The following is a 72,089-nucleotide window of genomic DNA, read 5'->3' on the forward strand; positions in this document are numbered from 1 at the left end:
TTATTAGTGGACATCATCCAGACAAAGCCGTAAATGGTGCCATAAGTTGTCAAGATTACTTTTAAAACTGTTAACACACAGATTCACTTGTGAATTATCTTCTGGAAGATTATTCCAATCGTTTATGCGGGGATGAGGAAATGACTTCAAGCGCAAGGAATTTTACATCTAACTTTCAGTATTTGTAAAAAAAACGTTCTCTTGTAATGTTATCATTGAAAGTCTGGAATATATCAATATCATCCTTTTCATAATTATTTACTATCTCAAACAATAATTGAGTCCCGCCATGACAAAACCAACAAATTGCCTTTGCGATCAGCATAGATCCAGACCAGCCTGCGCATCCGCGCAGTCTGACCAGGATACATGCTGTTCGCTTACAAACTCTATTACAAGTAGAGAAACTGATAGCGAACAGTATGGAACGCCATAGCTGCCTCATGTTGTTACATTTCGTTTTATTTTTCCCTAAAAGCGTCTTATTATGTATAATAGAAGTGTTGGCTTGCCAACATTTTATGGGAACCTGTCTAAACGAAGTCTTATTAGGTCAAATATTCATTTTATCTTGTCAAAACGTAGTACTGACTTGTCTAAACACTGTCTTATTATTTCAAAATGTCATGTTATCATGTGCAAATCCGGTGTTAACATGCCGAATGGAAGTCTTAATATGTCCAACATGCACGCCATCTTTTCGAATTAAGATTTCATTATGTCTTAACAAAGACTTGTTTAAATGTGGTGTTGAATTGTCTTGAAATTGTCTTATCATGTGAAACAGTAGTGTTATCTTATCGGAAGTTGGTGTCATCTTGTCCAGATGTGATCCTGGTATGTTATGACACTGTTGTATTATGTTATACTGTCGTTTTGTCTTGTCCAAATGTGATATTGACTTGTCTAAACACTGTCACATTTTGTCAGACTTCCATGTCATTGTGTTCAAATTCGGTGTTATCTTACTTAATAATATCTGTCATATGTTGCGGTTCGGACCGGAATATCCGTCCTGAGGGGACCCGCCCATTGGGCGGTAACGAGGCTTGCCGAGTTACCGCCCATGGGCGGGTTCCCTAGGGACGGATATTCCGATCCGAACCGCAAACATATGAAAGATATTTTTTCTTGCATATTCTGCCATATTATTTCATATTTAAAATGGTTTACCTCAATATGATATATGTTCATGGAAATTAAAGTCATTTCATCCATAACTTTTTTCTTACAATAGCGTATGAACTTACAACTTAAATAACAACGGCGAAATGACGTCATCCTAAGCACATATTTCCCTTCTAAACTGACGTCATTTTAACGCGGTTCATTCATAAATGGCGCTAAAATGACGTTGTTGTATGGCACGCGACTCATCTGGCACCCCCCATGCCAGATGAAATTTCCGGCATGGGTAAAACTCACGGAAACGCCAGTCTGCTATGAAAGAATAAAGATTCTTGCATAGCAGACTGACGTTTCCGTGAGTTTTACCCATGCCGGAAATTTCATCTGGCATGGGGGGTGCCAGATGAGTCGCGTGCCAAACAACAACGTCATTTTAGCGCACTTTATGGATGAACCGCGTTAAAATGACGTCGTTTTAGAAGGGAAATATGTGCTTAAGATGACGTCATTTCGCCGTTGTTATTTAAGTTGTAAATTCATACATTATTGTAAGAAAATAGTTACGGATGAAATGACTTTAATTTCCATGAACATATATCATATTGAGGTTAACCATTTTAACTATGAAATAATATGGCAGAATATGCAAGAAAAAATATCTAACATATGTTTGCGGTTCGGATCGGAATATCCGTCCCTCGGGAACCCGCCCATGGGCGGTAACTCGGCAAGCCTCGTTACCGCCCAATGGGCGGGTCCTCTCGGGACGGATATTCCGGTCCGAACCGCAACATATGACAGATATTATTAATGTCTTTTATGTCAAAATAGCATGCTGTCTTGTCCAACTGTGGTGGTAATTTGTCTTGAAATTGTCTTATTATGTGAAACAGTAGTGTTATCATGTCGGAACTTGGTGTCAACTTGTCAAACTCATGTCTTATTATGTCGGCTAGTAGTGATATCGTGTTCAACCGTTATATTGACCTCGCTGAGTGCTGTCCTGTTTTGTCAAACTGTTTTTTTGCTTTGTATGAGGTGGTGTTATTCTGTCTAATTGTGCAAAAACATCATGCTGTCTTGTCTAAAACTGTTGTTGTCCTGTCTAGAATTATACTTATTATGTGAAATACTAATGTTGACTTGCCAATAAATTTTGTTTGTTTGTGTGAACGTTATCTTATTATGTAAAACAGTATTGTTAACTTGTCGAAAGGTGGTATTGACATGTCCAAACACTGCCTTATTTTTATCAGATCGCCACTATATGTTAACCGGCTTAAGCACCGTCTTATTATATGAAATAATGGTGGTATCTTTACAAATTATGGTTATGAACTGTTAAAACGCTATTTTATTTTGTCAAACTGTCATGCTATTATGTCCAAATGCAGATTCAACTTATCTATACTCGTCTTATTATGTCAAATAGTTATATCATCTTGTCGAAACATGGTGATGACTTGTCTAAAATTACTCTCTTTTTGTCAAAGTGTCATTTTATTTTGTCATGGTTCGGTGTTAATATTACTAAACATAGTCCTTTTATGGCGAAGTATCTTTTTTCCTTTTCAAATGTGGTGTTTACTTGTTGAAACACAGTATCAATATGTAAAACAGTGGCGTTGACTTGCCAGTTTATGACGTGAACATGTCTAAATGCCATCTCATTATGTCAGATAATCGTGTTATCCTGTCCAGACGCGATGTTGTCAAAATTTAGTATCACGTGACCAGAGCCCGCGCGGAGCGATAAAAGATAGAGCAAAAAAGATAACGGGACAGTTTAACAAAATCAGACAGCGCTTTCTCAAGACAGAACTAAATTTGAACAAAATTACACAATTATTAGACATAATCAGACTATTTCTGTGTTTTACAAGAAAACATTAAATTTTGACAATATAACACTTCTGTTTTACATTATAAGAAAGAGTTCAGGCAAGTCATTACCACATTTCGACAAGATACCGCAATTTTTTAACTTTATAAGACTGAGTTTTAACCAGTCAAAACTGCTTTTTGACAAAGTAGCATACAGTTTATTATAATAATGCATGATTTAGCCCAATCAACACCCCATTTCGGCAAGATAATTCGAATATTTGATATAAAAAGACAATTCAGTAGTGTACGTTGGCAAATTAACACAGTTGTTTGACACAATAAGACAATGTTTAGGCATTTAAACACCGCACTTTGACAAAATAACATGGCAGTTTGATAAAATAAAGTTGGCTTTTACAAATCAACACCAAATTTCGACAAGAAAACACTACTGTTTCAAATGATCAGACAGTCTTTTGAAAAAAACAGCTCCACAATTTGACCAAATAGTGCGACTACTTGACATAATATGACACATTTCAAACAAGCCAAAACGACATTTTTGACATGATAACACTACTGTTTGAAAAAATTAAACAATGTTAACACAAGTCAGCATCACATTTTAAAGAGATTAGACTACTGTTACGTATAATAAGACAAGTCAACAAATTACAATGGCATTACAACGCTTTTATGACACAATAAGTCGCTTTCTGGGCAAGATAAAAAGAAATATAATAACATGAGGCAGCTATGGCGTTCCATAGAACAGCGTGGCTCCTAATCACACTGCGCGGATGCGCAGGCTGGTCTAGATCCATGATGGTCGCAAACCCATTATGTTGGTTTTGTCATGGTGCAGCTCAGTTGAATCAGACCAAACCTTCTGCGTCTATATATAGTCTAGTGTTGGCAGATTCAAACTTAAGTGATCCTCATTAACATTTAAACCTTGTACAATTTCTGTACTTCTTTGATGGACATTTTCAAGCATATTTTATGTAGAATGGTTCCAAACAGGCCAGCCGTTTTCCAAAACTGATCTTATGGGTTATTTATGTAAGCATAAAAACAGTGTTTTGTCTATGAATGTGAAAGATCTTTTTGTCTTAACATTATATTGCACAAAACACAAACACAGTTTTGCAATGGGCAAGACTTACGATTGTTTTATAATTTGAGAAGTGTGTACAAGTACATGTTATTGTTAAACTTCGTTTTTATACATACAAATATGCATTATTATAAGAAAAAACATATATATATAAGTACAAACGTTGCTGCAATGCAACAATGGAGAAGCTCCCCGCAAAAAATGCGATCATCACAGATACCTTACAAATCATTCCTACGAACAGATCATTTTGTATTAAGATTAAAAAGAAGAAGAAGAAGAATCTTTATTTTGCAAATTAACTCTCAAAAGAGTCATGTACAAGCATTCATAATATATATATATACAATTATATACAATTACATGTATGCATAGGAAAATTACTAATTACATAGCAAGATGACGTGACTGCAAGCATTTCTTTTCTTTCATTATTAATGGTTACCATTGATAAAATATTTAATTTACAAGTTATTTACTTTTTTTAGAGATTCTACATTCACAAATATAATATTAAGAAATAGTTCGTGTATTAATTATACTTGCAATCTCGGGAGAGACATTGTTATAGACATTGTCTATAACATGGTATACTTTAAAACATGAATGAAATTTTCTTCAATACACTGGACTTTGAAGTACATTTACTAATATAAGCTGTATGGTTTTGATAAATTGCAATAGTAATATAGCACAAAATATTGAAATTATACAAACAAAACAAAATAAATTTTACTATTAAACTTTACTTTTGAACGCATAAATTGCTTGAAACTTGATACAAGTAAGACCAATGTATGATTTGAAACTTACAAATGTATAGCCTTTATAATCATCGTATTACTTAACCTGCATATAATACATAAAGAATTGCAATGTATCAATAATACATCTATGTACAATTACATGACAACTAATATTCGTACATTGCACATATAGAAGTACAATACAATGTATCAATAAACTTCTATGTACGTTTACATGGGGCTAGATATTCGCGTAAAACATATATATAGAACTTTAAATTAAACATTTATGTACCTTTACACGAGAATTGTTTGTAACTGTTGTCTAATATGGAAGGCATGGTATATAAATATAGCTAACTTTCTAATATCACGTACATTATCGCTTGTAATCAACTGAACAAATTTAAACATGCTAGGAAACCTCCAGTAATATTTGTTCGGATTTCCTGATAAATAGGACATATTATATCAAAATGGAACTCGTATTCTAATTGATAACATGCTACACAGACTCTGTCAATTAAAGATACACTGTGGGGTTTTCTCCATCTACCCAAATCTATTTCTAAACGATGAACGTGACATAGCTATTCTATACTTTTTAATATCAACAATATCTAAATATTTACTAAACTGAAATCATTGAAAGTGTAGTAAAATAGTGCTCTGGAGGAATAACTGATTCGGGTATTTAAATCCTGCTTTCGTGTATCTCTAACTCTCTGGTTAAATACATTAAGAAAAATTTTAACATGCCAACTCCTTTGTTTTGCCATACATAGTTGAAACCTTATCTAGACAATAATGATCGTATGTTCGAAACCCAATTACTTTCCTACTATTATTTTCACAATCTGTTTTTAATAGTAAGTATGCATGATTAGTATACTTGTTGTGTTCTAACATACACAATTTCTTATTGAACATAATCTGTAAAGTACTAGATTAAATCTGCCAAGTTCACTATATACAAAATCATTTTGAGTAGGTATCTTAACAGCAATTAACGTTTTACAGAAATGCAAAAATGTACGTTCTACCTGTATACCTTTGTAAAAGCCCCAGACTTCTGAGGAATAACACAAAATAGGTAAAATCAACTTATCAAAAAGTTCCAAATGGTGTTTTACAGAAAGATCTGTAAATTTATATGCATATTTATTCATTTTGTATATTGCTTTTAAAGCTTGTTCTGATAACATTACATCGTGTTCTCTAAATAAACCACCCGTGCTAAACAATGTTCCTAAGCATTTAAATTTTGATACAATTTCGATGAGACTGTCTTTGTACAAAAAATCTTAATTTCGAGTCAATCCTTTTTTTCTAAATATCATTACTTTTGTCTTATCAACATTTGCTGTAAGCTTCCATCTATCACAATATTCAGATAAGACGTTCAAGGCATTTTGTAAACATTTTTAGAGAAAATAGATACAGTAATAAACATATCTAAAAAAAATACCAGTATCTATTGACTCGACTCCTTTAGCTAAAAGCAAATCTTCAAGATCATTCATATACATGCTAAATATAAACGGAGACAGGCTCTCATCCTGTCTTACTCCTAAATTACGAGTACATGTAAAAGCTTCACGAATATTATCAAAATGTTTAACTATTGAAGAAATCCCTTTATACATGCTCTGTATAACTTTGAGAATATTACTATAGTCACTCTATATTTTATTAATTTGTACCACAGTACACCTCTAACTACGAAATCAAAAGCTTTTAAAATAAAAAAAGCTACATATAGTTTTTCATTTTTGTTCAAACAATGTGAAATAACAGCATTTAAAATAAAAACATTATCAACAGTACCCATATTTTTTCGAAAACCTGCCATAGGATCCAGCCCGGTTATCTAATCTTGTACATGTATTTAATATTCTGGTAAATAATTTTCCGAGAGAACTTAACAATGTAACACCTCTATAGTTCGATGGTTGATCAACATCACCCTCTTTATGTATTGGTACTATATAACCTTCACTCCATACATTCGAAAAATGTCCTAATTTTAAACAAGCATTGAACAATTTAGGCAAATATGGTAACAGATCCTCAAGTCAATGAATAAATAATTCGTTTACATGCAAATCAGGTCCAGTCGCTTTATTGCCCTTCAATTGTTTAACAGCCCTATATATTTCAACAACAGTTACATCTATGTTCAATTCATCAAAAAATGTCTTGTATATTATCATTCACGAAATAGTCATTGAAACATAAGACAACTTCGTCAGCTTTGTGAAAAACATCTTCAGGATTATTTATAGCTTTAAAATACTCAATAAAAGTATCTTGTATCATAGTTTGGGGACCTTTCTGTTTAAAATGTGAGGTAAATCGTATACATGTACAGTGCGTTAACTGGAGTGAAGGTTTTCCAGAGCATGCCCATTGATTGGCTCATTTTTGCTGGGGTTTACTTATCGTGACGGAGGAGAAAGGGAAAGCGATAGAAATATCATATTCAGATACTCGTCCATTGGTTACTTTTTCCCGGGGTTTCATATTGTGTCAACAGGGAACGTGTTTTTATGTTTGACTATGATACAAAAGAGAAAGAGCATCAAAACACTTGGCAATCTGATTAATACTCGGGGGCTACGCCCCCTCGTACAAATCAGAAAGCCTCGTGTTTCGATGCTCTTTCTATTACTAATTTAGGTTGTTTTGGGTTATTGTTACAAATGGTATCTGTCAATATTGCGAATATAGCCTTGCATTTTTAACTCTTGCATTTGACAGTTTATCAGTGTTTTCTCTTCGAGATGAGTATTTTTGTATCTTTCCAATACAAACAAGACTAACAACATGACAGTAGTGCAACATTGTTCTGTTTGTGTCACTACAGCAGTCAGTAAAATTATATTATAAAAAATATCAAAGCATGCATGTTTTCTTATTCATCTATAATGCTACTCATTTTCTACAAATATCAACAACTAATCAGGGTAAGAAATATCCATATGTAAATAAGCCAAAACAAAAACTTTCATCGGCTTAATTTTTCAAAATGTCCGTTACATGTTTCTCGGTAAATTGTATATCATGATATAACAAGAAAAGCATTGATGCAAATCCAAGCAAGAAATACAGCAAGTGAAGATGAACTGATGACCAGATATTCGTGCTTAATTGATTTTTACCAGAATTGTATATCATTTATGAATGGGTGGACGAAAGACATTATTCATCATACACTTTGGTAGACATTCTAGAGATTAGAATATTAAATGTATTTTCTTTGGAACATACAAAACAGTTGTCAAAACAACTCATGTTAAAACTGCAATTGTTAAAATGTCACAATATTCCCATAAAACCGATTGCGGTCAAACAAAATATAGAACAGAAAAAATCGGGAAATCAGGAAGAGACTGTGCTACAAATAATTAATAATTTCCAGTAGAAAATACAAATGTAAAAAAAATACCGCAATTTGAGTTTATATTTTGTCTTGTCTTTTATACTGCCTTCCCAGCGACGGAGGCGAGAAAATTGTTCCATTCTCATTCATTAAAAGACATGCTGCGAACCACCGAAGAGGAAATCATATATGACTTTTCATAACAGAAATCGGAAGGAATTCTTGGTTTCGAATTTATTAAAACTGTAAATCGAAGGGATTGATTGATGAAAATTGGGTCCATGGACAAAAAAGTAAACACAAATAGCTCCGCACCTGTTGGCGAGGAGGAATAAAAAGATAAACAATTTCACTTGTAAATTAACGTATCGTAAATATCATTACAAACTATGAACCAAGGTTAAGAACAGAGATTAAAAAGTCAGCCTATTGTGACTCTGGAAAATTGTTCCCATCATACCAGGGTTAGTTTCAATCAACCTAAATAGCTTGTTTCAATTATTTTGCCAACATAGGCGACTGTTATTTTTTTATATAAAATCTGTTTTATGTCTTATGTTTTCGATTTATATCACAAATATTTATTGTAAAGCCATAAACAACAACTGGCTGAAATACAATATTCGAATGTGGATAAATTTTTCTGTCACAGTAGAAATCGAGCGTAGAACTGATTTTCTCGAGCATTTTACCGCCCATTCATGATCACGTGATATACGCATCAGTGATCCGCGCACTAATTTATGTGCAAATAACGTTGAGACTTCACTACGTAACACGCAGATCTTAAAAATCATTCCTATATGTATGTACATGTTTATAGAAAGGAAATCTATATTATTTTATCATTTAATTGATCATAATATTATAATATTGCATGACTCTAGTTCAGATGTTTTTTCTCACCCGAGCAATTACCTAGACAAGCATCCTGACCAAGTTTTATGACAGTTGAGTACTAGAGTGTTAACAAGGTTTTTCCATATTTGAGCAGTGTGACCTTGTTTTTGACTCCAGGTAAATCATATTCAAACTTGACCTAGAAATCATCAAAACAAAGTTTCAGACCAATTTCCGGGATATTTGGATCAAAACAGTAGCCACTAATGTGTTAACAAGATTTTTCGATTTTTAGCTTCTGCGACCTAGTTTTTCATCTGAGATGACCCATGTTCGAACTCGTCCGAGCAATTATGTAGACAAGCACCCTGACAAAGTTTCATGACAATTGACTTAAAAATGTGACCACTAGAGGGTTTTCCATATTTGGACAGTGTGACCTTGTTTTTGATCCCAAGTAACTTATATTCAAACTTGACCTAGAAATTATCAAAACAAACTTTCAGACCAATTTCAAAAATTATTTGGATCAAACAGTAGCCACTAGTGTGTGAACAAGATTTTTCTATTTTTAGCTCATGTGACCTAGTTATTCATCTGAGATAACCCATGTTCAAAGTCATACGAGCAATTGCCTAGACAAGCATCCTGACAATCGAGTTAGCTATCTCGTGACCACGACTTAATATCTCGTGGCCACGACATAGTATCTCGTGCGCACGAGATAAATAAAAACACACACATGTCACCTTTGTGCCACCGTCAGAAATGGATCAAGTGAAGATGAATTATAGTAGACATCTGATGACCAGATATTCTTCTAATCTATATTAGAGGTATATACAAATGTTTTGATTGATGATTAGATATCTTGTGTTGTACGTTTTTAATGTTTTGATATAATTGTCTTTGTATTTAATATTATGATTTATTTTTATTCTCTTTAGTACAGAGAATCGTTTCCTGATTACAACAAATAAACGCATTCTCACTAACACAGGCGTCGTGTATATACTCGTGGTACGGGATACTTCGATATTGCGAGATCTTCATGTTACAAATATTGTGCCTCGCTTCAGGTCAGGTGGAATTCCGAGTCTCGCCCGATTCTGTGAGACCCATATTCCATAATTATGGCATAATTCGGATTCTTTTAGAAACTAATGCATGTTGAAAGTGCTTTTTCAATGGCGGATCTGTAAGTTACCATGGCCATCCCCCGCCGAATGTGTTTGCTCTTTGGAAGAATATATATGTAGTAGAGGAGAATAATTCAATTTTAAGGGGTCTTTTGGTAATGAAAACTTATGGCTGGAGTGATAAAAGCTGTTGAAACCTATGTGAATACTGATGGCTGAAAATAACGAAGGGCAATAACTGAAAAATAATGCAGGGTATGCTACCATTCATGTGTGCTGCAATCCTCCTCAATGATATCTATCCACCTATGAAGTTTCAAGTTGATACCTCTTACACTTTTGAGATAAGCTCCGGACAAAAAGTATGAAAAATAACAAAGGGCAATAACTCAAAAATTATGAAGGGAAGAGTTATCATTCTTGCACACAGCATTCCTCCTCAATAAGATCTATCCAGCTATGAAGTTTCATGTTGACATCTCAAAGACATTTTGAGCTATGCTTCACTCAGGTGAAAAATAATCAAGTATGAAAAATAACAAAGGGCAATAACTCAAAAAATATGAAGGGTAGAGTTATCATTCTTCTGCACTGCACACTTTCTGAGTGAGATCTATCCACCTATGAAGTTTTATATTGATATCTCAAAGGCTTTTTGAGTTATGCTCTGGACAAATATTATGTTTGAAAAATAACAATAAGAGATTAATACACGGCAGAGTAGGGCCGGAAGGTGATAATCGGCCCGCAAAATGAATAATGGCCCCGAGGGCTTCAGCCCGAGGGCATTATTCATTTCAGGGCCGATTATCACCTTCCAGTCCTACTCTGACGTGTATTAATGTCTTTAAACGCTTAAGCTCTCACAATAAAAATAAAGCGATTCGTGCTGACAAACTACTTTCACTTTTACAGTTAACTGTTTGATGACGTAAAATATGACGTCATTGTTTCAGTTTGTGCACGTGCACATATTCTGCGGGCTGATACCCCGGGCCGCATAATAGGTCACGTGACACTCATAATCAGTTGAAATCATATTAGGCAATTTTGTTACTATATATAGTAACAAGTGTATTAAAGGACAATAACTCAAAAATTATGCAGAACGGAGTTATCATTCTTCTGCACTGCAGTACTGCACTCCTCCTCAATATGATCTATCCATTTATGAAGTTTCAAGTTGATACCTCAAATACTTTTCGAGATATTCTCCGGACAAAAGTGTCGGACGGAAGGACGGAAGGTCGGACGGAGACTATTTCTATATCCCCCGCCGCCTTTTGGCAGGGGATAATAATTAAATGTTAGATGACCTTCTCATTTTCTTCCTTAGATCATTAACGGTGATCTTTTTAACTTAATATAGTACATATTGCTTATTGTTGAAAGTAGTCAAAGTTGCTTATATAACTGAACATTTTGTTGATTAAACCACGCTTGTTATGAGTCGCTTTTTTACGGAATGCCGTTAGGGCCATCGCCTATGAATGTGTTGATCTAAAACGCGATAGTCGATAGTACGATGGTGAAAACGCGAAATCACGAAACTACGATGGTGAAAACGCGAAAGCACGATGATGAAAACGCGATAGTACGATGATGAAAACGCGACAGTACGATACTACGATGATGAAAACGCGATAAACTATCGTGTTTTCACCATCGCACTGTCGCGTTTTCACCATCGTAGTTTCGTGATTTCGCGTTTTCATCATCGCACTGTCGAGTATCGCGTTTCAGATCAAACCATTCATAGGCGATGGCCCTAACGGCATTCCGGAATGCCGTTAGGGCCATCGCCTATGAATGTGTTAATCTGAAACGCGATAGTCGATAGTACGATGGTGAAAACACGAAATCACGAAACTACGATGGTGAAAACGCGATAGTTCGATGATGAAAACGCGATAGTACGATGATGAAAACGCGATAGTACGATGATGAAAACACGACAGTACGATGGTGAAAACGCGATACTACGATGATGAAAACCCGACAGTACGATGATGAAAACGCGATAGTACGATGGTGAAAACGCAATAGTACGATGGTGAAAACGCGATAGTACGATGATGAAAACACGACAGTACGATGATGAAAACGCGAAATCACGAAACTACGATGGTGAAAACGCGACAGTACGATGGTGAAAACACGATAGTTTATCGCGTTTTCATCATCGTAGTATCGTACTGTCGCGTTTTCATCATCGTACTTTCGCGTTTTCATCATCGTGCTTTCGCGTTTTCACCATCGTAGTTTCGTGATTTCGCGTTTTCACCATCGTAGTAACGACTATCGCGTTTCAGATCAACACATTCATAGGCAATGGCCCTAACGGCATTCCGTACTTTTTGGACCTGTCTGTTCCCCTACATTCATGTAATTACATTAAGTAACTACCAAAATAGGCTTGAATTAGGTCACTGTTGTATTTACACAGTACTTGTGATGATGGTTTAAAACTTTGTTTTTATCTCAAGATGCCTCAAATCAGAACACTGTGTGATACAGCTCACGATAAACTGGTCACGCGATACGACCGGATGTTATCACATTTTATCATGATAACGAATCCCAGCAGATATAAAATACGAACAATCTATCCAACACTATCATAAGGGAATACCATTTCACCAGCAATGGGTATACCTAAAGGGCAGCTTGTGGCTGCCTCCCTTTTGGGCTTTCTGGCCTTGGCCAGTGCCAAGAGGGTTACATGTGACAGTATAGCTCCACAGTTAAAGACTGTGTACGACTATAAGGCTATGAATATTTACGAGAATGAAACAATTGAGTTTACTAGGTACAGAGGCAGTGTGCTTGCTATCATAAACGTAGCAACATACTGAGGATTGAACCGCCCACATTACGTGGGTATGAACGCACTTACTACGGAGTTCTCGAGCATGCCTTTCCAGGTGCTCGGATTCCCTTGTAACAACTTCAATTTGGTAAGTAATCATTTATCTATTTTATTTGTTTCATCTCAATTAACTGTTTTTATTTTGCAAATTCCTATGTAACGACTCTGAAAAAAATAGTTTGTATACACCCGATGTACACACCATATTTCAGGAAAAATTTATCGTCCGGTCAATTTTTGAGTCCGTACCAATAGTATCAGTCGATGCGTGGGTCCGTATCAATAGCTTCAGCTTATGTATGGATCTTAATAAAAGTTCCAGTTAATTTGTGGGACCGTTTCAATACTTACAGTTAATTTGTGGGTCCATATCAATATTTTCAGTCAATTTGTGGGTCCATATCAATATTTTCAGTTAATTTGTGGGGCCCTACAATACTTTCAGTTGATTTGTGTGTCCATATCAATATTTACAGTTAATATATGGGTTCATATCAATATTTTCAGTTCATGCATGGGTCACAATCAAGTGTTAGACAATTTGTGGATACTACGAATAGTTTCAGTTAATGTTTGCGTCCGTACTTATAGTTTCAGTTAATTTATGCGTCCGTTTCAATATTTCTATTTGATCAATTTGCAGTTGATGAGTGGGTCCGTATCAACATTTTTCAGTCTTTTTTTTATTTGTCGAACATGTGATTTGTACAGAATATATATTATCAAAACAACCGAGTCACATTTGACGTGTTAATAATGCCCTTATACAACACACAATAAATTACATGTTGCAGCAGCTTGCTGTCATAAAATAAAGCTGCTAATTAGACTAATACTGTTGTATAAAATTGGCGGATAAAATTGCCTTTGGTGCCGTATAAACGTGGCATGTGACTTTTAACCGTTCATGTTTTATATGCTAATAAAACACGATTATTCTATGAAAATCACATTCCATTGTAAATGAGTGTCGGTAAAGGATACATTTTGTTGGAGACCCTTTTAGGGTTTCTGGCGTGTGTTGATGGATTTAGGATCAAATGTGATGTAAAATCCGGGCACAGCACCACACCGAATGTTTACAATCATGAAGCAATAAATATATATGAAAATGAGACAATTCCACTGTCTAGATTCAGTGGTGATCTGATGTTAATAGTAAATGTAGCGACTTTCTGAAGGTTAACATTTAAATATTTGGATTTGAACGCACTAAGCACGAAATTCTCGAGCGCTGGGGTAAAAGTGCTCGGATTTCCGTGCAACAACTTTGGAATGGTGAGTTATTATAGACTATAAGAAACCTTTAAAGGTCCATTATGCCTCAAAATGCTATCATTTTTATTTCTCAAAAACGGTTTATTTTTGGTTTCTTGTTAGTTTCAAAAATATACTCATTTGATATCTTTTTATCTTTAGTTCAGTTGGCAAGTGATATAATTATAGTGAATTAGTATCTAGTATTGAACTCAAAATACTATTTCGTTTACATTTTGCTACCTTAACGACACATCACTGCATGTCCAGTGCTACTTTTTCAGTTGTAAAACGTCTAGCATGCTCTTAATCTATTATTTAAACATTATCAAACACATGTTTGACATTTATAAAGAAGTAAACAAATATAGATTTTGAAGGCATACTATGTCCTTAAAAAAAGAGAGATAAAATTATGCACAAATATCAACTCAAAAGCACTGAGAATAACTGAATGAATTAACTAAAATATCATATGATGCTGGTTACTATGGTAACGGATAATAGCAATATATTTATTATTTCAGCAAGAGCCGGCCGACAACTACACTGAACTCCTAAATGGAATCAAGTATGTGAGGCCAGGTGGGGGATTTGTTCCTAACTTCCAAATGTTTAAGAAAATAGATGTCAATGGGAAGAACGAGCTTCCATTATATACATACCTTAAGGTGCTACTTTTCTAAAATATTACTATTTTCATTGATAAATTTTACACTGATTTAATTAATTGATATTTGCGGTGCTCGCTCTGCCACATTACGGAACACATCTGCGTGCATGTTCATTATGGTGTATGCTGTTTTAACATAAAGTCGGTGTTCTAGAAGTTAAGGTAACTGTCTCTTCATTTGAGCTATACTAGAGTCACATTCATTTCTTCATAAGTGCTGGTTAGTTCCAGGAAGCCGACTGGGTAGTGGTCAATATAATTTGCAAGAATTATTGTTTCAAAAATCGAACTTAAATAATATGTTCAAACTATTCATTGCAGTGCTCTAGTGTCGTTTCTCTAGTGTAGATATCAATTCAGTGTACTGCAGTATGATATTTTTTTTTAATGAGAATCATATATACATGTACAATAAAGTGAGATAGCCGTTAATTTCAATTACAAAAAACGAAATATTTTAAACTTTCATCAACAGATATCAACCGTTTCAACACATACACTAACCGAACTTACAATGCATTTCTAGTTTTAGGCCGGTGCAACCATTCCACAAAGATTTAGTATAACAACAATGTACTTCAACAGGTTACTTACAGATATTTGATGAATAATTAACAAATGTGACCCTATCGAATGTACAATAAAATTTATATTTCAGTCTATGTGTGGACCAACCAGTGAAACATTTGAGGATACCTCAATGCTTTACTATGACCCTAAAACAGTGAGTGATGTCCGCTGGAACTTCGAGGTGTTCCTAATTAGCAAGACTGGCCGGCCATTATACCGGTACAGTCCCGACACTCCAGTCTCAGATATAGAGACCGACATTAAAGTTCTTCTAAGACAAAGTGTTGAAAGACCAATCGTAGAAAGGTATTTATAGTTTTGACCTTCTTTATATTTAACTTCGATCGTAGTAGATGGTTTTCCGCTTGTACATCCATCTGTTTGGTCATGCAAATAATATATATTAGGTCCGCTATCCTTAAACTAACCATGGCCAGTAAATGACCCCTTCTGATTTTGAGTTCAGTATGTCAAAAGTCCAGTTCAAAGTGACAGCAGAAAATCCTTGTCTGCTCAATAACCTGTCCGAGGTTTGTAGAACTTGTTATGCACATTACCCATGAACAGCAGATTACCCCTATTGAGTTTAAGGTCAATAGGTCAAAGCCTCAAAAGTCAATGTCACATTGACACTTAGTGGAAAATATTTTGTCCGCTCTATACCTTGAAAAGACCGCCTCCGTGGTCGAAGGGTTAGAGTCGATGACTTCTAATCCAGTTACCTCTTTGGCGTGGGTTCGATCCCCGTGAGATGCTTTGGTAGTTTAGCACGGAGGAAGGTGGTCTAGTCCTGGCGTAACTCTCCAGGAATAATGGTTAGGAAACTACCCGCCAATATGACTGAAATACTGTTGGGAATGGGCGTAACATGAAACAAACAAAAAAACAAACATACCTTGAAAAGGTATAAACCTAGGGTTGTGAAACTTAAGATTTGGGACATTGCAGATTGTTAGTTGATAACCAGTATTGATTTTCGATATCATTAGGTCAGAAATCAAAGTCACATACTATCAATGTCTGATCACTAACTTGCCAATTCTTTAACTTTAAAGGGATCAACCTATATTTGTACATTGCATTTGGCCAACATCGTGTCATATTTTTGGTGGCAAAACAACATGGACGCTCACAATTCAGCATTATTTCAGGTACTATTTGGAATCTAGGTTTCCGAACGCCAATCAGATAGCATCCACACGTTCCTCGCGGATTTGGAGCCGCAGCCGTAGTTGACTTAGCAAAGAGTTCTGTGGCCTATAGATATTTGTTCTGTATTTTTTATTGTGAAACATTAAACATGTATCTAAAATTATTAGAACTTGATGATGAAATAATTAGATGAAGTTTTATTTGTAAAAAATAGTTTAGCGGAAGCCACTAAGATTCCGGTATAGGATTTATTTTACATGAAATTGAAATATAAACATTTATCCAAAACTATTTAAACATTAGAGTTGATTATCGTAGAGAAATTTGAGTAATGCTATATACATGAAATATTTTATTACAGTAATGAAATTCCAACTGAAACAGAATATGTAGCAGAGCCTGAAAATAACCAGGAAGAGACTGAAGAAGACAACGGTGAATACAAACTACCTAATGACATCACAGTCTAGACAGCTATTGATCAAATTATGACTGTTTTTTTATTATATTGACAAACTTGAATTATTTTTTGTATAATATATTACGGGTATGCTAATAAAATGATATTTTTCTTGAAACACCTGCCTTCCTAATAGATTTCCATGAACCAGTGTATGAAGAGCTTGTCATAAACAACTTTGTTGTAGACAAACTCCGATTTCGTTGAAACTATGGCAACTTGTGCGTTCGTTGTCATAGAGATAAACGAATCTGGTAACATGTAAATACATAATATGAAGGCATGTGTTTCAACTTAGAATGTTATTTTGAAGAAAAATAATAATGGAAAAGGAAATAATAAAAGTATAAAAGGTTTACGCACATACAATTATTTCTGAGAACGTTTTTTTTTATTATTATTTACCGATTGTCTTGTGTCAACTTCCTATATAAGGCTGACATTAATATATAGGCCCCCTATCAGAATTGAATATTGATTACATCGGCAGGTACATGTACATGTATAATATATTATGATACGAAATCAAAGTCAGATACATGTATATCTAAACTCAGTGTCAGTGATATCATGTTTATTTTTAATCTTAAACACTTCTCAAAATGTCCCAAATCAAATCAACATTATCCGTGTCACATCAGCAAGAATATATATATACATATACATTGTATATATAGTGTATAACGTCCGTCACATCACCAGTAATCTGATTCTTAGTCTTTCTTTCTGGCAAATGAGTAGAACAGAAGAAGTTCAATTTTACGAAGCAATTTATCTTATTTTGTTGTTTCATGTACTTTTCAATCAAATTATCAATACATGGCTAGTTTGGATTAACAAGATGCCTTAATTAGATATTTAGCATTTTAATGAATAAAGCACAGACTAAAATGCCAACAAACTGATTGTGGAATTCTCTAAACGAATACCCGCTTGACGGAACTCTTTCTTGTTCTTTAACATCTGAAAATAAAGATGGTTTTATTAACATTCATCTTAGTTAACATAGATACATAGTTTAACTTGCGGTGAAGTCACCATTATGAAATAATTTAATATATTACACCTGATAAAAATGATAATGCTATAACATCTATATTCAATGTTCACGCTTCTATTTTATAAAACCGAACAATACGCATTTGAAGCTTTTAGTGGTGGAGAAAGACCTTAGGTTCCCCTCTAATGTATATAGCATGCACAACCTAGCACCAGAGTAGAACCATTGACCTCCCATAAGCTAGCTTTAATATAGACAGCTTCATCACATGAAATAATTTGCACAAACGGTGGTTCTGTGGAAAGAGGCTAGTGACTGAATGAATCAGGGAACATAACCCAATCTGCCACAGGGACTTAATCTTTGTGATTTATCTTCTGACACGGCTTCATAATCTCGTAATCCATGCTCCAAAAATATGTGCTGTGGTTATTCTATTTGGTTAAAAATATCTTTACCATTAAAGGTGATAATTCCGGTTTGCTTAGTGCCATAATAAATGAAATGAAATGTACATATTTGTTTACAAACAAATTGAAACGTGGCAATTGCAGTCAGATATATAAGATATCGTAAAACTTAGTCACATACTTATATGTACTGTAGCCATTAGATACCATATTTGATATACAAACGACCGATAGTTCACTGTAAAATCTGAAGATTAAATTTGGTTGCATCATCAGATGTGATAACAGAGGTAATATATATACAAATGTATATAAATATAAATACAATGTACATGTATATTTATGAAAGATGTATACATGCATCCATTTACTCCGAACAAGTATCCTAAATATGAAATTGTAACAGGAATGTAATATACTGTTTGATAGTATTCATATGATTTCAAAAAAGGGAAAATGGAGGATGAACGATAAAGGAGAAAAGGAGTAGAGAATCGTACTCCGGAGGTCATGAATTTGGATCCCTCTAGCGGTGAGATTTTCTTTTCAACTTCCAGGATCGGTGGTGCGATGCTGGTTACAACACCCACGAAGCAATCATTTTGTTTGACTTGAAGCGCGTGACTACACAGGAGCCTAAAAATGGGTTGCCATTTGCTGGATTTATGCAAAACAAAAAAGATACCTTTAATTTTGTTGTGTAGTAAAGCATCTTTTATTCCTGCATCCCTAGATGATCTGACTTTGTTAACATCGTTCACAGACACTGTCCTTATGGCCGGTATGGTCACTAAGTGAGACGTTTGAAGCATATGAGAGTTATGTAACAATTCACTGCTACCTTGTCCATTGTTCGTTTCATTTTCCCTCTGCACGTATGCTACCGTTGGCTTTATTTTAAGCACAGTTGATGTTATTTGAAGTGTTGATGGCATTATTTCGAGTCCACTTTGTTCAATTTTGAGCAAATCTGGTTTCATTTCAACAGCAGTCGGTTTTATTTTGAGCTCATTTGATATTATTTCAAACGAATGTGGTTTTATTTCAAGTGATGTCGGCTTAATTTGAAGATATCGAGTCGTTATATCTTTTCTTGCCGACGAAATCACACAAGGCACAGTAAATGCTATTGATTTCCTTTTTTGAACATTACTGGGCGTTGGTGATATAAATGGTGCTGTCGTAGGATAAAATTTGCTTCCATTTAAATCGGTCGTAGAGGAATATGAAAAAAGCACGGAATTAGAAGAGTCTAGTGAAGATATACCGTGGTTTTGGCCAGTTGGTAGTTCAAATGAAAAGTCCGTAAGACTATCTGAAACAATCCTGGATTGTGCTGTCGATGAACTTGTGTAAGATTGGGATCTGTCTGAATAATTTAATGACGAAATATATGACGACGCTTTAGTTGACTTGATTTGTTGACCTTGATCTAAAGTTTGTTCTGCCATAGCCATCTTCAAAGAAACAGTGGACGTCATCGATGCTGATCTCTGGGTAAAACAAGACGATGCCTCTGTTGGTAAAATATCAGATATCCCAGATAATATTAATTCCTTATTGTTACAATTAGGCCTACTGTCAATTTCTACAGTTGAAAATAGAGTTTTATTTAACAATGACACATGATGATTGCTGGATCTTGAATATGTTCCATTGTTATCAACAGATCTCGAAACCGTTACCGACACCGTTTTAGGAAAATATGTGAAACTATCCGAGCTTATCAATGGTGTGTATGATTTCTCTAAACTCTTGGTAGTTCCTGACGTTTTCTCTCGTGTTTGAACCTTAAAAAACACATTTCTGCATATTATTTTGACTTGTTTTTCGTTCTAGATCTATTATGATTAAAACTACAGCCTGGCAAAAACATACTTTTTTCATATTTTGTAACATGAGAGTAATAGATAAAATTACACCGAGGGTTTTGGTTACAAGTACAAACATCTAATAAGGCCTACATGTTAAAATGACAATCAAGTAACTTCATTGGTTCAAGGGGTAAACTATCTTAAACCGTCGATACAATTAAATAATAGGCACCTATAAACAGTAAACTTTATATGAATAATGAATATTTACGTAAAATTAGCATGTAACGCTGTAATAAGGTATAAATCTACCTCCTTAGATGACATCAATAACGATGACGCCAAAAGAGTTCCCAAGTATGACGTCATTAATAGTGGCGTTGACGAGTAAATAGCTTCGGAAAAACTTGGCATACTGCTAGATGTGTCTGATTCTGTAAGGTTATCTGAAATAAATGTTTCCATTAATTGTCATTAAATAACATCCATTTTTTCCAAGAAATGTAGATCTAAATCGTATCATTTCAAAATGGACCTTACAGTACTGATCTCCAAGAACCATCAGTTTTTTCTAATGCTTTACAAGAAGAAACGACGAGATTTTAAATGGTGATTAATAACATTCCGAATACCAGATAAAACAAGTAATGTCCTTGTATAACAGTTTCTTTGAATTTTGAAACATTTCTTAAAAACATCTTAGATCTTTATTAATTCTTCATCTCCTCGTACAGCCCACCGTCACAAATTATTGTTAAAAATACTTTATATCTTATCTAATAAGTTACACATTATTCAACCCGTGGAAATCATATGAGAGACAACTTACTTGTTACTGGCCCCACTTTGAGAAGGAAGTATACTCCAACACCTGACGGCCCCGTGTGGAACTCCAGAACTACTGGCGATGTACCATTCAAAACTACACAATTGCCTTCTATGAAGTTTCAAGTTGATACCTCAAATACTTTTTGAGATAAGCTCCGGACAAAAAGTATGAACAATAACAAAGGGCAATAACTCAAAAATAATAAAGGGAAGAGTTATCATTCTTGCACACAGCATTCCTCCTCAATAAGATCTATCAACTTATGAAGTTTCATGTTGACATCTCAAAGACTTTTTGCGTTATGCTCCACTTAGGTAAAAATAATCAAGTATGAAAAATAACAAAGGGCAATAACTCAAAAATTATGAAGGGTAGAGTTATCATTCTTGTGCACTGCACACTTTCTTAGTGAGATCTATCCACCTATGAAGTTTCATATTGATATCTCAAAGGCTTTTTGAGTTATGCTCTGGACAAAAATTAAGTTTGAAAAATAGCAAAGGACAATAACTACAAAATTATGCAGAATGGAGTTATCATTCTTCTGCACTGCACTCCTCCTCAATATGATCTATCCATTTATGAAGTTTCAAGTTGATACCTCAAATACTTTTCGTGATATACTCCGGACAAAAATGTCGGACGGAAGGTCGGACGGAGACTATTTCTATATCCCCCGCCGCCTTTTGGCAGGGGATAATAATTAAATGTTAGATGACCTTCTCATTTTCTTCCTTAGATCATTAACGGTGATCTTTTTAACTTAATATAGTACATCTTGCTTATTGTTGAAAGTAGTCAAAGTTGCTGATATAACTGAACATTTTGTTGATTAAACCACGCTTGTTATGAGTCGCTTTTTGGACCTGTTTGTTCCCCTACATTCATGTAATTACATTAATTTAAGTAACTACCAAAATATGCCTGAATTAGGTCAATGTTGTATTTACACAGTACTTTGTTTTTATCTCAAGATGCCTCAAATCAGAACACTGTATGCTACAGATCACGATGGTCACGCGATACGACCGGATATCATGATAACGAATCCCAGCAGATATAAAAATACGAACAATCTATCCAACGCTATCATAAGGGAATACCATTTCACTAGTGATGGGTATACCTAAACGGCAGCTTGTGGCTGCCTCCCTTTTGGGCTTTCTGGCCTTGGCCAGTGCCAAGAGGGTTACGTGTGACAGCATATCTCCACAGTCAAAGACTGTGTACGACTATAAGGCTATGAATATTTACGAGAATGAAACAATTGAGTTTACTAGGTACAGAGGCAGTGTGCTTGCTATCATGAACGTAGCAACATACTGAGGATTGAACCGCCCACATTACGTGGGTATGAACGCACTTACCACGGAATTCTCGAGCTTGCCTTTCCAGGTGCTCGGATTCCCTTGTAACAACTTTGACTTGGTAAGTAATCTTTTATCTTTTTCATTTGTTTCGTTTACTTTTTACTCAATTAACTATTGTTTTTATTTTGAAAATTCCTTTGTAACGACTCTGTAAGTTATAAATGAATAGAAAACACCCGGTACATAATTGCCCGGTAATTTTGTGGGTCTGTATCAATATTTTCAGTTAAATTGTGGGTCCATATCTATATTTTCAATTAATGCATAGGTCAATATCAAGTGCTAGTTAATTTTTGGGTCCTTACCAATAGTTTCAGCTAATGTGTGGGCCGTATCAATAGTTTCAGTTAATTTGCGGCGGCGCATCAATACTTTCAGTTAATTTGTGTGTACATATCAATATTTACAGTTAATTTGTGGGTTCATATAAAGTGTTAGATAATTTGTGGATACATATCAATAGTTTCAGTTAATTTATGGGTCCGTACTTATAGTTTCAGTTAATTTATGGGTCCGTTTAAATGTTTCTACTTGATCAATTTGCAGTTGATGAGTGGGTCCGTATCAACATTTTTCAGTCTTGTTTGTATTTGTCGAACATGTGATTTGTACAGAATATAGAAAATCAAAACAACCGAGTCACATTTCACGTGTTAATAATGCCCTTATACAACACACAATAAATTACATGTTGCAGCAGCTTGCTGTTATAAAATTTAGCTGCTAATTAGACTAATACAGTTGCCTTTGGTGCCGTACAAACGTGGCATGAAACCTTTGACCGTTCATGTTTTATATGTTAATAAAACAGAATTATTCTATGAAAAGCACATTCCATTGTAAATGAGTGTCGGTAAAGGATACATTTTGTTGGAAACCCTTTTAGGGTTTCTGGCGTGTGTTGATGGATTTAGGATCAAATGTGATGTAAAATCCGGGCACAGCACCACACCGGATGTTTACAATCATGAAGCAATAAATATATATGAAAATGAGACAATTCCACTGTCTAGATTCAGTGGTGATCTGGTGTAAATAGTAAATGTAGCGACATTCTGAAGGTTAACATTTAAATATATGGATCTGAACGCACTAAGCACGAAATTCTCAAGCGCTGGAGTAAAAGTGCTCGGATTTCCGTGCAACAACTTTGGAATGGTAAGTTAGTATAGACTAAAGGAAACGGTCCATTATGCCTAAAAATGCTAAGGTCTATTATGCCTCAAAATGCTATCATTTTTATTTCTCAAAAACGGTTTATTTTTTGGTAACTTGTTAGTTTCAAAAAACATACTCATTTGCTATTTTTTCATCTTTAGTTAAGTTGGCAAGTGATATAATTATAGTGAATTAGTATCTAGTATGGAACTCAAAATAACTATTTCGTTTACGTTTCGCTACCTTAACGACACATAACTGCATGTTCAGCGCTACTTTTTCAGTTGTAAAGCAGCTAACATACACTTAATCCATTACATGTATTTAAAAATGATCAACACTTTTTTGACATTTCGAAAGAAGTAAACAAATATAGATTTCGGAGGCATACAGTGCCCGTAAAAAAGAGATTAGATAATGCACAAGTACCAACTCAAAAGCACTTTGAATAACTGCATTAATTAAATAAAATGTCATATGATGCAGGTTACGAATAATAGCAATATATATATTATTTCAGCTAGAGCCGGCCGACAACTACACTGAACTCCTAAATGGAATCAAGTATGTGAGGCCAGGTGGGGGATTTGTTCCTAACTTCCAAATGTTTAAGAAAATAGATGTCAATGGGAAGAACGAGCTACCATTATATACATACCTTAAGGTACTAATTTTCTAAAATATTACTCTTTTCACAGATAAATCTTACACTGATTTAATTTACTGGTATTCGCGGTGCTCGCTTTGTCCTGTTGCAGATCACATCTGCGTGTATATACTGTTTCAACATAAATTCGGTGGTCTAGTGGTAAAGATAATTACCACTCTTCATTCGAGCTTTACTAACTAGAGTCTCTATCATTTCTTCATAAGAAACATACAGTGCAGGTTAGTTCTGGACTGAAAAGCCGACTCGAAAGTGGTTAATATAATTTGCAAGAATTTGTTTTAAAAATCGAACTCAAATAATATTTTCAAAGTATTCATTGTAGTGCTTCCAGTGTCGTTTCTCAAGTATTGATATCAATTAAGTGTATTTTTTTAATAAAAATAATTCGAGTGAGATAGCCATTAATTTCAATTACAAACAGCTAAATATTTTAAACTGTCATCAACCTATTGCAAAACAAATATCAACCACAGATTGCAACACGGATAAACTGACCGAATCGTGAAAACGTTTTGTTACAATGCCTTTCTAGTTTTAGACAGGTGCAACCATTTCACAAAGTTAACAACAATGTTAACTTATTACAGAATAACAATTAACAGGTTGCTTATAGCATTGTGTGTGAATAATTAACAATGTGACAATATAGAATGTACAATTTAATTTATATTTCAGTCTATGTGTGGACCAACCAGTGAAACATTTGAGGATACGTCAATGCTTTACTATGATCCTAAAACAGTGAGTGATGTCCGCTGGAACTTCGAGGTGTTCCTTATCAGTAAGACTGGCCGGCCATTATACCGGTACAGTCCCGAAACTCCAGTCTCAGATATAGAGACCGACATTAAAAATCTTCTAAGACAAAGTGTTGAAAGACCAATCGTAGACAGGTATGTATTGTTTTACATTCTTTATATTTAACTTCGATCGTAGTATATGGTTTTCCGCTTGTACATCCGTCTGTCCGGTCTTGCAAATAATATATATTAGGCCAGCTGTCTTTAAACTAAGTTGGGTGGATGGCCATAGCCAGTAGATGACCCCTTCTGATTTTGAGGTCAGTATGTCAAAAGTCCAGTTCAAAGTGACAGCAAAAAATCTTTGTCTGCTTAATAACCTGTCCGAGGTTAACTTTGTAGAACTTGTTAGGCGCATTACCCAAGAGCAGCAGATTATCCCTATTAAGTTTAAGGTCAATAGTTCAAAGCCTCAAAAGTCAAGGTCACATTGACACTTAGTGGAAAATATTTTGTCCGCTCTATATCTTGAAAAGACCGCCTCCGTGGTCGAGGGGTTTGAGTCGATGACTTCTAAGTTCTAATTCAGTTACCTCTCTGGCGTGGGTTCGATCCCCGGGAGATTGTTTGGTAGTTTAGCACGGAGGAAGGTGGTCTAGTACTGGTGTAACTCTCCAGAAACGATGGTTAGGAAACTACCAGCCTATATGACTGAACTACTGTTGGGAAAGGGCGTAACATGAAACAAACAAACAAAAACCCAAACATACCTTGAAAAGATATAAACCTAGGGTTGTGAAACTTAAGTTTTGGGACATTGCAGATTGTCAGTTGATAACCAGTATTGATTTTCGATATCATCAGGTCAGAAATCAAAGTCACATACTATCAATGTCTGATTCTAATGCCAATTCTATAACTTTAAAGGGATCAACCTAGATTTGTACATTGTATTGGCCACAGGTGCTTGAAACAATTTTTTTAAAGTTTTATATGGGCTATATACTATAATAAGATATAAGGTCTCCAACAGAACACAAACATCATGCTGAACAAACGAGAACACTGCTGCAAGAAACGACCAGATCACGGTTATTTCTTTCTGGTCGACATTCGAAAGGATCAATCCAAGCGTTAACGCTTTTTAATTCATTAAAATTCTTCAAATAGCAAAGAAATGAGTAAAAGTTTCACAAAATGCCAATATTTTCAATCCTTGTCGTTTTCGACGTCCAATCTATTCATGTATACAAACACGATTTCTGGTCGATTCCTACGAAATAAACAGAAAACGTCTAAAATTTCCTCATAAATTTCATAAACAAACTCTTTTTCTATCAATCTTTTTCTATCAATATCTTTATATACATATATAGACCGGTTATGTTAAATATTTGATTATGTGACTAGCGCCTGTGTATTTGGCCAGTAGATTACATCTTACCTCATTATCATATTTTTGGTGGCAAAACAACATGGATGCTCACATCAGTATTATTTCAGTGACTATTTGGGTATCTAGGTAAATCGTCACAACTTCCGAAAGCCAATCGGATAGCGTCCGTACGTTCATCGCGGAATTCGAGCCGCAACCGTAGTTATCTTAGCAAATAGTTGTGTGGCAAATCTTATAGTTATTTGTTCTGTATTTTTTATTGTGAAACATTAAACATGTATCTTAAATTATTAGACCGTGGTGATTAAATAACTAGATTAAGTATTACATGTATTTGTAAAAAAAAATAGTTTAGCGGAAGCCACTAAGATAACGGTATAGGATTTATTTTACATGAAATTGAAATATTACCATTTATCCAAAAACTCTTTAAGTATTTGAGTTGATTATCATAGAGAATTTGCTATATACAAAAAATATTTTATTACAGTAATGAAATTCCTACTGAAACAGAATATGTAGCAGAGCCTGAAAATAACCAGGAAGAGACTGAAGAAGAAAACGGTGAATACAAACTACCTATTGACATCACAGTCTAGACAGCTATTGGTCAAATTATGACATTGATAAACTTTAACTATTTTTTGTATGATATATTACGGGTATGCTAATAAAATGATATTTTTCTTGAAACACCTGCCTTCCTAATAGATTTCCATGAACCAGTGTATGAAGAGCTTGTCATAAACAACTTTGTTGTAGACAAACTCCGATTTCGTTGAAACTATGGCAACTTGTGCGTTCGTTGTCATAGAGATAGACGAATCTGGTTGCATTTAAATACAAAACATGAAGGCATGTGTTTCAACTTAGAATGTTATTTTGAAGAAAAAAAATAATGGAAAAGGAAATAATAAAAATATATAATGTTTACGCACGTACAATTATTTCTGAGAACGTGTTTTATTATTTCCCGATTGTCATATGTTAATTTCCTAAATAAGGCTGGCATTGATATATAGGTTCCCTATCAGAATTGAACATTGATAACATCGACATGTATAATATATTATGACAAAAAAGCAAAGTCAGATACATGTACATGTACATGTCTATCTAAACTCTGACATATCTCCACTGTGTCAATGATATCATGTTTATTTTTAATCTTAAACACTTCTCAAAATCATCAATGGAATGTCCCAAATCAAATGAACATTATCCGTGTCACGGCAAGAATATATATCTCTCAGTATAGTACGTGTAGTATATAACGTCCATCACACCAATGGCAAATGAGTAGAAAAGATGAAGTTTACGAAGCAATTCGTCTTATTTTGTTGTTTCATGTACATTTCAATCAGATTATCATTACATGGCTAGTTTTGATTAACAGGATACCTTAATTAGATATTTAGCATTTTAATGAATAAAGCACAGACTAAAATGCCAACAAACTGATCGTGGAATTCTCTAAACGAATACCCGCTTGACGGAACTCTTTCTTGTTCTTTAATATCTGAAAATGAGAAAATAAAGAAGGTTATACATACATGCAGTTTAACTTGCAGTCACCATTATGAAACCTTTTAATATATTACAACTGATAAAAAATAGACAATGCAATAACTTCTATATTCATTGTTCGCGCTTCTATTTCATAAAACCGAACAATACGCATTGACAGCATTAAGTGGTTGAGAAAGACCTTATATAGTTTCCCCTCTAATGTATATATCATGCACAAGGTAGCACCGGAGTAGAGACATCGACCTTCTATTAAGCTTATAATATAGATACCGGTAGTTTCACCACATGAAATAATTGGCTAAGACAATTGTACAGTGGTAAGAGGCTAGTGATTCAATGAACCAGGGAACATAACCCAATCTGCCACGGAGACTAAAGCTTTGAACTCTAAGTGATTTATCTTCTGACACTCAACATATGTTGTGGTTATTCTATTTGGTTAAAAAATATCTGTAACATTAAAGGTGATACGTAATTCCTGTTTGCTTAGTTCCATAATAAATGAAATGAAATGTACATATTTGTTAACAAACAAATTAAAACGTGGCAATTGCAGTCAGATATATAAGATATCGTAAAACTCAGTCACATACTTATATGTACTGTAGCCATTAGATACCATATTTGATATAATGATAATGCCGACAAATGACCGATAGTTAACTGTAAATCTGAAGATCAAATTTGGTTTGCTTCATCAGATGTGATAACAGAGGTAATATATATACAAATGTATATTTGTAAATATTAATACATGTATATTTATGAAATATGTATACATGCATCCATTAACTCCGAACAAGTATCCAAAAATGTATAAAATTGTAACATGGATGTAATACTGTTTGATAGTATTCATATGATTTTCAAAAAAGGGGAAATGGAGGATGAACGGTAAAGGTGAAAAGGAGTAGAGAATCGTACTCCGTAGGTCATGGGTTTGGATCCCTCTAGCGGTGAGATTCTCTTTTCAACTTCCAGGATCACTGGTGCAATGCTGGTTACAACACCCACGAAGCAATCAATTTGTGTGACTTGAAGCGCGTGACTACACAGGAGCCTAAAAATTGGTTGGCATTTGCTGGATTTATACAAAACAAAAAAGATACCTTTATTTTTGGTGTGTACCAAAACATCTTTTATTCCTGCATCCCTGGATGGTCTGACTTTGTTTACATCGTTCAGAGATACTGTTATTATTGCCGGTATGGTCACTAAGTGAGACGTTTGAAGCATATGAGTGTTATGTAACAATTCACTGATGCCTTGTCCATTGTTCGTTTCATTTTCTTTCTCCAAGTATGCTGCCGTTGGCTTTATTCTAAGCACAGTTGACGATATTTCAAGTGTTGATGGCGTTATTTCGAGTCCGCTTGGCTCAATTTTTAACAAATCTGGTTTTACCTCAAGAGCAGTTGGTTTTATTCTGGGCTCATACGACATTATGTCAAACGGTGGCTTTATTTCAAGTGATGTCGGCTTTATTTGAAGATATCGAGTCGTTATATTTGTTCTTGCCAACGAAATCACATCAGACACAGTTAATGCTATTGATTTTATTTGAACATTACTGGGCGTTGGTGATATAAATGGTGTTGCCGTAGGATAAAATTTGCTTCCATTTAAATCGGTCGTAAAGGAATACGAAAAAAGCACGGAATCAGACAAACCTGGCGAAAAAATAGCGTGGTTTTGGCCAGTTGGTAGTTTAAAAGAGAAGTCCGTAAGACTCTCTGAAACAATCCTGGAATGTGCTGTCGATGAACTTGTGAAAGATTGGGATCCTTCTGTAAAACATAGTGACGAAATATATGATGCTTTAGTTAAGATGAACTGTTGATCTTGATCTAATGTTTGTTCTGTCATAACCATCTTTAAGGAAGCGGTGGACGTCATCGATGCTGATATCTGGGTAAAACAAGACGATGCCTCTGTTGGTAAAATATCAGATATCCCAGATGATATTAATTCCTTATTGTTACAATTAGACCTACTGTCCACAGTTGAAAATAGAGTTTTATTCAACGATGATACCTGATAATTGCTGGGTCTTAAATCTGTTTTGCTGCTATCGACAGAAGCTGTTGACGATACCTTTTTCGGAAAATATGTGAAACTACTCGACATTGTTGAGGGTATGTATGATTTCTCTAAACTCTTTGTATTTCCAGAAGTTTTCGCTTGTGTTTGAACCTTAAACAAAATACATTTCTATATATAATTTGTGAATTTTTTTTATTTTTCGTTCTATTGTGATTTACATGAAAGTCTGGCAAAATCATAGTTTATAGAATAAGCGTAAAAGAACCAATTATGCATAGGCTTTTGGCTAGATGTACAAACATCTAGTACATGTTACAATGTCAGTCAGGTCACTTCATATATTAGAAGTGAATTACCTTAAACGATACAATTAGATAATATCTAAAATAAAATTTTTATGAATAACGCTTATTAATGAAAATTTAGGCTGGAGAAAGTATCTAACGCTGTGACAAGATACCTACCTCCTGAGATGACATCAATAACGATGACGCCAAAAGAGTTCCCAAGTATGATGTCAATAATAGCGGCGTTGACGAATAAATGCCTTCGGAAAAACTTGGCACATTACTTGATGTTTCAGATTCAATAAGGTTATCTGAAATGACTGTTTCAATCAATTGCCATAAGATAGCATCCAATTTTTTTTTCAAGATATGTAGATCTAAACCGTATCATTTCAAAATGAACCTTACAGTTCTGATCTCCAAGAATCATTAGTTTTTTTAAGTCTTGTATACAAGAAGAAACGACAAGTTTTAAAATGTGATTAATTACATTCCGAATACCAGATAAAACAAGTTATGTGCTTGTTTCTTTTTTTTCTCTTTTTTTTTGTATAACAGTTTGTTTAAATTAAGAAACATTTCTAAAAAAACAACTTAGATCTTTATTAATTCTCATCTCCTTGTACAGCCAATCATCACAAAATTTTGTTAAAAGTACTTTATATATTATTTCTAATGAGTTAAACATTATTCAAATCGTGGAAATCAAATAAAAGACAACTTACTTGTTATTGGCTCTACTTTGAGAAGGAAGTATACTCCAACACCTGATGGCCACGTGTGGAACTGAAGAACTACTGGCGATGTACCATTCAAAACTACACCATTGCCTTCTTTAGAGTCGTCACAATAAGAATTGTTGTTTAAACGGACAAAGTTGTTGCATCTGTTTTCATTGTTGTTCAAATTTAGCCGAATAAATGTTACTTCTAGATTTAATTGTTTCATTGTTTCAATTACCCAGGTACATTGTAAATTGTTGTACAAATTGTTTTGGAAATACGGAGAAGAAATGTATTTGACTGATGACAAAAACAATCTTTGACCACATTCTGAAATAAATAAAATTAGTTATGTCTATTTCTAAATTTAAGGATTCTAATAATCTACTAGTATTTAGAAAAAATCATTTGTTAACTATTAAGTGCTGTCAAATACCGATCATAGACTTTGGCTACAAAAAAAACAGTGCCGAGAACAACATGTAACTGGAATGCTTTACCACTAAAGTAATGATATCAATTTTTGATCCGAACACGCTACTGATTTGTGATATGAACTTGCCCAGCTTGGAATTTGAAACAGTACATTCAGTATAAAGGATTACAATATTAGATTTAAAAACTGAGCCGAACCTGCACAGATGTGAAGGCTAGTCTGGCTTTTTACTTCCGGTTCCAGCAGATTATGGGTTAGAAGCAAAACCCCTAAAACAAAAGCTCAAAATAGATTAATACAGAATCCCTAAAGAAAGCCCAACACGGCAAAATTGAAAATGTTGCAGGCTCGGTTCGATTGAGCCTGTTCATGGACGGTACTGGAAAGTGCAAGTTACCGTCCACGCCCCCTAGCACCGGCCCAAGCAGAATTCAACATTTAAACGTGAAATAGTAAAATTTTGAAAACCCAACAAGGATATGACATAAAAATTTCAGACTATTCAACACTAATCTATTTCAGGTATTTGTCTCAAGTAGTTAAAAGACTCACCACTTCGTATTAATGTCGTATTTGTTGAAATGCTATCCTCTGTATCACCAGAGGCTTGTAGCCATATTTCTACAAGACGTCCCGGATATGACGTCATATCTAATACATGGTAAAATGTGTCCGGGCCAACTCTGCTATGGTTGTTAACGCTTTCACCATAAAATTTGTAATGAATGATATAGCCTGTCACAAAACGTCTGTGAAGCTGTGGTGGTGACCAGTTGACCATGATAGAAAATCCTGCCCCAGTCACATTCACACTTTCAGGTACTCCAGGTGCACGACCTAGTTGTTAGATTTAGAGAAACAATGGTTATTTCCGAGCTTGAAATAAGTACATGTATTTATATAAAATTTAATTTAATAACTAGAAATGTGATATTTTTTATTTGTTTCTCTCTTTCTCTCCTCAAATACAACTCAATTATTGGAAGAATACAAAAGCAATATGTAGGAAGCCAATTTTCAACATAATATTATGAAATCTCTACAAAGTTACTGTTGAAGTATTCAGCAATTACAAACCTACAGCTACAACATCAAAGATAAAACCTTCACTTTCAATTTGATAGTCAGTTCTGAATATGATTTCTATCTTTGTATCTTTTACAACGACAGTGTCAAATTTGTCACGTGACCCACAAACACGACCGATCCCAGTCACGTTCACATAATCCCTGGTGCAGTTAGCAGAATCTTCTAAGATCAACTTGTGGACGTTTATCTTGATCCATAAAGGCGAGTCAGTTTGGACGGTCCAGTGACACACAACTTCCGCTTCGTAGAGTCCATCGTGTGTTGGGGATGTGATCTTTACGCTCTCAAGCCGCGAAAGGTGGAAACTACGGCCGCAACCTAAATACATGTTGGAGACTTGAGACACTCAAGACTGAATAAGTCTAATCTTTTCAACTTATGAAGGACAGACAAAGGTTAAAATATGATAGAAAGATCAACAATGGAACAATACCCAGCCGATACGATACTTTTAGTTAAAGCAGCACGCCTCCAGATAAATGCTTATTTTCATGAATATTTTGAAAATGTTTTTGAAGGTGTAACATTGTGAAGAAACCAAAAGGAAGCAATTTACATATTATCAATGGCACTTACAAACCACGTTAATTACCAAAACGTGGTCAAAATATGCATAAATAGCCCTTACCGCGCTAGAAATGCAGTAAAAATGTAGCTGTAAATACTGAAAAATCAGTAATTAATCGCACAAGACATGTGAAATATTACTTGAATCTTAAAACTTTTTACTTTTCCTTAACATCCTAGAACATTTTCTCAAGTTTGTTTTTATTAAAATATTTTGACTCATCTGGAGGCATGTAGCTTTAAACGTATTGCCTGGTTTTGGGACAGCTACATACAACACCCTTACCTAGATTGTATTATATACATACTTTACAGAAACATTATTTTATAATTACATAGTACAAACATAATCTCGTTTTGTTCAACATGAGTATTTGTTTAACGTTTACATGGTCAACATGTAATGTTACAACGTGTAATAACATATCCACTTCCTTATTATCAAAGGGAGACAACCTGTTAATGTGAAATAAATATTTCAAGCTGTGGCTTTTTTAAAGACCTTAAATAGTTCACAGTCAGACCGCAGTAAATTTATTACATTACAGCTCAGATACTAATCATTATCCTAGCCCTGTGTAGATCTGTATTTAAAAAATGTACTAGTAGTATTCAAGAAGTTTAGATACGTAGACGATATTTGAGATATAAAATAGAAGTCAAATTTAATGGATCAGACTCATTTATCTGCTCAATAATGATATAATTTTCAATGAAGAGTTCATGTGCTTTTTTTCGTGCATGAAGATCTGAAAAAGCACGTGGTCGGGCTTTTCTTCCAATCCTAATTTATGAAAAAAGTGCATCAGCGCTATTCTTGCATAAAAGTATACGTCTAAATCGGTTTTTTTTGTATTTCGAACCATTGTTCATGCTTTCCGCGTGCTAGTGCGACGACATTTGACAGTGAAACTCCCGGTTTCATCAAGCTGTTTGGAATCACGCATATTATAAAAAAGTGAAACAATGAGCGTGTTCATGATAATCTTTCTCCGTTCTTAGTAAAGTATGCTTGCGTGCAAGAATCTGGTGTATATCATTCAACAATAGTTCTATCAATGTAATATACATGTATTGTTAAAAATATTTTGTGGGAAGTATGTATATCGAGCATCATTATTGGCAAGACAAATAAGCCAAATGAGTGTCTGTAGTTAATTAATACATTCTTTATCTGCAGTATTGATAAGAAAATATGGATGGTAATATACATGTACTTATATAACTAACCCGCTCGAACATAAAATGGATGGCTGAAGTTACCAACTCCTCCGTCATTAAATCCAGCTATTCTAATTGCAAACAACCTGCCGGGATGATCTTGTGTGTTCACTGTTAGATTGTTTACATCTTTGTCAACAGATACAGTTGCTCCTGGAGTACTTGGTGCTATGAAATACTGTATTTTATATCCTTTGATGTAAGCTTGCCGTTGTAACGGTGGTTTCCATGCAAGATGTATTAGATCACCATGTTCAGAAGCAGTGACGTCAATAGGTACATCTGGTGGTTTTGCTTGAAATTTAAAAAAAACAACATCAATTTCCAAAGTACAAAGATATGAAGTATTATGAACCAATCATTTAAACATGTTACTTATATACGTATCAAAGTATCGTATCAGAAAGGCCGACAATCTTATTAAGGTGGAACATTGGGTACAAACTAAACAATGGACTGATAGAAAAGTAAGTTCTTACCGACAGAAGTGATACTTATGTTGACACCTCTCCCGATGACGTCATTACTCGTAGCTATGGTCATTGTCATAGATGATTTATTTACAATCAAGTGTGTTCTAGGGACAGAATCCGCACAAAACTTGCCAACATTATCGACCAGTAGATAAGTCTTGTCACACATTTTCCCGCCTCCAATGTCAAGGTCGTAAGTCTGGATGCGCATAAGAAAATCATCTTCCGTTTGGAACCGGAAGTGACATGTCAGTCCTGGGAGATAATAGTGTGGGTACTGCTCTGTTTGGAGAGTAAAAGTTTCTGTAGCTTTCAAGAAAACAGCTTTGTCACAATCTGAAAAATACATTAATGAGACAATTTTGTATCAGTATTAGTACGATAATATTCCACTTCTATTTGGATGTATGTACATGTATCTTTATTGCATTCATGAGACCCCGGAATAAAAAAAAACAATGAAGAGTAATTCCGTACAAGATGAAATAACCTTATGAATCTTACTGACCATTATTCTACATAAATCATCTGAAATCACAGCGTAGAACGACTGACATTGAAACAAATCGTCAAGAAAATAATGTGCTGCTCACTCGCCAGTGCAAGTATGTAGACCCGGCGTTCTACCCACTAAGCTAGGGTGGCCGGCATTATTTATTATTATAAACTTAATACTGAACGCAGATATAACTTGCCATGTATTACATGTACTGTACATAAAGTTCAATGTTCATTATTAACATACAGACACTGTCGGAGATGGCAAGGGAAAACCTACTTGTTAAAGTAAACACTGGATCTGTAAAACGACTAGAAAGGTCCGCGGACACGGCTTGTAGCTGTACACTGAAGTTCTGTCCATGGTGACTGGTCACTTCAAACTCATACCTGGTCTTGTTTCCGTCAACATTAAGATCCAAGTGTGACTTGAACGGAAAATGTGATACCCTCAAGATGTAAGAATAATTCAGAGGGTGGTAGTTTGGTTGTTGCCATTCCACGCGGATATTATTGTCCACGATCCTAGCTGTTACATTTGTCGGACTTTCCAGTCGACGAATTGCTATGAAATTAAAGATAAATTCAACTGTAGCATATGTATTAGGCATATCATGCATGTTCTTGTTAGTTCAAAAGTTCAATAGCAAATTTTAGCTTAAAAAATATAACGAATATGCACATAAATTTTGCTGAAAATGTCTTGCTTCATTTATAATTGCATACAGTTTAAAGAATGACTCTATGGAAAAATAAAAAGAAAAGTCAGATAAGTAACTAGCATAACAGCATGTAAAAACATAAAATCCTAAATAATAAAAAATCGGAGGCAAAACATACCGGATACTGTGAATTTGATCCCCTTAGTGGAGGTTGTCTCCCTGTAGTGAAGTCTCATTGACAGTTGTCTTTCCTGTATAATCAACGTTCCATTAAAACTGTCGTTACCACATATTTTCGAATTTCCTACATTTAGATAACTATTGCAAGAATTATTTCCAATATCAAAATCTTCAAAGTGAACTCTAAACCATGTGTCGTTACTGCCGATAAAATCCCATGTGCAGATGGCGCCAAACATTAAGCCACCAGGATATCCGAATGATTCAAACGGATAAGAAGATCCGAGGGTTGTATTTATATGATTCGAACAATCTGAAAGACATATTATAATATTTAGTAGAACAATATTTCTGGAGGGGCAGTCGGTAAACTAGAAGTTAAAACAATGTGTGAAAAGTGTAAAACAGTTTACTTGGAGACGCATACTATGAAAAATAATGAACTCGTCGAGGTAGACTGTGAACCTTGACTGTAAAACAATGAACTTAAAGATACAGACGATGATCTTGGACTGTAAAACAATGAACTTAAAGATACAGACGATGATCTTGGACTGTAAAACAATGAACTTAGAGATACAGACGATGATCTTGGACTGTAAAACAATGAACTTAGAGATACAGACGATGATCTTGGACTGTAAAACAATGAACTTAGAGATACAGACGATGATCTTGGACTGTAAAACAATGAACTTAAAGATACAGACGATGATCTTGGACTGTAAAACAATGAACTTAAAGATACAGACGATGATCTTGGACTGTAAAACAATGAACTTAGAGATACAGACGATGATCTTGGACTGTAAAACAATGAACTTAGAGATACAGACGATGATCTTGGACTGTAAAACAATGAACTTAGAGATACAGACGATGATCTTGGACTGTAAAACAATGAACTTAGAGAAGCAGATAGTGAATCAGGAGACTGTGCAGAAAATGATTAAAATGTCCAAACATTACAAAATTTCAAGATGCCTCTTCAAAACAAACACTGTCAACATAACTAGCTTAGTTTATTTTCTTATTATTATCATTTCAACATTTCTTCTTGCCAACAACATTGCATATATTCATTATTACACCGTCAATAACTGGTAGCAACTGAACACAATAGTCAGCAATACTTACAAATGAAAAAAAAAGAATGTTTAAACCATGATAATAACAGAACAGAAAATTTATTTAGTCTTATGCATATACAGCACATCGACATCAACCAATAAATAAATATATTATTGTATATATAATAACGTCGTATTCGGGCAATAATACTTCATTATCATTGATGATTATAGCTATTGTGTTCACTAGAAATTTGGTGTGTTTGTATGAATTGTCATTGGTAACTAGTAAATACATATGTAACAGCTGTGAACACCACATTGGGATCATAATCATTATGAAACATGGTGAAATAAAGGTATCTCAATATTGTCGTTTGCAACATGATCCAATATCAATTTTGTCTTAATTATACCTGGCTTTGAACAAACATCTGCAATGCACCATATTGTCACAGGCATACTGGTTGTTGTTGTTTCTTCATAATGCCAGGGTTTTTTGTTACCGTCTGGTTTATGATTTTTATACTTTAGACGGATATCGTATAGATTTGATAGCAAAGTTGAGTGTTCATCAAGAAAAATACATTCACAAAAATTCGCAAAAATATTTATACATTGTATATGAAAAGAAGCATAAAAACATATTTTGCAGATCAAATAAATATCGTCAGAACTTTGTCATTATGCCATTCTATTATAATACTTTTCATGCATGTATATTTGTTAAAATATCTTTCAATGAAAATTGTATAAATGATATCAGTGTTTGTCAAAGTAAGAGGACAAAATCTTAATGGAGTAGTTGTTATTGTTTTATGATGTTTTGTGTTTCTATATATTGTTTAGAAGGCCACAATTAAATATGTTACTTGTTTTCTACGATGGTATATCTTCATATATTACCTTTTTTAAATAAAGATATAATTATAATTATTATATATTGACACTTTCCGCGTCTTTGAGCATGTAAAAATGAGCGGAAAGCAACAGTACCTGATATTCCAAATCCGATTCCTTTACTTGTTTCGCTTCCATTGTTTGATGCAAAAAGTTTGATTTGATAAAACATTCCGGGGTAATTCGTAGTGTAAATTTTGGCGTTATTTTGGTTCCCTGGAACTTTTACAACGGAATGGTAGCTGGTTCCCATCACATTGTAAGTGAGTGTCCATTGTTCCGGTGGTTGCGCAATTTGGGTCCAAGAAATACGTATGTAGTCCTTAAATGTCTGCACAGAAAGAGATTTCGTCCCTGTGACTACAAAAAGAGTGTTTTACATTCAAACATTATCTATTTTTATATTGGAAGAAACCGAAACATTTTTCACCAATGAATAGCACTGAGTGGCACTTAATTAATACCGCATATCTTTGGTTTCATTATTTATAAATTTCTCCTTCTCATGAGGTCTCAATGATAACAAAACAGCGTTAATTATAAAAACAACATTCTTTGAATATTAATGGCATAATGACTAACTAATGACATAAATACAGAATTTGGCAAAATAATGTAAGCAGTAACTACTGTTAGCCTTTTATGTTGAACTATCTTAAAATATCAGTGAAGTGTAATACAAATTAATCGGACAAAGTAATAAGTAAAATTGTCAATCCAGAAATGAAGATTGTTCCCGATAAGAAAAAAAAAGATATATGTAAAGCACAAAAATACTAAAGAGTATGTCATATTCACGGTGAAAAGCCAAAAAGGACTTTTATGGGGTAAAACGGCAAAGCTACACACCATGTAAAATAATATTGCTGTATACATAAAACAACTACATTTTATTCACTTCATTTCATTTTAATTATCGTTTCTTTTATGAAAATGTCTGTAAAAATCTTGTATATATAAGAATTTAAAGATCTGTAAATTTTATTACCCATGCCTTGAAATCCAATACAGAAGTACAAAATTATGATTATCCCCATTCTTCAAAAGCTCCAAAAGTTAAATGTTTACAACATTGTGATATTTTAAAATTGTAAATGACTGATATCTCGCACCTGCCAGTGTTATCTGGTCCTTCAAATGTTTACTAGTTTCACCTATCTATTAGTTCTTAATTCTTTTGTGACAAAGGGACATCTTACCGAACTCAAAACAGTGTGATATTACAAAAAATTAAAACTTTGTGGTTTTTATAATCATTTTGTGCTTTAGAGTTTCAACGACTTTTATGTAGTGAATCATTGTTATCTACGAGAATTGACTTAATGGACTACTGTTTACTTTATTCCCTATATTATTTAGACCTATGTCTTCAACATTGGAAGACTTATATCCATCTTCCCAGCTTGATCAATATCTCCATATCGAAGAATGCACGTCGAGGAGGACGCACGTGGCAGGTCAAGGTCAAGTCATCCTAAGTACCACAGATGATTGCCCTGTCGTGACTAACTCGGGAGGATGGGGCTAACAAGAGTCGTTTTGTGTGAAGGTACTGCCTTGGATAGATTGTCGACTCCTTCCACTACAAGCTACATATCGGCATAAAAAAGACGTCCCCGATAAGGCACCTGGAGCGGACCGGCATGGACGCTTGTAAATGTATCGCGGACATATGCATGGTTAACTCTGACGCCAAACATAAATAAACTTCAAGACTCAAAATCCAACCGTTAACACATAACTTTTATATACGAACTTGACATTTCTGTAAAAACTATTCATGTAATGGTAACTACTATGACAGTCAATGAAAAGTAAGTGACATTATTTATTCATCTTTCATGAAAGGAAGCTTTAAACATCAAAATGTATTAATTTTGCTCAAAACAAAGAGATGGCATAGATAAGATGGACAGATAAATTGTCAATGAAATATATATTTACCCGTCGTCAGTTTTGATCATATTAGAAAGCCAGGGGCGAAAGTCTTGACATAAAGATAAATCATAGAAATCTACAATAGCAAACATTCATATATTAACAAAACAATATCGAAAATACTATATCTTAATAACAACGACAATGTTTCACTGCATCGACAGGGGGTTTAGTCCTCATTGTGGCAAACCAATTGCCCCTCACGGCTGTTATTTCGAATCCCGACTTTGGATTCAAGATTTCATATAAGGAAGCTTTCCAGCTGGCTTACGGAACGTCGGTGGTTCTACTCAGGTACGTGCCAGCTCGTGCCTTAAATAATGCACGGAAGGGCTCATGAGGTCTCCCTTCTTCAGTAAAGCTTGAAAGTCGACCCATACTGTGTTGGTGCGAAGTAAAACCCAACGAAAAAAGTTGTTGTTATCGAACACGATAGACCAAAAATCGGTAAAGATAAACATTAACACTTAACACTTGAGCTTTTTGTCTTATCCCACTTCTAGAAAAAAGGCCGATTCTAATTTTTATGTTTTGTCCATTTAGAGAAAGTCACAAAAGGTCACACTTGTATGGATGAAGTGAAAACACAACTCTAGTATTTGAATGAAAATAGGGCATTTATTAAATGCCATAAAATATATAGCAACTAAAAAACGTTTTCACAAAAACATAACTGGGTGGAAAAAACCGCAAATAATACTGTCACGTGAGCCTTTGGTGTATTTGAATATGTGGTTTATTTTTAAGATGGCTATGGTCGTGTAGGAAACAAATAAGCCCTACGGCAGAGAACCAGGAACTGCAGGACTCTGTGCCAAATCTGAACAAATAGCGACTAATATTATAATCAGGGTATTTCAATTCTTATTGTTAAAAGACCCGGAAAATTTCCAAATTGTTATAGACTCTAAATATGATAGAAGCTACTGCATACCTCAAAAAAGTCATTCACTTGACTTGGACACCCTATAGATCTACGCCCAGTAAGTTTAATTGGAATAGAAAATCAAAATAACAGTGGATTAGTCTACAGAATATTTTATGTTTAACTTCTGTTAACTGTATGATGTTTTGATGACGGTTAAATCATAAGACGTAGTCTACAGTCCTTTCTAGTTAATTTTTTTTCCCGTGCACGTATGGGTTTTGGCTTTTACGCATCATGAGGGAGAACACCAAAGTAAACCGCATAATTTATTTCTTAACCAATCATCTTTCAACACATGAGGAATTCCGCATTCATGCGCATGCGTAAACAACTACCGGCCTCTTTGCCACGTTGAATACACAACACAACAGATCCTGTCATAATTGAGATCAGAATTAATTTCCAGAAATGAAAGTGTTAGCGATATTTCTGCTTATTGCAGTTGCCGGCATTTATGCTGCAGAGTACAAAGAAGAGAAAAACGTGCTTGTCTTGACAGATAAAACCATCGCTGATGCTCTAGAGGAGTTTGATTACGTCCTTGTAGAATTCTGTAAGTAGTATTTTTTGTGGGTGGGGAATGTATCAATGCATGAAAGTTGTGTTCGTAACTTCGTGTAAATATAATTTATGTAACAGATTGAAATAAAGACAAGGTTCAGTAATGGTCAGCTTCATATGACTTTGTGAAATAATGACACGTTGTAAAACTGTTTTAGCATGGTGTTGGTGAATTTAATTATTTGAATTTGTAATTAATCCGTCTTTACCAGACTGTAGCAGTAGTGTAGGGTTTAAGTTGATATTCATCAGTATGCAACGTTGCAAGGTTAAATTTTGTCTGTCATTCTATGTCATTTTTAATTGGGTGATGAAGTTCACATATTAAACAATTTAAATGTTGTTAACATTTGTTAATTTGTACTATAAGTTTCTATTTATGCCACATGTTGCCTTCATTCTATCATTTTGTGTCTTAAACACTTCCAGTTACATCCATGTTTGTTGTAAAACTATTAAACATAAGCTGATAGGGGTATATTGATACAAACCATGATACAATATGGTATATTTATGCTGAAAAAAACAGTGAATTATGTTAACTTCACACTGAATAAAGCTTTTCCTTCTCAACTTGATTGGCAGAAATGGGGTGTTGAAATAACTTAAAGACTTGTCAATTAATTCCTAGATTTGGCCTATAGTATGTATTTAGCATACTTGCAGTATTGTAGACTTAAGCATTCATTGCTTTTTTACAGTCAGATTTTTGGAGTAAACTGTCGTGTTGAAAACTTAAATAGTAGATATTTTTTTCCATTTCTGGTAAAAATTATTCTGCTACCATTTAGAAAGATATTTAAAATTCTTTGTAGCTTGACTATTTAAAGTGTCTGGTGTTGGCGTCTCATCACAGGCATATTTTTACAAAATTAGTCCCCTTTTCCAACTGTCAAGCACTGAGAATAATGGAGAGTCTTCTGCTGGACATATCCTGGTATTTTTTTCCATGTCTATTGTCGAGAGCAAGGGATATTTCTTTGTAATTCAAAAAACTAAATTGTTCTCTCCTCCACAATCTCATTTCTTTGGGCCCTGTTACCATTCCACACTTCATGAAAGTTCCCCAACAATTGTAATAAATTGTCTCGAGTAATACTCTTAGTCTTACATAAAAAATTGAGATGACTGATAAAAATCGAATAAAAAAAATTAGAGAGGGAATCAGATGGTGCATCAAATGCACTATTTGACAACATATTGGAATTAAGACTTTAATAATCCTTCAAGGTTAATCTATGTAATAGTAATTGTATAGCTTTTTCATTAGATGACTTGTACATTTGTTTCTTAAAACTTTTTATTTGAATTTCTTAATTAGTCTTATAGCTATTAGTTCTAGTTTGACATATATCTGTTCAAAGTAATTATGTTGCACTATAGTTTTTCAAATATTTGGAGTTTTAATGAGTGATTATACTTTACTTTGTTGAGTTTAAAGTTTTCCATATTGTGTTTTGTTTTAAATTGTTTATATGATGAAACTAAGCTAAAACCAATATTATTGAATGTATCATGTCAAAATAACTTGATGAAAAACATGCCAGTAATTAGTACAAGGCAAGCATGAGGTCAACATGGTAAGTTGACATCTAACAACAATAAATATCTCGGTTGTGCACTGATCTCATTAAAGCAGTAGATCAGTTTGATATAGGTCTTGCTCTTACATTGATTCTGCTGTTTCATTCCATTGTTCAGCAAATTGTATTATTTCCTAAATTATCCATCTAGGAAGACCTGTATTATTATGCTATGACTATAGGAAAGTTGTCATTTTGGAAAATTATATCAATTTTAATTCAGTGACTTTGATTACCTGGCTGCCAGTACAGTTAGAGCTGGATTCACTTGATTTAAGTGATGATTATATTTATCATATTTTGTTACTGCATTTAACAGCATAGTTTTCCTCTGGCTATTTAAATTGATCAATTACATTTTAGTTTTTGCTTATTAACTTGGAGCAAAAACATTAAAATAAAGGTAAAAGCAGTTAAAATTTATTTGAAATTTATAACACATATTTATGTTTTCCTGGTTAAGATTGTTGCGGGCATACAAAGAAGGTTCTTTCTTACTTATAGTTGACTAATGCCTTGTTCGATTAAAAGTTTACAAATAATTAATTTTGAAAGTTGTTATCTGATATGCTTTGCCTAGTATATTGTTTCTTCCCCCCTTTCCTATTTAATTTATAGAGACAAAATTAAAAAGTAATCAGACAGTTATTTTAGAGCACAAGACTTTAATCAAGTATAATCATTTGTAATCAAAGTGTTTTCTTGTAAAGGCATGTTTTTTGTCGACTTTCAAGAGCAATATTTGCTATCATTAACAGCTACAGTACTGCCATGTACATGTCCCTAATTAGAAATGTTCTAGAGTAATTTATTGGAAACCTCCCTTCTTGTAAACATATGTATGTAAACAACAGAAATAAAAAGCATTTGTGTAATTTATCATATGGTTTTACTCCTTCATTAAAACTCCAAAGTTACTGTGCTGCACAACTCAACTTTTGTTGTTTTTGTTATTGTAATTTTGATTTAAAAAAAAAATATGTACAACTGATTAAAGATAAACAAGTATGCTTTAAATAGATTTTCTTAACAAATAAGCAAGCGTGTTGATCAGTATCAATGTTTTTCATGAAAAACTAAGGTGACATCCTGGTTATAATAATGTCATACTGTAGTATGCTGACGTGTAACAAAGAGAGTGGAGGGTTGTACATTTATTGCTCAAGGGAAAATGTCAGCAGTTATACCGCTTATAGTATCCTATTGTAAAATAATGACATTTATTTACACCAAAAAAATGATAATGATGACAATTTTAAGCAAGCTGTTGTTTGCATAAATAATTAGATAAAATTGTCTCCTTTTTTTGTTTTTACTGAATTGTCTCTCCGTCATACTTAAATGTTATACCTGCTTTAGCTCAAATGATTGTTAAAGTTGGAGTGTCCTTTACTGTATACACATATTTGATTTATGGGCATGGCATGTGGGGTTATAAACTAAGGGAATTGTTTATCTTGATATTATATGACCATAAAAATGTTGCAAAATTTATAGATCATTTGTGTCTGCAAAAAAAGTCAGAAGTTAATACTTTATTTGGTCATTTACACTTACACTGAGTGTAGTAACATATGGATTTTAATAAGAACTATTTCTTGAAATGGTAAAGATGATATTTTATTATTCCTAGACTTATAAATTTTATATTTATTGCTTTTTTATCTGGTTTTAATATTTTTTATAGAGAGATTTATGATTTATATTGTTGATAAAGAAAAAACCAGAGTTGTACCAGAGTCATAGAACTAAATGTTAGCTGTATTTTTACATTGTAGATGCCCCATGGTGCGGCCACTGTAAGGCTCTTACCCCAGAATATGAGAAGGCAGCTGCCACTTTGGCTGGCGAAGGCTCAGAAATCAAACTAGCCAAGGTTGATGCCACTGTAGAAACTGCTTGTGCCCAAAAATATGAGGTCAGGGGTTACCCAACAATTAAATTTTTCCGCAAGGGCAAGGCCATTGAATACAGTGGTAAGTAATTTATCTATAAAATAATCAGTTATTTTTGGTCCTTTCTGCATTGCAACTTTTAATAAACAAATTTTGTTTTGTAATACAACTAATACAGAGAAGTTTGTATGATTTATAAATAAATAAATAATCGTGTGAAACAGATAATTAAAATAAAAGTAAGTCAATGATACCAAAATATGTCAACTTCTGTTACGGTAATTTTAAATTTGTTTCAGCTGGAAGAACTGCTGATGATATTGTGAACTGGTTGAAAAAGAAGACCGGACCACCAGCAACCACCCTGGAAAACAAGGAAGCTACTGCTGATTTGATCGAGAAAAATCAAGTTGTTGTTGTGGGATTCTTCAAGGTCATTGTTATAACATTACAGAAAGCCTTTTGTTCTTATAAATTTAGCATTATTTCATGAATTATCAAATAATTCTGCATTTTTTGTGTCGTCTCTACGGAGTGGTGGCGACATATAGGGATCACTGCTCCGTCGTCAGTCTGTCTGTCCGTCACAATACTTGTCCGGACTACTCCTCATAAACTACTGGTGCAATTTCATCCAAACTTTACAGGAATGATCAGTACCAAGTCTAGTTGTGCATATTGTCAGCATTTTCCTGGTTCAATGATTTTTGTAAGAGTTATGGCCCTTTAATAATTTGTATTTTTAAAGTTTGTCCGGACTACTTCTCTTAAACCACTAATGCAATTTCAATGAAACTTTACAGGATTGATCTGTAGCTCAAGTCCTTGCCCATATTGCACAGGTTTTTTGGCCGAGTTATGGCCCTTTGATTAAAAGGTGTTTTTTTCTGTGTGTTTCCAGATACACAAAAGCTTGTCCGGACTACTCCTCATAAACTACTGGTGCAATTTTATCCAAACTTTACAGGAATGATCAGTACCAAGTCTAGTTGTGCACTGTCCGTCTGTCTTGTCGGACGGTCACAAAACTTGTCCCAAAATGAAATTGGCCATTATGAGGCGACACATGTGATCACTGATCGCTCTTGTGTTTAATTACCCATGAATGTTAAATTACTGTTTTACATTTTTTTCTGACATTGAATATTCTTACTTATTTGTAACAAGTTCCTTCAAATGTAGGATTTTATTGAAAATATGGAAAGGACAAAGGGGAAAAAAGCACACTTTCTTTATTGCTGTGTTTATAAATAAACATGTGTTATAATCTTGTCATTTTCTTGCTAATGGTTAAACAATAGCATTTTAGTGGTTATTTCATAAATTTGTGAAGAGCAATTTTACAGAATAATTGATGCTACTGTGACAATTTTGTTTAAAAAAAAATTACCCTTTTTGACTTCCACAGCAGTTTTAGTTGATTTAGTGTCTAGTGAGAATTTCCGTAATTACATGTATATGCAAAGGATTACAATAGTAGTGGTAGAGAAAATAATTACCTTGCCATTGGTACATTACTAGAAAACTGTTAACCTTTTATGACAGATTTTTATCTGATATGTAGAGTATTGACTAGCTGTATAGAATAAAATATGCAGGTAGGAATAAAATATGCAGGTAGGCCTGGTACCTGTATAGAATAAAATATGCAGGTAGGCCTGGCTGTACACTGGTAGAAGTGGTGGTATTGGTAGTTGTCACTCTGGATCACTGCAGTAAACTACATTGAATTTACCAGAGCACAGTTCAGCCACCGCATCCTTCCAGGGCAGGCTGTCAGACAGTTTACCAGTACTAGTTGCCTTCACTTTCGCAAGGAACTAAAACTTTTGTACATGCCAGAGCAGAGGTACAGTGCGAATGACTGTATAAAGGATCTCATGTTCAATCACCATACCAATGGTTAATACAAAACTTAATGACGTTTAATATAATTATAGGATGCCAGTTCAGATGGTGCCAAGGTATTCACCGATGTTGCTTCAGGAATTGATGATATTCCATTCGGTATTACCTCAGACTCTGATACGTTTAAGGAGCATGAGATGGAATCTGAAGGTGTTATGCTCTTTAAGAAGGTAAAAATATATTAATAGTTCAATGATACTTCACGAAATGCTGAAGAAAATAACCTGTCCATAATGGTTTGTCATACAAGTCATTTTCTTTGTAAGACTAAACAAGAGTTGTATCAGGTTGATTTCATCATAATGTATTTATTCTAATTTACTTTTGATTTGTTTGATATTTTATACTAGATAGTCAGCTACTTACTGTGCAGTTAAAAAATTTGATAAAATTTCTATGGCATAAATTTACATCACTTGTATTATTAACTTAGCTAACTACAGCAACTTGTGAATCTAGTTACCTGCATGTCTGATTGGCTGGCCAGTGTTATACTAGTGACAACAGATGTATCATTATCAGGGATAACAATAAGTTATTCTGCTGTTTTAATTTATATCCAGGCATTGATGATGTAAAACAAACAAAAATCAAATGAGCCGCATCATGACAAAACCAACATAATGAGTTTGCGACCAGCATGGATCCAGACCAGCCTTGGCATCCGCGCAGTCTGATCATGATCCATGCTGTTCGCTTACAAACCCTATTACAAGTAGATAAACTGATAGCGAACAGCATGGATCCTGATCAGACTGCTCAGATGGGCAGGCTGGTCTGGATTTATGCTGGTCGCAAACCCACTATGTTGGTTTTGTCATGACGCAGCTCAAATTACTAATACCAGTAAGTTTAAATACTTAACTTAGCTATAACTTGTGACTTTGTGTTTTATCTCGTATTTCTATAATAAAGCTTATAAAATAATGTTTTGATACAGATTAAGCATGTTTTTATATTTTGTAGTTTGATGAAGGCAAGAACAAGTTCGAAGGTGAGCTAACAGCAGAAAACCTTAAAACCTTCATCGCTGGAAACCAGATGCCATTGGTCGTTGAATTCACTCAAGAAGTAAATATTTTACCTTTACATACATACATATTATATATACTTGTAAAACAAAATGACCAGTATCATACTTGGTATCAAGTGGTATGTTTCAGATACCTATAGTTGTATATTATTACCATACATTAGGCTAAAATTGTGCCAGATTTTCCTGTACAAGTGAAAGGGTATCCTCCCCAACTTTTTATTATGTTTCTATTCTTGAAAACTCATTCCAGCTAAATCATGGAATTTGTTTATGTTAAAGTTTTTTAAATAATTGTCAGATATTCATAGTTTGAGTTCCAGGTACATGTAGCTCAAGGGTAATATTTACAGTGCCATTACCACCTATAAAAGTGACCTGCCACCTTTCCCTCAAGACTTGTTAAAAGTAACTTAGAATTAACACCATGTAATGTATGGTGACATCTTACTTCATGTATTTGTAGTATTTATAACGTTACACTTACTGTACTAACAAACAATTGTCATAGATCAACCGCCTCTGTGGTCGAGGGGTTAGAGTTGATGACTTTTAATCCAGTTACCTCTCTGGCGTGGGTTCGATCCCCGGGAGATGCTTTGGTAGCTTAGCGCAGAGGAAGGTAGTCTAGTACCGGTGTTACTCTCCAGGAACGATGGTTAGGAAACTACCCGCCTATATGACTGAAATACTGTTGGGAAAAGGAGTAAAATGAAACAAACAAACTAAATCAATAATTACAAAGCAGTTATTTGTTATTATTGTAGAGTGCCCAGAAGATCTTTGGAGGAGAGGTTAAGACCCATCTTTTACTGTTCACTAAAGATGTTGAAGCAGATTCTAAAGACATGGTATCATACAAAGAAGCAGCTGCTGACTTTAAGGGAAAGGTAAAAAACATTGTCTAAAGTCAAGCAACAGTTCATTTTCTGTCCTCTGATGTATGTGTGTAAAGATCCTTGTTTACTATATTGATTATGTTACTCTTGTTGGTCAGTCTTTACCTGTCTGATTATTCTCTAATTCAATTGTTACAAAGGTTTGCTATTAAATGGCTATACAAAAACAACAATGTATCAAAGAGAACTAGATTTAAGTGAACAGGTAGCTATTTATTGAATGTAGCAGGTGTTGATAAGGAATCTTTATTACTGTATTGAATAATTTAAGTAAAATGCTTCAAATTGTAGAATAAGATATGGACAAGAAATCTTGAATTCAAAAGAATTAAATGAAATACTGGCAAAAGACGAATTACAATTGTCATTCTATTTTCTGTAATGGCTTTGGTGTTCAATAAAATACAAAATGAGTTTCATGTTTTGTATAATTTACAGGTATTGTTCATCTACATCAACACTGGTGATGCTGACAATGAAAGGATCTTGGAATTTTTTGGTCTAAAGAAGGAAGAAACCCCAGCTGTTCGTTTGATCAAACTCGAAGAAGATATGACAAAATTCAAGCCAGAAACTAATGACTTATCTGCTGATGCTATAAAAACCTTTGTTAATGGTGTACTTGACGGTAAAATCAAGGTAGGTTACTTTTGTTAATATTTGAGCTGTGCCATGACAAAAACAACATAGTGCTTTTGTGACCAGCATAGATCCAACCAGCCTGAGCATCCGCGCAGTCCGATCAGGAGCCCTGCTGTTCGCTGTCAGTTTCTGTAATTGTTAAAGGGTTTGTAAGCCAACAGCATGGATCTTGATCAGACTAGGCGGACGCGCAGGCTGGTTGGATCTATGCTGGTCGAAAACACACTATGTTGGTTTTGTCATGGCGCAGCTCATTTGTATTCTGGTAATCAAATGATAGGAAATTCTTAATATTTTTAGAACTTTGTAAGTTGGCCCAGTTAGCTCAATATGTATTAGATTGTACCTATCCACGAAAACCACGAAAATTTGTGCCCCACGAATAATAATGATTTCACAGTATTATATGGCCAGACTTTCCAGATAAGGTATATTATGTTCTTATGATTATATTATAGTAAGTAAGCATTCATTTGAATGTTTTCAGGCTCATTTGATGTCAGAAGATGTACCAGCTGACTGGGATGCTAAACCAGTTAAAGTTTTGGTCGGCAAAAACTTTGTTGAAGTTGCCAATAATAAAGACAAACTTGTTCTTGTTGAATTTTGTAAGTGTGAATTAATTCCTTAGACTTAAGAATTTGAAACCAAAGATTTACATGTTATTTTTGTTGGTAGATGAGGATATTTGTGTGTGATTTGTTGTTCATGAACATTATTTGCTTAATTTTGTCATTTTACTTATAAATGCAAACATGTCAATGATAAGTCATGGTCTTATGTTACCTTAGTGTGATAATCATTTCATGAATTAAATACTTGAATAAGTTGGTTTGATTGATTCCAGATTTTATCAAAATCATTTCACAAATTCCATAGTAAAGCAATTTTTTTTTTTTTTTTAAAAAAACTTTAAAAAGTCTGTGTTAAAAAATAAGCCAAGTTAATATTATCCATATATGAAAACATGTAAATTTTGTTACAGATGCACCATGGTGTGGACATTGTAAACAGTTGGCCCCTATCTGGGATCAACTTGGAGAGAAATACGAGGGAAATGATAATGTTGTTATTGCCAAGATGGATTCCACAGCTAATGAAGTAGATGATGTTAAAGTACAGAGCTTCCCAACCATTAAATGTTTCCCCAGCAATGCTGATAAGGTACGTTGATACTTGAAATATTTGTAGAAAAAAATAACCGTGATCAATTTAGTCAAATGGTTTATTGATAGAAGCTGATATTGAAGCTGTTTATTGATAGGAAGTTGATCTAGGGCAGTTTGGCATGTTTGTATGAAGTATGTCTTAATTTATTGAAGTATGTCTTAATCTTAATTTATTGAAGTATGTCTTAATTTATTGAAGTATGTCTTAATTTATTGAATTATGTCTTAACTTATGTCATGTATTCTTCTTTAAAATTCATGTTAGTAGTAATAGTAGTGTATCAAGGAGCATTATAGATATTAAAAGTGTTGTATTTGAGAAAGCAATCCTGTTTGTGGTCATTGATTATACAGTAATGCTCTAAGGTAATGCTTGACATGTCTCTAGACCTTATCTGCAATTTTCTTGAAGGGGGAAGGGCGGGGGGGGAGGTGAATATAATTTAGTCAATGTGAATGTATTGGGGATACTTCTAAAACGTAGCACGGAGGAAGGTAGTCTAGTACTGGTGTAACTCTCCAGGAACCATGGTTAGGAAACTACCCACCTATATGACTGAAATTTTGTTTGGAAAAGGCGTAAAATGCAACAAACAGACAAACAAGCAAACAAACTTCTAAAACATATTTTGTGAATGTCATGTATAAGAGTTTATTATCAAACAGAATTGTTATATTTTTGTTTGTTTGATGTATATTTCAGGCAGTAGATTACAATGGGGAGAGAACTCTAGAAGGATTCCAGAAGTTTGTTGATTCCGGATGTGATCCAACTGTAGCAGGTCAAGCCGAGGTCAGTACACGGATATTTACTATAATGTATAATATGTTAAAACACTAAATGTTGAAAAAGTATTCCACAATTATGCAGGAACAAATAATGGGAGGATAAAGGACCAAAATCTTGTCAGAACTAAATGCAAGTTTTAAAGTGACATTATGTTCATATTTTCATAGTCAAGTTGAGCTGAATTGACTTTATATTTCAAAAGATTGACGGTTAAAATGGCGGTTGACCAACAGTATATATTATATATAAACGTTCAGGATGAAATTATAAATCTGCCTAAAATATAAAAAGACTGCCCCACTCATTTTTATAAATTGAGCGTTAGAGGTAAATTCTAATAGATATTTACAGAAATTTTATTTAGATCTGTGAATTATTTATTGTTTGTGGGAAGTAAATAATTAAATTAAAAGAAATTATGGCAAAATGAAAACTTATTTTGATATTCGCCTGATCAGTCACTATATACCCTGGGATGGGCATAATGTTACTTTAAATTTCAGTGTTTTAGTTCTGATAAAAATATAAGGCTTTAATGATGTAGAGGGCACAGCAGTTTTTGGTATCTGACTGTTTCATGTCTGATATATATAGTTTCAGTATCATATTTTATTGTGATGAATTTCTTCAAAAAACCTTTTCCAGCTTTAAATTTATGGAACTATCCATATATAAGTATTTAGGCTGACTGCCTGACGAAGATTGATCAATTTAGATTACAGCATTATATAGGTTCAATATGGCGACAGTTTCTGCCGTAAGTCATTGTCTACTGAAACTTAGAGGAGACCTTTCCATATTCTGTAATAACAGGTGTTTACTGGAAAGCTCTAATGTGCTGCCTACAGTAAAATGTTAAAATGGCTGTCTTTATTTTGTTATGTTACTAAATGTCCAATGTTCTTGTGGTGTTTTCAGGGAGAAGATTATGGGGACGAGGAGGAGGAGGGTGATGAAGAAGAAGAGGAAGAAGAAGAAGAGGGTGATAAACACGACGAACTGTAAACATCACATATCATTATTCTCACGTATCACCTACTCATTGTCCACATTAATACATCTTAGTACAAAAGTGGGATAACTCTTGTATGTAATTTCTGTGTAAGAGTTATCTTGCTCTTGTTTTGATGTGCTATAGATAACATAGATGCCACACTGTAACGGTCTTTCTACCTACTCTTAAGGTCTTGATAAACTGGCAGTTAATACGTTATAGATGGTTAGAAATATCATTGTAGAAACGTACTTGGTAGAGATTTTTTTAATATATAAAGCAGGATCAGATTTTGTTAAAATTTGACTTGCATTCTTTCATCTTTTTGACACCAAATTGTTATGGATTGAAAGATACTTGTAACAACTTACAAATTATGAATTGGTATAATGAAAGTTCTTCCAAAGATCATCTTTGCATAATACTGTCTCTTTCAACTTGCCATTTTTTAGCTTAATTGTTTTGAATTCATTAATTATTATTGATACAATTATTTTAGAATGTTATTGATTTTTGTTTTACTGGTTACTGCAATAATCAAATTGAAATTGCCAAAAAAAATAGACCTGTTGTACAAAACAAATTAGAGTTTTAGATGATATTCCCTGAAAATGCTGGTTGTCATTTTTAGGGCTAGCACAGTGGATCAATGTTGTCATAGAGAAGCATTTAGTTTTTTTGTGTTTTAGATTTAATAGAATGACTGCCATAAACTAGACTGTTTGTATTATATATGTGCGTATGAATGAGTCATATAGTCTGTGACAGGGCTTGAGAATTCCTTTCTTAAGTGGCTGATCAGTCGATTTATTTATTTATCAATTAATTAATTAAGAGATTAGAATTTGAAATTTTTTTTATAAGTTTTTGTTTCCAATTACAGTAGATTACATAAAAATCTTAAATGTTGACTTAAAAAAATTTGTCAATATTTTATACAATATACTGAGGATTTTATTTTGTATTTAATTATAATAATGTTTTCTTCTTCTACAAATAAGCCACATAATGTTTTGTCCATGTGTAAAGTAGTATAAACAGTTTACATAGCAATTTACATTCAATATAACCAGTAAATTGTTGGTAAACTTGTATGTACTGAATGACTGTGAATCTAGGCATTTTCAAATTGTGTGAAAGGTGTTTACTTGTCTTGTATTATTTCTTCATTATATGTTTATACAGCTTGATTTGTCTTGTGTTCTTTGGGACTGGGGTTTTTATTTAAATCATTCTTACTAGTTATCAACTGTTATTGAAGAAATGTTAGTCATTTTTAGGTAATTACTTGTTTTTGGTAATTGTTGATAAATGTTAAGTATGGTGCAATACACATGTATTTTTTTGTCTTTGATATTTTTTGTTTGTATATTTATAAATATTGTTAGATAAGGATATTTAACACTTATACACATTAATATCAAATTACATATATACTTGTGCCAGATATGTTTTTTTTTCTCTGTTTATTTTCTTTTTTTCTTTTTTTTATTAAATTAATTTAATTAAACCAGTATTCAGACACGAAAATTTTGGGCAATATATAAAGATTACTTCATATTTCTGTACAAATTTTATAACATATTCATGTAGATAAATTTGAAGTGTTTACTAATTATTGAGTTAACATTTATATAGAAGAATATTATATAAGATTATGAACCATGTATACACATTTTTTATATGTATCAATTAAGAAGTTAACTGATGCTATTTGAAGCTATTAGTTACTGATTTTAGTATTTTTAATATCAGAGTAGTGCTACTTTATGGCTTCCATTTTGAAGAAGGAAATAAATTATCAATTGTAAATATGTTAAATCGGAACCACAGATTTGTGGTTATTATTACAGGTTTGATATTTTCTTTATTTTTTTATTGGTTATTTTTTTCCTTGTTTTCATGATTTTAAACCACTGTTATGTGGTATTTTCATTTGCACATTTTCAAATTTTACTCTGTTTTTTTTGTGAAACAATTATGTTATATATATTTCAACCAGAATTGTTGTGACAATAGGGAATACTTAACGCTGTGGATATTAAAACTTGTAATTTGTTAATTCATGTTTTTGCTGGTGCTACCGTCATGTGTATGGAAATTCTGTAAACCAAAATCATTCACAGGTGACTACTACTACTACTTGAAATATTATATGTAATGAATATCATATTTTACAGAGAATGTATGAGTAAAATCACATGTATACATTGTACAACAAATGTGTAAAAGGTTTTTTTTTTTGTATATGTACGCATTCCATGCAGGAATTGCTGGACGTTATTTTTTGATCTGAGTAATTTTACACAGAGAAATTTTAAGTGAAAGTATTTTTCTTTTTTCGGTCATCTTTTTATTTTAAGTATTTTTGCTCATTAAGTCATTAGAAACATAACTGTGAGTGATGAAACTGACATTTGAACTGACGTGTAATATGATAATAGAATGTGTTTTTTACAGTTGATTGTGAATATAACAAATGTAGGTAGGCTAGCAGTGGTGTGTGAAAATAACATTTAAAAAAACTACTCAATATTTTTATCACTGAGGTATGAACAGGCCAGGAGATGTTGTTTTTTTCCGATTTCTCAGAAAGCAGGAAAAAAAACAAATTCATGGAAAGAGAAAAGAACAGTATTTCTAGTTCGGATTGTAGAGTTTTTGGAGACTTGGTTCTCCGTGATAGAAGTGATGGTGTGCAAGAAAAGTGCTGTATTTAGTATTGAAGCATTGTGGACCAAGGATGGGGCTACTAACACCACTGATTGATAGAATATGTTATTAGGGAATTTGAATAATATTTATTTAAATAAAATGTCCAGAGTTTCATTCTGAAACAAATAAAAGATGAATAAAACAATTAAGATGCTTTTGTTATGAATTGTATCCAACCATGTGGTGGAATTGAAAACTACACTGAATATTTCTTTTTATGCTCCCAGAAAAATTTCGGGGAGCATATAGTCGCCGCCTTGTCCGTCCGGGCGAATGAGGGGACACTTGTTGGGTACCTTGAACACACGAGAGGACACATGTTGGGTAATTCTTTTCATTCCGTCAGTATTGTTGGGTACTTTTGTTCTCTTATTGGGTACTTTTAAACAAAAGAAGTACCCAATAAATGACCATTCGTAGGAATTTCCGTCCGTCTGTCCGCTTTTCTTGTCCGGGACATAACTTTGAAACAACAAGAGGTATCAACATGAAATTTTGTAGGTAGATAGATCTCATTGAGTATTTGTGCAGTGCATAAGAACCGTAACCCTGCCTTGCCTAATTTCAGAATTATCCCCCTTTTTTTATTTTACACTTTGAACTTTGTCCGGAACATTACTCTAAAACTATAAGAGGTACCAACATGAAACTTTGTAGGTAGATAGATCTCATTGAGTAGGTGCGCAGTGCACAAGAACCATAACTCTGCCTTGCCTTAGTTTTGAATTATTCCCCTTGGTTTATTTTCACACTTTGAACTTTTTCCGGGACATTTCTCTAAAATTATAAGAGATATTAACATGAAACTTTGTAGATAGATAGGTCTCATAGGGTAGAAGTGCAGTGCTAAAAAATCATAACTCTGCCTTGCCTTATTTTGAAGTTATTGCCCTTTGTTTACATTTTGTACGAGACATAACACTAAAACTATTAGAGATATCAACATGAAACTTTGTAGGTAGATAGATATCATTGGATAGAACTGCAATGCTTGAAGAACCTAACCAAAGCCTTGTCTAATTTTGAAGTTATTGCCCTTTGTTCATTCTTACACTTTGAATTTTACCCGGGACATAACTCTTTACTATAAGAGATATCATCAGGAAACTTTAGAGATAGATAGATCTCATTGAATAGAAGTGCAGTGCAAAAAAACTCCGCCTTGCCTTATTCCTTTGTTCATTTTTATATACTTTCCTGTGTCCAAAACCTCGGGGAGCATCAGCCGGTTCACCGGTTCTTGTTGAAATTTGCATAGAAGATTGAAATAAATTTACTTTTCACTCAGCAGTATACTTGGTAGACTAAGCTTTTTTATGCCCCCTCCCACAGGTATCATCAGAACACACGGGTACTGATTCCCCTGAACTACATTTATCAGTTAATACGTTAACTAGTATTCCTGGGTTACCGAAGACTCTACACAGTGTGACGAAATGTAGTTTTTCCTTCCGTCCCAACTTTGTGTCCGGTTTATAGATAGATTTCTAAATAATTTTGTAAAAATGTGAAGTACATTGAGACGATGTGTCGCGCTTAAGGTCTTCGTTTGTAGATCACACCGACTTCGAAGAAAGTTGCACTGATGTTCTTGTACGATCAACATGATTAATTTGAAAATTACTATGCAAATCTGTCGCGAGCATAGATCAAGATCACGTTTTCATGAAAGTACACGAATGTTCGTCATTCCTGGATGACTACGTGTCTCATGCAAGAATTTGGTCTCCAGCTCAAAAGGTCAAAGTGCTTAAGTCGCACTTGTATTGCAAAGTCCTGATATGATTTTTAGCTCGACTTTTTTTTTTTTGAAAAAAAAGTAGAGGTATTGTTATAGTCGGCGGCGCTGTTGCCGTAGCCGTTGCCGTCCGCAAAATTGTACCTGGATCATAACTTTTTTATTTCTTGGTGTATTGTCTTCATACTTGGCCACAACAACCCTTGGGACAAGACCTTTCAGTAGACCACACTAACCTTGACCTTCATTCATAAATGACCTTGACCTTCAAGGTTAAAAGTCCAAATTTTGCTTGTTCATGCTGTTATTGGCTGTAACTTTGTTATTTTTGAATGGATTGTCTTCAAACTTGAACATAATAATCTTCAAGGATATCCCTTAAAAATAACCCGACAGACCTTGACCTTCACTCATAAATGACCTTGACTTTGAAGGTCAAATTATTGAAATTTTCATGTTTTTGGCTATTATTGGCTGTAACTTTGTTATTTTTGAATGGATTGTCTTCAAACTTGAACATAATAATCTTCAAGGATATCCCTTAAAAATAACCTGACAGACCTTGACCTTCACTCATGAATGACCTTGACTTTGTTTTGGCTGTTACTTTGCTATTATTGAAGGGATCAACTTCATATTATAACAGAACATGCTTAAATACAAGACCTTGTTGTTTATCATGACTTCACCATGTGACTTCACAACGTGACTCCACCACCTGACTCCACCATGTGACTCCACCACGTGACTCCACCACATGACTCCACCACGTGACTTCACCACGTGACTCCACGTGACTTCACCACGTGACTCCACCACGTGACTTCCACGTGACACCACCACGTGACTCCGCCACCGTGACACCACCACGTGACTACACCACCTTGACTACACCACCTTGACTACACCACGTGACTACACCACGTGACTCCACCACGCGACTCCACCACGTGACTCCACAACATGACACCACCATGTGACTTCGAATTGGGTGTCTCTATTTATATATATATAAATTAATATATTTATATATATATAATATATAGACAAAACTAATGTGACAAAACAGAATGATTAATTTTATAAAAAAGGAAACGTTAATATTTTGTTCAAACATTTCTTTGTTTGCTTTTAGAGAAAGTAAAAAGTCGAGCGTTGCCCCCGCCCGGCGGTGGCTCTTGTTTTAAAGTGCATTGATGGTCGTGTCCAGGCTACAATTATGCCATTCCTGAATAACTTTTTCATTAATATGTCAGATATTATGATAACGTGTCTCGCAGTCAGATTGCAAGTGCAAAGGTCAATATCACACTTGTTGTTGTACACCAAACGTCATAATTGAATATGTCTACAGCTTTTGTCCAAAGATTATATACTTGGTTTTCAGTATTGTACAATGATGGCTGTGTCTTGTCATATCTTTGTTATTCATTCATGGAGGCTTTTTACTGATGATATGAAAAGGTATCTGTTAATACTTCAATATTCTCGTAACACTTAATAGAAACCATGCCATTGTTTAAGTTAAAGGTCATGGTTCCTCCACTGGGTCCAGCTTTGGAGGCATGTGTCTGTTTCTAACGACAAGTCTTGTTTAATACAGTGGAACTTCTTACAGAAGATCCCATGATACTTTGATTTACTTTATGAAATAAATGGTTTATTTTGAAAGACCGATATGTGTGACCAATTATCCTATATTACATGTATTCTACTAGGATAAACTAGAAATCCCCATAAAACATTGAACAGTTTATAATGGAAGAGACCATTAAGATAATGTTTATTTTTACTCTAAAATTACAAAATAAATTACCTAATCTATAGGTCGTTAAGGCACATATTAGTGAACAGATGTCATTAGAATTATCCACGTGTTTTTTTTTAATCTTTCACTGACGTGTCTTAATATCCTGTTATGTTGGGCAAGTCCGTATACTTCCTAATATAACAGAATATCGATTACTTCCCCTTTTACTTGAGTCCTGCTACATTTAAATTAAATGTGAATCGAAAATAACTTCCAATGTGATATGGATTCGACAGCTTTTATAGAATTTATGATGACTCTACTTAATGGTTGAAACATTACATGTAGCAATGTTATGAATGGGCCAAAACCTTTTGCTGTTTGTTATTTCGAAATCAATTTGTTTCTCAGTTTGTTTGTTTGATTGGGTTTTACGTCACACCGACACAGTATAGGTCATATGGGGACGTTCCAGCTTTACTGGTGGAGGAAGACCTCAGGTGCCCCTCCTTGCATTATTTCAGGCACGAACGGGCACCTGAGTAGAACCACAGACGTTCCGTAAGCTAGCTGGATAGCTTCCTCACATGAAAGAATCCCCTGTCGGGATTCGAACCCACAGCGATTCCTCTCGGCCACGGACGCCCCTTTGTTTCTCTGTATATTTACATGTACATGTATATATTAGCAATAAATATGATTAGAGTTAAATGTTTTGAATCTTTACACCATGCAGGTGTGACAGACTGATTTAATGGGATAGTATTTAACGACAATTCAGTTTTGATTATACCTAAGAATTTGAAAAATTGGACATAACATAATTCCAACCACTAAAACGCTTCGCCTAAACATTTTGTCTTAAAAACTGAGTAGACAATTTCTGTAATTTGTCAATTAAAAACTAAAACTAAATTTTCCTAATGAAATATTTATGTATCGTGAATTAATTATTTAAAAGACTAGCTGGCTATATATAGCACGACAGTGTCTTAATGTAACTTTATTATCTAAGTCAAAGCGCGTCAGGTAGTTCTAGCAATACTAGACGGTGACAGAAAATCATGACACTGATATGACATTCAATACATATATCTATCTTCATAGAGAATATTAACATGACATGTCTTTAATCTAAGCCTATGATCTATTCACCTAAGGTGTCTATTTTAGAAATAATACGGCCAAGCATATTGACTGATAACGCATAAGTTAACCAGTTATATGGTCTTTGGAACGTTTACACAAATTGACTATGTCAGTGTCCAAGTTGACTCGTTTTCTATCTATACAATAAAATAATCAATTTGAAACTCTTGATTCGCTGGAGTTATGCCATGTCGCATGTAGTTTTCAGTCACAATGTTTTAATCAAGATTAATCAGTGACATATATTTACTAATTTTCATATTAATCACTTATATCAGAAGCAAAATTCTGAGAAAACTTATGCAAATTTCTAATGATAATAATGATAAAAATAATTATAAAAGGATATTGTACAAAATGTTCCGGTGACATATATAATTATATACGAAGTTGCTAGATATAAAATGTATGACTTAAAGAAGAGCGTTGTGACAAAATTTCGCTACACATCCCAAGTGTAGTCAACTGTTAGTTTTAAAAGTGCATTCAGGTAAGCTAAAATAACATCAAAAACACAGAAATATACATAACTGAACATTTTATTGTCAACTGAACTCAAGGTTGTAATCAGTTATAAAAAACAAAACAATCAAGAACATGGTATAAAGTAACGTTAACGTATTAAATACTAGTATATTACGTCATCTGAACTCATTTAATATGCTAAACGCGCGCAGATTCTGTTTAAAATGCAAAGCACGCAGTATTAACATGCAAACTGCACATGAGGCAGTTTATCGATAGGTCAAAAACCTTCAAGTACTCGAAGTAACATAAATTTATTTCATGTTTTAAATTAATTACAAAAGTTGTATTTTTGCCATGTTCTCCACATGAAGATCATTCTTCTGACGTCAGTCATCGATTTTTCAATTATTTATTTGTTTAAATTGTCCGACTTACCAAAGCTTTAAAGGGACTCCACTGATTTTTTTTTGACATGACAGGACTGGAAATAATTTTTCGATATAAATGTTCCATTTGATGTAGATCTAGACCAATAACTTGTGTGGAAAATTTCAGATCATTCGCTCACTCCGTTTTTTTTTCAGAATAACTATTTTAATTGTGAAAAATGACCCAAATTTGAAAAGCGTTGCAACGCTTTTCCCTCAATTTGGACTAAGAATAACACAAAAAATATAATTTTCAATTCATTTCTTAGTATATCTTTTAATTATCTATTGAGTATCTTTCTAATTTAAGAGCACCAGCTGATCTATATAGAAAATAAAAGTTTGTGTTTTATGCTTTTAAACCTCGGTGGAGTGCCTTTAATTAAACATCATATATCATATAGGAAGTTAAAAACAAGGATGAGCTATACAGATTGAACATGTTTGTAATTTAAGTAAAATAACTGTAACTGCATTTGAAGTCACTCTTTCACTGTGCATGCTTGTGAATAAGTATTTTTAATTTGTTATTATATTTCATTGCAAAAAGCAGGATAGGAAAAGCAAACGAACGTAAGTCAAGTTTTCCGGAATAAAAGATATAATGTCCTTAATACCGTACGTGGAAAAATGTTAATTGTAATCTTAACTGGAACAATTAAAATACAGGAACCATGGGAATCTTTTAAATTTAACCAGTTTGGGCGTCAATTCGTCAATCTGGCTTACTAAAGACACAATAATGTATATCACGTGGTGTTATTTTTTAAACCCGATTATTAGGGTGCACTCAATCATTCCTCTATTTTATAAAAAATGACTTTTCATAAAAAACACATCATTAAATAGTGCACAATATAACATTGATTTCATGGTGAGTATGATCGATATCTAAATAAAAGTCCATAGAAAGAATTGAATATTTATAGCAGAAGTTATACATATGTTCCCTGTGATCTCCCACGCAAAATTAGGACATATTGTTAATAACAGAACTATCAATATTATTACTTGTCTCAAAGCAATATCGAGGTTCCGCCTGCAAATAAAATATTTGCACAAATACTTTAGAAACCTGCTTCACTTATAGCATGAAAGGCAGTGTACGTAATTCTCTATGTAGAATGATGAATACTGGCTAGTAAAAGAGAAATAGTTTTTACCCCCCCCCCCCCCCTAAACTCCAAAAAATAAAGTTAGAAAAATAAATAAATATAAAAACAGATAACTCAGTGCTATACTTAATGACACAGCTTTATCTGTGGGGACAAAGATTTACCTCCCTTGTGCACTGTTTTATTCAAACGTATTCTGATTTAATTAGTGTTTATTATTTTATAATTGTTCTTTAAAATAAATGTTTTATAACTTCAATTCTAATTCTAGAAAACGAAAGGAGAATAACATTTAACGTGTGTTTTATAATAAGTGGTTTGTTTCCTCTTTGGTGCACAAGTGATAAACATAATTTTGTATGCTTAAACTTATATTTAAAAAGGCAGTAATTGATAATAATTAATATTCATTCATCTACTCAGGCACTGTAACATCACATATCAGGGAAAAAAATACATTTTTTATTATCTCCGTGCCGGCAATGAAAGCCGTCGAGAACGTACACAAATGAGCCGCGCCATGACAAAACCAACATAATGGGTTTGCGACCAGCATGGATCCAGACCAGCCTGCGCATCCACGTAGTCTGATCAGGATCCATGCTGTTCGCTTACAAACCGTATAACAAGTAGAGAACGCGGATGCGCAGGCTGGTCTGGATCCATGCTGGTCGCAAACCCATTATGTTGGTTTTGTCGTGACGCGGCTCAAGTGTTTCATTCTCATATCTGTAAAGCGCAGTCATCCAATATTATCATAAAATCAAAATGTCGATATAATGATTATCTAACGTCTCACCACAGTTCCATTTGGTAAACCAAATATTTAATCTTACCTACCATAAATATGCTTTTCCTATTTAAATGCAATCGTTTAGAAGTAGGTTAAAGTAAAGGGCAATAGAGTAAGTATCATTCTACAGACAATGTCAATTAAAGTTATGTCGGGTACGAGTTCTTTTTAAAACTATTTCATGTACGCCTGTTTTTTAATTGAACTTCATGCCATATCTTTTCACGTTGTGTTATTAGTATGCACGTGCAATAAACGCAGTTGGGATTATCAAATACAAATATAACTTATTTTCTAATTCTTTGACTTTCTTGGTGAAAAGGGATTTATTGTATTGAATTGTATTTGCCCGATATTAGTATTAAAGTATTACAAATGAATCGTAACACTTTTACTCACCGGTAATTTATTTCAGTAAATCGGATTTAAAAATGAAGTCACTCTTGTAAATCGACTGTTCATAAAATTATTTCAAACTTGGCCTGATTTTTTAATTGAACACACTAAATTTTCATATTTGCAATAGTAGGTGTAACTGTCTGGTAATTGTTAAGAATGTCTCAAACATTACAATGCTGTTGTTTTCTGGTTTTTCTGTTTCATTGATTTTAATACTTTTATTACATAGGGAACAAGTGCTTGGAGCATTGATATGTTGCAGTTTAAATTGTATCTCATTATCACACTCAATCAAACCGAGCATTTTCATTATTTTCGCGAGAATTCATCTTTTCAGAATTTTCTAAATACATTACATCATTATTTAAAATGTTGAATATAGAATTTCTTAAATTACACTGCAAAAAAATATCAATTTTGCATTGTGTTTACAAATCAAATAAGCTTTTCATGCAAATGAAAAATTATTTTTTTAATTGAAAATCAAATTAATTTTTTAAATGCTGAATTCTGTAGAATCAAAACAAAAAAGGGAAGTTCGCATTCAGCAACCCCCATCCATAGATTGATGGATTTTTCGAGGTATGACGTCATCTTGTTACGTGTTGTCACCTCCTCTTTTATAGCATGTAACCAACAGTAACAAAAATATTGAAAACTAGACTTTTAACTCAAAGAAAACAAGCGAATTATACCACTATACATTGCTTAAATAAAACGTTTTCATATAAAAGGACTGTTTTGTGTTGATGATTTTTTGTTCTATCGTGATGGTTTTCTAGCCGATACTGCTTAAATATTTATTTCTTTAATAATTCTTCGGCTTTTCATTGTGACGAATATACAATGTATGTAATTTCACTGTAAGGTTCATTCAGTTTTTCGATTTTGTCCAATATTTGCATCGTACCCTTTTAGTTTGAATGTCACTCTTTAATTTCGTATATCTTTATTTCACGATATTTGTCACTAAAAAAATAAACGATACAGTTTACAGAAGTTTTATTTGTTAGAAAATCTCTGCTGGTTATGACCAGTATTGACATTACAGTTTTTGGGGTTTATAATTATGTAATGGCCTGCCATATTTTAAAGCTAATGTTAAAAAGTCAACATCTACGTGAATATTTGATCTCTACCTGATCATAAGATGAATGAAAAATCGAAGTTTTGTAAAAGTAAAGGCGGATAATGTTTTCATTTACATACAGTAGGTATAAGTTAAACCTTTCAACATGTTATTTACTTGTGTCAGCGAAGGCAAACCTCCTGGATCTATGGTCCAGTTTTTCTTAAGCGCGTTAAGTACCCGATGGGATATTATCGCAAACGGTTTTATCCGACATGATAAAAACCTTGAACGTTTGACGATATTGACAGACTGGTTTGTAAATCTGAAATTATACGCGATCTTTTATAAAGCGATTTATAGTTGACAAAAACATTTTAAAAGCAGTTCTGCTATCTAAAGTAATTTTAATGTCTGATTTCTATTTTTGCTTTCATGCTTTGTGCATGATATTTATAATGTTTCGCAGCATGAAAACAACCTGATACCTTTAAGTTAGCCTAAAATGCAAAACTGAAAATGCACCCGGCGATGTTTGAATGAGCCTGTTCATACATGACAAGTGATTAGCTACCGTTCACGCCACCTAGCACAAGTGTTTCGGCAATTTGAAAAACAAAATCTACCTGACCACTTGCACCGATATGTCACAGATTCCATCAACAATATCAAACTCTTTTAAAAACTGATTCAAGATTTTTAAAAATTATTACAAATTTTGCGAGATTTTTACAACCAAGATTTCAAGTCAAGATTTCAAAAAAAAAAAAGTTTATATCAAAAAGAAAACAAAATATCAATTTTTTTTTAATTGTACAAAGGCAAAGGATCAAAGAAATTGGTGAAAAGCTCTTACAAAATTAATTCTAGAATACATGTATTTACAAAAATTAAGTAACCAAAAATATAACTGCGACAGAACATTAAAACGTCAATTTACATGTTTACATATATGAAACATTTTGAAATTAGTAACTAAAGACAACAATAGCAAATTCAAAGTGATGATAAGAATATATCATATATGTAACATGTATGCCCATTGTCATGGTAATGTTTTGAATTTAAAAAGGATTTGTTTGGCTGTGATTTCTCTAGTTCATGTTCATTATTTCTGGTTTACTGGTGACATCGTCTGCTTAAATGTCTGTTCAGGTATATAAAAGTGTTGCTGTTTTTCTTGGATCTTTCAGCTTTTGGAATCTACAGAACGTTCAAAACGGCAAAATTGAAAATTTTGCGGGCTCGGATTGATTGACCCTGTTCGTGAACAGTATTGGAAAGTTCGGGCTAAAAAAGAATATAACATTTAAACAGGATAAATGGTGACATTTTGAATATAGAAAACATCCGCAGATGTGTTCATACGTTGGTTATCATGGAACCTTCATTGTGACCATTATTAGTGCCATACCATGAAAACGGCAAATGGTCCAGAAGTAAAGAAAATGCTTGTGCCCTAAACAATAATACAATGGGCGAAACTAAATAAAATGGAATTTTGAAGGGGATCAGAGGTTCTGAAGCCTGCATATCACACACACAAGCTTAATCCTTTCTTTTGTTTATTTTTTTTATTTTTTTTTATTAATCTCATCATTGTTGCAAAATATATAAATGTATAAATACCATGTGCATTTTTCAAACTCATAAAAAGTTATAGAACATAACAAAAACGATTTTATCGGCAATGCATGTATAAAAGACAGCCTTGGGTATACCAGGATCGAATCAATACAAACGTTGACGTGGATCGTGTAGAAAGTTTTACATAATACGCCACACCGAATCAATCATTTTGAATTTTCCTTTTCGATCCCAAACCTCGATTTTCCTTGTTTTCGATTATTTGTATTTTGTGAAAAAGAAATCATATATACGTTCCGGAAGAAATTCGAGGGATATTGCTGTTATTGGATATTATTCTAAAATAAATTACGTAAGTTCTTTTACTAACTACTATATATCAATATTTCCCGAAATAAAAAAGAATGATATAATTTAGATAGTAATCCAACACATAACTATTACATTATATTCACCCATATATGTTGCAAATGGAACGTATTTAATAAAAATTAATAATGATATTCTTATTGAATAAGTCATATACATTGTATTAAATTTGAAATACTTTTATAATGGCAATAAATAAGGAAGAGAACAACGCACGGAAAATGTATGATAACTTTATTATAAACATAATTTCTTTATATAATATTAGTGTTTTAGAGCTAAATGGAACAAATTTATTATGTATTTTGTTTATGTGCATTTGATCATGTTATTAGCTTCATATTTTTTTTATTCTATAGGCATTCACTGACAAAAAATAGTAAACTTTCTTTTATTATTGCATTGTACTTACATGATAAAATTACAAATTTATTGATGCTAAGGATACGAAAGTCTAAAATGTACATGGAAGAATTTTCATTACCTCTTTGCGCAAAGGAAGAGCGTTATTTAACTTGGAAAAAGTAGCTCTAGCCAACAAAACCGATCCCTCCTTTTTGACAACTCTTGAGACTGATGTGAACATACAAGATACAAGAACTAAGAAACACTTTAGACAAAATAATTAGATAGTGCCTAGATATTACGAATAAAATATATGTTGTATATTACCAAAATTACAATATTATTTAGTCATTATATATTACATACAATAAGATATTAATAAGATAATAAAAAAGAAATGTGTAATATGGACTGAATTATACTATATGTATCTGAATATAATATATGAATTAAAGCATATGACAAATTAACAAAATAACATTTCAATTTAAACATGAGATATAACAAATAAAATATAAATAATAGTACTATCTAAATTATCCCATCATAAAAAAACTAAAAATAAATTAAAATAATGATAACTTAGCTATAAGATAATATTATTCACTGACGGACTTTGAAAACTCATCAGTTGGGTTTTTGCTTTTTATATGGTGAAACGTATTCAATTTTTTGTGTCTATAATTCTCAGTTAAAAAAACGTTACTGCCACTGCCTCTATTGTTGAGTTTTAGTCGAAATAGCCGGCATTCAAAAAAAACACAACCGACCTGTTTTATGAGCATCATATATAAGTCTCAATCTCAGCAGTCATTATCTCACTGGGATTGTTTAAGATCATGTCCCTCCTCCTTGACGGTGTCGGAAGAGTTTTTTTTCTTTTAAATTAGAATTAAAAAAAAAAACAATTTTTTAGTTAAGCTAATAAATGAGGCGTTCAGTATCTCGTGTATGGCCCATTAGCCTGAAAGCAAGCAAGACACCTTTGTCTCATTGACAGAACTTTTGGAACAATTGACTGTTGGGGAATATTATAAGGCTTGTTCAAGTTGTGCTACATTTCGTGGTACACGTGCATAGCAAAAACTCAACTGGTTCGTTTTCAAAGTCTGTCAGTGTATTAACATAAGATATACGATGATTCAAATGTCAAATGAACTACAATGTAGTTAGTTATAGCAACCATATAAATAGGATGCTGCAAAAGAAATATCAGGGATCTGCCCCAACAAGTTAAATTGTAATAGGAAGTTTTATCATTTTATAAAACGGAACCAAATACAAAACGATCAATTAGTAATTTACATTTTACTTAATTTCGTATTAAAGATGTTGTTGTGATATTTTGGTGATTTAAAACTGCATTTAAAACTAAACCGTTGAAAATGTTTGTGAAGATATTTTTAATTTATTGCCTTTTTCAAGATCAGAAGTGAACGTCAAAAAGAATTCATTTCAAAGTTTGTTTGTATTTTAGAAACACGCAAATGACGAAAGAAGATATCATATTGATAATACAGGAATATTTCCTGCGTTGTACAATTAAGGAAACACATAAGAAAATATGTCAACACTATGAATTCGATTTGAGCAATGTTAACTTTAACTGTATATAATATTTCTGGAAAGGGGCAATTAACCCTTTACCACATATATACGCGAAACAACGCACTTTCGAACCCCCCCCCCTTTTTTAGGCCTCAAATAGTGAAAAAATGTCCTATTTGGGCCCCAAACATAAGTTTTCGTTTGGGAAATGTTGCTAAAAATTGAGCACTCTTTCGGCGCCGCCCCCATCCAAAAGATACGTCAGGGGTTGCCAGAAGGGGGATGTGCCCCCTTCTGTTAGGGGGTTTGATGGGGGGCTGAGTCCCCTTCATCGGCAAGAAAATTTTGGACTTGTGAGAGGCTAAAAACGACCCCAGGTCGATCATAATGTAACGTTTAACCAACGCTGAAAAGCCTTTGACTCTATCTCAATCCCTTGAGCAGTTGCAGCACTTTGAAATAAATTTTGATGGAAAAAATCGAGGCAAAATAGTGATTTTTGGCTGTTCGCCTACAAACCCTATTACAGGTGGAGAAACTGAAAGCGAACAGCATGGTTCCTGATCAGACTGCGCGGATGCGTAGGCTGGTCTGGATCCATGCTGGTCGCAAACGCACTATGTTGGTTTTGTCGTGACGCAGTCCAAATGTCTATGCAATCAGAATATCATGCCTGAATTGGAATGTCCTCTTTACGAAGAAAGGTCAGTTCTTTTTTTTCTAATCTAACCTCGTTAAAATATACAAAATTAAATACACTGAGAATCAGAAATGTGTCTAGCTCTCATAATTGGGTAAACTTTTTTTCTTAAGAAAACTCTACATTCATAATTGCCATTCAAAATTAGAAAAGAAACTGTCATTGTGAGATTTGATAAAGAGAGTATGCCATTGCATAATAGCAGTCAAATATAAGCAGGCATTTTATAACATGCCTATCCTCCCTGAACCCAGATCTTGTTGTAACACTCTCGATACATTTGATAGAAAATTTCAACCTTATATTAAAATATTAATTATTGTATTCAAAACGTCTTTGTGTAAAAAATAATCGACTGCATATATGGGGGAAATATTGACGTATTAAAAAGTCTCTTTATAATATACTTGGACAACGAAAAGAAAAACTGTGATAGGTTTCAAAGTAGAAATCACACAATACAAAACATTTCATATCAAAATTTGTAAATGACAGTCGAGATAAAAAAAATTATGTTTTATTGTGTTCGTTTGTGCGAGACAACAAAAGAGCAACACCCCTATCCCAGAACCGATTTAAGTATATTTCAATATTTAAATCTAAGTTTTGTAATAAATGGCCGTTATTAACAATTTCTTTAAACTAATACATGAGATTATGATGATACATTCACTGGAAAAAAGCTTTTCTAAAACAACACCTCCGATTTTATAAATACTGTTGTTTTTTGTTGTTTTTTTTTTTATTTTGCTATTTATATGCATCAAAACAACTCGTACAGGTCAACAGTGAATCTTATAGTAGTAAATTACAAAACAAATATATATATCTGACAGATATTTAACATGTCGGGGAAAGAAACGAAAATAATAAGAAAAGGAAAACGTAATTTCTTTATCAAACGATTATTTTGTCACATCACTGATCACAAATAAAATCAAGTCTCCCCCACCCCCTAACCATAAATAACCTACTCATATCTATGTCTAATAGACATCCCATAATTCCGTCCAAATCCCTGTGGATAGCACTTTCATTCCTGCATCAGGACCTGCTCTGCTTCGAGTAGGTTTCTCTCTTACGCATGCGCCTATTCAACTCGGCCACAGACGTTATTTGAAATGAAAATAAAGTGTTTTATTTCACATAGAATGTATGTTTAACCAGAATCATTTTAAATGACACAATAACATTAGTATTCACATTACCAGTATTTAAGAGTTTCGTCTGATTTTGAACGGCGTGCTTGACGCATGGCAATGGTGCGCGTTCATACAATCGCATGTGGCCATTTGGTATTTTCAAAGATATTTGTTTTCAAAGTCGCTTACGGTGTACAGTAATGGTATAATTTAATTAAAACATTATCGGATACATTGCATATCTATAGTAACCATGATATACAGTAACCATGACATTACAAATATATATTTATTTAAAAAAAGTTAAAGTGTTCATTCAATAATTTGAACAGTCTACAGTGTAATAAGATAATAAAGACCATAATTTTCTAGTCAGTTTCACTAAATCGGAATTAAATCATTTACCATCTAATATAGAAAATCATAACTACTGAGAAACGGTGACAAAACAAATTAAAATATTCTTTAGGAAACATTTTAGATTGGAAGATAAAAGATGTTGTATGTTTCGTTTCGTCTTTATAACACTTTTTTGCCTGTAAAAATATCTGGAAAATAAAATATCAAACATGTTAATAAATAAAACAGTTTGAAGATGCCATAGCATATAGTTACGTTTTAAATGAAACGATTTGATAAGATTTTGCTTTTTGTCACAATGTTTTTGTGGGGTTTTTTAACATTTAACCCTAGGCTTGCTGAGATGTACAACAATCACCTTAACAAACAGCTTGATGACAGACAAGACACCAAACACCTCGTCGTCTTGTCTCATAACATGCTGTTTGACACTCACCCTTTATATTTTCTCGTTTCGAGAAATTTTGATACCATTTAAAATAACGCAGACGACTTTCTAACAGATGATATTTTTTCAGCTTGCAAACGGTTCAATATATAAATTGTTAAATTGTAATATAGCAATGTTTGATTATTTAAAAAAGAAAGTGATTCGATATCAAAAACACTATTGGGCGATCGACAATGTCCTTAAATTTTGTGTTAATTGTAACGTTTCCACAAATTATATCTGATCAAGTTGATTTTGTCTCCATGGCTTTTCTACTCATTTCTTACAATATTGAAAAGCTAGAAACACTATGGGTTAATTCATGAACAGGATAAATATAATGAAAATACATTGTAATATATGTGAAAAGGTGACAGTGATGTTTATTTAATTTCTAGAATAAAAAGCAGTAGAATTTTTTATACTAACAAATTATTCATATGTCATTTTCCTTAAGCCTTCAGTTCACTAGATCAAATATAATATCATTTACAATGAACGATACGCAATTTTATATTGATCAAAGTTTTTGTAGTGAATAATTGTTATTATCTGAAAAAGTTAAAGGGTTATCGTAGTAATTGACTTTATGATCGCATCAAATTTTGCATTTCACGATTTATCAACTAACAACGCTATCGACTGTTAGTGACGAGTATCTGTGTGACGAGTATCTGTGTCAGAGAAGATATCTTAACTTTATTGCCGTCGTTCCTGGAAGGGACATATACAATTTGCAAGATTTGAACATTCTATCCGTAAATGGCCTGTCCTAAGCCAATCAGAATGGAGAATTAATACCACATGATAACAAAATGGACGACAAAGATTTTGAAAGGGGCGCCGAAGGGACACGCCATTTGGAAAATCATGTTTCATTATATCTAAACATGACTATCACTGTAAAAGTTAATCGCATATTCTTGAAGAAAAATTGCATCTTTCAAAAAGCAACCTGTTTCATTTTAAGAAGTCGTGTAGCAAGACTTCTCTAAATATTCTCTAAATATTGTTTTCTTAAGTATCACCAAATTGTGCTTTCGTGTATGGCATAACTAATCTTTTACTTTGCTATCAGATGCCACAGTTCATGGCATTGCACAAACATATTACAATTACTGACCTTTAAACTCATCTGCCGATGTTTCAAAACTTTAAAGTAATCACACTTTCTTATTTGAATGAAGCCTGGTTCCCCCAGTGGTCTGTTTAGTATACCTGGCATACGACAATAATGGCGAATCACTATGTGCACTTAATTTAATATATAGCACTACTGCGTCTTATGCGATTTATCGTTTAGGCCCCGTTAGCACCGTCTCAGGCACAATTACACATTTATGCATGAAATTAAGAAAAGCATGTGGGTGCACACGGCACTGACCATAGAAACTTAATTGTGAATATTTTGTGTGGTTT

The 72,089-nt window shown here is 33.6% G+C and overlaps 4 protein-coding genes across 4 annotated transcripts; 3 read left to right on the forward strand and 1 right to left on the reverse strand.

The window, feature by feature from the left end:
• The first annotated feature begins 12,788 nt into the window (after positions 1-12,788).
• Positions 12,789-17,516, forward strand: LOC132751934 (glutathione peroxidase-like). Its single transcript, XM_060742152.1, has 4 exons — positions 12,789-13,136; positions 14,833-14,976; positions 15,637-15,854; positions 17,062-17,516. The coding sequence occupies exons 1-4, from the start codon at positions 12,825-12,827 to the stop codon at positions 17,168-17,170; spliced, it is 783 nt and encodes a 260-aa protein (XP_060598135.1). The 5' UTR covers positions 12,789-12,824; the 3' UTR covers positions 17,171-17,516.
• Positions 17,517-22,288: 4,772 nt separating this feature from the next.
• On the forward strand, positions 22,289-27,478 carry LOC132751933 (glutathione peroxidase-like). The gene is made up of 4 exons (XM_060742151.1): positions 22,289-22,641; positions 24,262-24,405; positions 25,087-25,304; positions 27,038-27,478. The coding sequence occupies exons 1-4, from the start codon at positions 22,330-22,332 to the stop codon at positions 27,144-27,146; spliced, it is 783 nt and encodes a 260-aa protein (XP_060598134.1). The 5' UTR covers positions 22,289-22,329; the 3' UTR covers positions 27,147-27,478.
• A 135-nt stretch (positions 27,479-27,613) lies between these two features.
• On the reverse strand, positions 27,614-39,334 carry LOC132751929 (uncharacterized). Its single transcript, XM_060742148.1, has 12 exons — positions 39,214-39,334; positions 38,322-38,585; positions 36,254-36,568; positions 35,694-35,978; positions 34,922-35,251; positions 34,452-34,736; positions 32,643-32,972; positions 32,118-32,402; positions 31,133-31,459; positions 30,585-30,718; positions 29,187-30,270; positions 27,614-28,066 (listed from the first exon to the last, which is right to left on the reverse strand). Exons 1-12 carry the CDS (start codon positions 39,260-39,262, stop codon positions 27,954-27,956), a joined length of 3,801 nt encoding a protein of 1,266 aa, XP_060598131.1. The 5' UTR covers positions 39,263-39,334; the 3' UTR covers positions 27,614-27,953.
• Positions 39,335-41,413: 2,079 nt separating this feature from the next.
• On the forward strand, positions 41,414-55,425 carry LOC132751935 (protein disulfide-isomerase-like). Its single transcript, XM_060742154.1, has 11 exons — positions 41,414-41,644; positions 45,014-45,211; positions 45,430-45,563; positions 47,071-47,208; positions 48,005-48,109; positions 48,839-48,961; positions 49,409-49,609; positions 50,100-50,220; positions 50,598-50,776; positions 51,485-51,574; positions 52,490-55,425. The coding sequence occupies exons 1-11, from the start codon at positions 41,500-41,502 to the stop codon at positions 52,574-52,576; spliced, it is 1,521 nt and encodes a 506-aa protein (XP_060598137.1). The 5' UTR covers positions 41,414-41,499; the 3' UTR covers positions 52,577-55,425.
• Positions 55,426-72,089: the final 16,664 nt, after the last annotated feature.

This window comes from Ruditapes philippinarum, unplaced genomic scaffold (assembly GCF_026571515.1).
Source record: "Ruditapes philippinarum isolate M1 unplaced genomic scaffold, ASM2657151v2 ctg533_1_1_1_1, whole genome shotgun sequence".
NCBI classification, from domain to species: Eukaryota; Metazoa; Mollusca; class Bivalvia; order Venerida; family Veneridae; genus Ruditapes; species Ruditapes philippinarum.

Bases quoted from the DNA above. Each gene is read 5' to 3' on its own strand.
- LOC132751929 (XM_060742148.1), bottom strand. From the start codon at position 39,262: ATGGGGATAATCATAATTTTGTACTTCTGTATTGGATTTCAAGGCATG. The intron at 30,719-31,132 runs GTAAGTTGTCTT...CAGTCATTTCAG, and splicing joins CAAAGTAGAGCCAATAACAA to ATAACCTTATTGAATCTGAA. The intron at 30,271-30,584 runs GTAGGTATCTTG...ATTTTGTTTAAG, and splicing joins TATTGATGTCATCTCAGGAG to GTTCAAACACAAGCGAAAAC.
- LOC132751935 (XM_060742154.1), top strand. From the start codon at position 41,500: ATGAAAGTGTTAGCGATATTTCTGCTTATTGCAGTTGCCGGCATTTAT. The intron at 48,962-49,408 runs GTAAAAAACATT...TATAATTTACAG, and splicing joins CTGCTGACTTTAAGGGAAAG to GTATTGTTCATCTACATCAA. The intron at 49,610-50,099 runs GTAGGTTACTTT...GAATGTTTTCAG, and splicing joins TACTTGACGGTAAAATCAAG to GCTCATTTGATGTCAGAAGA.